At 46.3% G+C, this 57170-nt stretch overlaps 2 protein-coding genes across 2 annotated transcripts; one reads left to right on the forward strand and one right to left on the reverse strand.

The window, feature by feature from the left end:
- Window positions 1-29448: 29448 nt before the first annotated feature.
- On the reverse strand, window positions 29449-37379 carry Mrpl46 (mitochondrial ribosomal protein L46). The gene is made up of 4 exons (XM_021166894.1): window positions 37103-37379; window positions 35631-35817; window positions 34672-34845; window positions 29449-29835 (listed from the first exon to the last, which is right to left on the reverse strand). Exons 1-4 carry the CDS (start codon window positions 37322-37324, stop codon window positions 29585-29587), a joined length of 834 nt encoding a protein of 277 aa, XP_021022553.1. The 5' UTR covers window positions 37325-37379; the 3' UTR covers window positions 29449-29584.
- Window positions 37305-47296, forward strand: Mrps11 (mitochondrial ribosomal protein S11). Its single transcript, XM_021166895.2, has 7 exons — window positions 37305-37343; window positions 37549-37732; window positions 37883-37990; window positions 42976-43074; window positions 44933-45062; window positions 46141-46206; window positions 46949-47296. The coding sequence occupies exons 2-7, from the start codon at window positions 37668-37670 to the stop codon at window positions 47054-47056; spliced, it is 576 nt and encodes a 191-aa protein (XP_021022554.1). The 5' UTR covers window positions 37305-37343; window positions 37549-37667; the 3' UTR covers window positions 47057-47296.
- The last annotated feature ends 9874 nt before the right edge of the window (window positions 47297-57170 follow it).

Here is a 57170-nt window from a genome sequence, read left to right on the forward strand (position 1 = left end):
GAGGAGAGGAGAAGAGAAGAGAAGAGAAGAGAAGAGAAGAGAAGAGAAGAGAAGAGAAGAGAAGAGAAGAGAAGAGAAGAGAAGAGAAGAGAAGAGAGAGGAAAGAGAGGAAAGGGAGAAAAAGGAAAGAGGAAGAGAGGGAGAGAGAGGAAAAGGGAGGTAGGAAGGGAGGGACAAAGGGAAGAAGGAAGGAAGGCTTTCCCTTTTAAGTAAAAATGATTGAAATTTATCTTTTATTTTGTAAACTAATTAATATAATTTTTAAATGGCCTAAATTTGGTCTCTGGGGTTGGGGGGGGATGACTGTGTTGGTAAATTTCTTGCTGCATCAGCCTAATGTTCTGAACTTGATCTCCCAGAACCCAGAGAATCCTGATGCTGGGAAAGCAGAGACAGGAGAATGCCCACATCTTGCTGAATCCGTGAGCTCCAGGTTCAGTGAGACCCTGTCACAAAACATTCGATGGAGAACAATTGAGGGAGACACATGGTGTTGACCTCTGACCTCCCCTCCTCTTCCTACATATACAAGCACACACATGCTCACACAATACTCTCTCTCTCACACACACACACACATAAATGTAAATGACTTGAATTCCAAGAAAACCCTATTCCTCTGTGCCATAGAGGACAAAGAGAATTAAAATAGGAATCCAAGGTCTGAAATCTGGCTCTAGCTCTGTCAAAATTAGTTGCATACCATTGTCAGGGCTGGACAATGCTCAGTGTAATACATGGAGATAAAGCAGCAGAGCTGAGTCCAGGCACTCTTGGGTGAGCATGACGCAAGACTGCTACTGCTTAAACAAGAGATAATATTCTTAACAATGTTTTAGATATGGCTGCATAACATGTTTAGAGACATTTGTACTTGAAAACTATTTTCTGTTTTATTGGTGATTGTACTGGCTGGTTTTGTGTGTCAACTTGACACAGGCTGGAGTTATCACAGATAAAGGAGCTTCAGTTGGGGAAATGCCTCCATGAGATCCACCTGTAAGGCATTAGTGATCAAGGGGGAAAGGCCCCTTGTGGGTGGTGCCATCTCTGGGCTGGCAGTCTTGGGTTCTATAAGAGAGCAGGATGAGCAAGCCAGGGGAAGCAAGCAAGCCAGTAAAGAACATCCCTCCATGGCTTCTGCATCAGCTCCTGCTTCCTGACCTGCTTGAGTTCCAGTCCTGACTTCCTTTGGTGATGAACAGCAGTATGGAATTGTAAGCCGAAAAATCTCTTTCTTCCCCAACTTGCTTCTTGGTCATGATGTTTGTGCAGGAATAGAAACCCTGACTAAGACAGTGATTTTAAACATATTACACTTATTCGTGTGTGTGTGTGTGTGTGTGTGTGTGTGTGTGTGTGTGAGTGTGCCCAGAACAGCACACTCAGAACCAAGGCTGTGGTGAAGTCTTGAGATAGAACATAGACAGGCACACAGGCAAGCACTGACAGGTATCTTGGCAGCCAGAGGTCAGGGACCAACTTTTGGAGTCTGCTCTCCCTTTTTACCACATGGCTCCTAGGGACTAACTTCAGGTTGTCAGTCTGAGCATCAAGTGCCCTTACACACTGATCTCTCTTACCAGTGCCTAATGATTTTTTAAATGCATTTTAAATACTTAATTTTCAACCCTAAGTCAGTCCTCTGGCTAATGATGGTTCATCTTCATTCCTGGGTCTAGTGCAATTGCAATAGGATGTACTCTGCCAGGCTGGCCAGTGGTAACCACAGCTCCCAGCTAGCTCCACAATTCTGAAGAAAGACAGCCACGTAGCTAGTCTGGGATATTCTTGTGACTAGGTGGATTCATTGCAGTTGGGGATTCAGATTCACAATTCACAATGAACGTATGGGAACTTAACCCCATCATCAGTGGAGGGGCACCTGAGTGTGAGCATCATGTGAAATACGCAATCAGGCTACGAACACTGTGTCCTGATAACGGGAATCAGAAATCTTCTGGTCATAATAGGAAACTCAACCTAGAACTGGCTTCTGCAAAAGGAATTTGATAACTGAAATGTCTATGTATTCTAAGAGTGGAAAAACTTTGAACCATGCTCACTACAATGGATAGAAATGATACCACTACAAATGGAGAGGCTCAACCTTCCAGCTGTTGTCCTCCATGGACTGTCTAGGGCCCCACCTACTCTCTGGGGATGGCCAGATGACAATGGTAGTTTTGAACCTCACTCTCTCACCTCACAGCCTAGTGGGAGGAGGCCTTAACCCAGACTTAACAGTGGAGTCTGGCGGCCTCTCCCACTGGCCATGGGTTAGGTTGTAGCCCATGCTGAAGCAGCTTATGCTCTGGGTTATGGCCCTCAGCCTCAGGTGGCATCTAGAATGTGCTCAGCTTTTTCTGCAGTTTGGATGTTGTGGGTCCCCACAAAGCATAAAAACCACCAAAGAAAACAGGGAATTGAACCAGGGACCTCTGGAACCACAGTCGGTTCTCTTAACCACTGAAGGCTCTATGCCCCAGTGTAGAGGAATGCCAGAGCCAGGAAGCAGGAGTGGGTGGGTTGGTGAGCAGGGGGAGGGGGAGGGGATAGGGGGTTTTCAGAGGGGAAACCAGGAAGGAGGATAACATTTGAAATATAAATAAAGAAAATATCTAATAAAAAAAAAACTGTAAAAAAGAAAGAAAAAGAAAAAGAAAGAGAGGGAGGGGAGGGAGAAGAAAAAGAAGAAGAAGAAGGAGGAGGAGGAGGAGGAGGAGAAAAAGAAAATAAAACAGCAAAGATGATGGCGCTGACGCTGGGTTACCAAACCTTAGACACACCTCCTGATTCCCACGGAGTTAGACACACCTCCTGATTCCCACGGAGTCCTGCACAATCATCTCAGATGATTCATTTGCGAAATTTAAAATTAAAAAAAAAAAAATTAGGTCACAGGCCCTGCCTGCAAGCATGCTGCACAAGACAGAAGATAGTCAGAGGCCACGAGTGCCACAGCATGATGAGCAAATACGAGGTGAAGAGATGGAAGAGAAAGAGAAGCAGGGCAGTGTGGGTGCTGTAAGGAGAGGCAGAACTGGAGACTTGATGGCAGTGAGGAACAGCCTGACAGAAGAGGCCTGCACTGGCACCTGAGGCCATTGTGCTATCTGGACCCGTGATGCTTCAGCGAGCCATACCTGGGGCCGTGGCTCTACCACAGTAGGGGTCTATATTAATGGGGTCTGTGGATCACATTGATGTCCAAGAGCCATGCTGCGCTGGCCCCGCCCCTCACCAGCCACCCTATGGTGGCACCAGCAGTGATTGTATACAGGAGAGATAGCTCTAGTGTCATTGGCGCAGGAGAGCTGGCTCACTGACCAACTCATATACAATCCAGGTCTAGATCCAAGGCTTTGGGTTGGCCCACCCCGACATCTATCCCATCTATGAACTGCCTGAGGGTGTGAAGGGGCCAGTCCTGCAGATCCAAAGCTTCAGGGTCTTCATGACACAGGACAACAGGATATCTGAGAAGAGTCTGGTGAGGACCCAACACTGTTGACATAGCAGAAGCCAGAGGCCTCGAGCCAGGCCAATGACTCACTGCAATGGACATTTGCAAGTAAAGCTGTGTGGACAAAAGGGTATCACTGTGTGACACAGCATGGCACACCACAGCTCCCACAGAGAGATTTATTTTTTTACACTTTATTTTGTATTATCTATTGTGGGGAGGTGACAAAGGTGGAGGACAGATATGGAAGGATTTGGAAATGAGTGGGATTGGGATGCATGATGTGAAATTCACAAAGAATCAATAGAGAACTGTGGAAAAAAAAATCTTAGACGAAACTGAGGATGACAGAGACTCCCATGCATTCCTATGCAACGCCTGGTGCCCTCTGACTGCTTCTGAACCACAGAACCAGGAATACATGCCTAGGGGTTCTGAGTGAGGATAGCTTGTCTAGGCACCCTCTACATGGCCGGCTGACAGAAGAGAATTTCCTGGAGAGCTTTTACAACAGAGTTCCTGGCTCTATTCTAGCCTGAGCCAAATTCTGAAATTCTGGTTCAGGATGCCTGAAGGTGCTGCAGGTACCCAGCTACACTTCGACAGCACCCATAGGAGAGCCTGGAGCATCCAAGGAACCCTGTAATACTCAGAACCAGGCCCTCATTCGTGGTAAAAAGAACAAACAAACAAACAACTGTGTGCCAAGCAGTGCTCCCGAAGCTGCTGGATTAACTGACCACTTCCACGAAGCTTTGCTCAATCGGGTTCATAATGAGAGAACTAGAACTTTCAGAAATATCTGGTAAGAGATTTATTCAATTACGGTAATTCGATTTTGAAAGGTATTTGTCCCTTCGTGGAAGCAAAGCCGCGCTTTTCTAATTAAAAGCTAATTACTGGCTAATACACATGTCTCTCTGCTCATGGCACAAGGAGGCCATAGGAGAGAGGGAGCTTGCTGGCTATGCTGGAGCCTCAGGTAGAGGGGTTGGCCCCTGGGAGGCTTGCAGAAGAGAGTCGACAATACTGCTGTCTTCATCCATTCATGCAGCATTTGATTGATTGATTGATTGATTGATTGGTTTGGTTTGGTTTTTCATCCAAGACAATATTTCTCTGTGTAGCCCTGGCTGTCCTGGAACTCACTCTGTAGACCAGGCTGGCCTTGAATATAGAGATTCAGCTGCCTCTACCCCAGAGTGCTGGGATTAAAGGCATGCACCATCATTGCCCATCCACTAAGAGCAACCAGCATTTTAAAAGAGAGACTTGAAATATTTAGTATGGTGAGTATCTAAATGCCTAAGTCCCGAGAGCCATCATGAGTTCTGATGCATGGGGGCTGAAACAGGATGAAGTACAAAATCTTTAACTCAGCCAAGTCCTGAGCAAACCACCTTTCCCCCATTCCTGCTTCATCTTGTGCTATTGGGCTCCTGACTTGGGAGCTAGTCACACGGAGCTTCTGTCTGTGGATTCCGCCAACATCCAGCTTCCTAAGATACACATGGCAATCGCACATGGCTTCATATACCTGAACATAGAAAGATGAGAATCAGGTGACAACACATACTGACCAGAAACTGCTTCAAAATCAAATGTCTCTTGGGTCCCATGTGTGCTGGTGGCACGTCCACGTGACAGCACATGACTTCACGGGAGCCTCAGCCCTGAACAAAAAGCATGTGCTTTTCTGGGCTGCATATGCCATCACACTGCCCAGTCAATGCCACTGAACGCTGGCTGCCCCCAAACACCTCAGCTCAGCTTCCAGACTGTTCCAATGACTTGCAGTGGGCCTTTTAAAAGATTTTGTTACGTTTACTTGTGTGTTTGTGTGTGTATACACACATGCTCACGTGCACCACAGTGTATGAATGAAGGTCAGAGGGCAATGTACAGAAAAGAGTTCTCCTTCTACAGTGTGGATCCCAGGGATTGAACTCAGGTCATCAGGCTTGGCAACAAGCACCATTTCCCAGTGAGCCATCTTACTGGTCCCTGCAGGGATTTTAACTGTGCAAAGATGTCTGTTCGTATAGAAACATTCATTTCATTATCCAAAACTAAGGTTTGCCATTATTTTAAATCAGAATATACTTGAACTTCCTTCTGTTCAAACGCTTGACTTTAAAATCGATGTTTGAATTGCCGACTTGAATCTCAGAATAAATCACTCTGTAACTGTTGGCTTGGGGTTAGAACAGCTTTAGACAATTTCCAAAATGGCGCTAGATACATTTCAGCCATCTTGGACTACTTCTTTGTGCAATGTGGTGTACTCAGTATCGGCAATTATCAACTGCAGATCAACTTTGAAATACAATGAAGATGTTCTCTTCCCTGCAGTGCCACATACATCGGATCATAATATGATACAAAACTAAATAAACATATTCATCTCATTAATATACAAATTTGCGGTTTTGTCTTTGATAAGTGGTAAAATTATATGTATACCAAAGAATTATTTTAAAACAAGTGTGTGATTAGTTGCCGGTAAATGTTCAACATGTGGCGATATTTTAAATAACTACATAGAATGCATAGAGTGCATAGAATGGTACAAAACTTATACTCTAGCAAAAGGGATTGAGAGTAGAACCATCTATTATGTACTGAACTGTGTAACCCACCCCCTGGAAATCACAGGTTAGTGTCCTAATCCTCGAGGTGGTAGTACATGGAAACATGATCTTTAAAGACAGGGCCTCGGGCTGGAGAGATGGCTCAGCAGCTAAGAGCACTGACTGCTCTTCCAGAGGTCCTGACTTCAAATCCCAGCAACCACATGGTGGCTCATGACCATCTGTAAATCTGATGCCTGCTTCTGGTGTGTCTGAAGATAGCTTCAGTGTACTCCTATACATAAAATAAATAAATCTTTTAAAAGAGAGAGAGAGAGAGAAAAGATCATATGAGGAGTCCATGTGAAAGATCTGGAAGCTGAAGAGAGAGGAAAGCCGCACCAGAACCGGGCCCTGCTGCTGCCTTCATCTGAGCCGTCTGGCTGAAGCTTGAGCCAGCCTTCCTGGATGCTGGTCACAGCTTCCCTTGCAGTCTAGTGAAGAGGCGATCCCTACCTCAAAGCCTTCTCACATGTGTGGCTGTCGCCCATCCCAAAAAGCGAGTCCAGTCTCCCGTACTGAGCCAGTGACCCCTGCTCATCTTGCAGGTCTCGGAGGAAACATCAACTCCTCCCACTTTTCCTCTAGAGAACCCACCAATGAGACAGATTTGAGATTCCAGAAACGAGTCCATGTACGAGAAAAGATGAAATAGACGGTCAACACAACATTTTGAATCAATAAAACTAGAGATGGGGGTTCAACAAATGACAGCAGGAGAACTTTGGCCCTAACTTGAAAGGAAGAGAATTGGGTCTCAGAAGCAAAACTAAACTAAATTCTAACCCAGATGTGATCATATGTACCTACAATCTCGGCACTTAGGAAGCTGAGTCGGGAGGAGTTTGAGTGACGCTAGCCTAGGCTCCCCTATGAGCTTCAGACCAACCTGAGAAATATAACAGAACGCTGGCCTTAAAAAAAAAAAAAAAAGTTTGCTCTTAGCTTTATTATTTACACCAATATAAATTCCTGAAAAAAGAAACCTTTAGAAATGTAAGATAAAGTCACAAAAGCACCAGAGGAAACTGTACATCCCTGGAGTACCAAAGCTCTTCAGTTCCTTTTTAAATAGGCATGCAAGTTATTAGACATCATTGTGGTATCTTTTAGCAAAGTGTGCTTTAGTAGGTTCTCCCAACTCCCCTGGGACCTCTGATTCCACCTTGTGACCTTCCCCTCTTCATGGATTCATTCAGAGTTGGACACCGAGGCGAGAGCATAGCTCCATGGGAGAGCACAGCATGGTAAGGCCTCGGGTTTGATCCCACGGAGAGCATACATGAAACTGATACAACCCCAAAGCCTGTGATGAGGAGACTGGCTACACGGACCTCAAAAACAGAAGGCTTGGGGGCTACAAAGATGGTGACGTCTGTAGAGTGTCTGCCACACAAATGGGAGGGATGCCTGAGTTCAATTCCCAGCACCAATGAAAACAGCCAGTTGGGATGGCCCTCTTGGTAATCTCAGCCCTAAGGAAGCACAGTCCAGAGAATCCCTGCAAGCTGAGTAGCCAACCCAGCCAAAAAAGAAGAGCTATGGGTAACAATGAGAAAACTTGTCTCAAAAACCAAGGTGGAGAGTTCCCAAGGAGTAACACCTGATGTTAACCTCTGGCTTCCATACACAGGTACACACCCACACACCCACACAAAATATCTTCGTGGAAAATGATGGGAGAGTCTTAAGAAGATTAACAAACTGAGGAAAGTGCTTGCAACATGTCACAGACAAGCTAATTTGCATAATATACAAAGAGCTTCTACAAATCAATAAGATCAATAGTCCAATGGGAGAATGTGGGAAAGATAAAACAGTTAACAGTAACTGAAATGAGATGGATTTTTAAGTACATGAAAAAGATTTACAAATTCAAATGGGATGCCATTTTTACCTATTATGTTAGCCAAGTTGACAAAGCTTAATAACAGATTGTTGGCAAGATTCTGAAGAAGCTGAGGCGCTCATTCATATTCACTCTCCGTGCATGTGACCTTTATGGAGGCAATAAACCATAATATTTAAAATGTGCAGACTCTTTAATCCAGTAATTGCAATTCCAGAAAATTATCCTATGGCATGGCTATGCCTGCACATGCAAGAAATGACATATGCCTGAGAATATTCATGGTGGCAACGTTAAAAATTGAGAAGGGTGGGAACAAGCTAAATATCCTTTGCTATCAGGCTCGTTAAATAAACTGCAATATAATCCATATGACTGAGTATTGTACAGCCCTTAAAATGTAGGAGACATTTCCACAAGCTGGCATGGCGTATTTTTCTAGGATATATTGTTATGTGGAAAAGCAAGTTATTGAAAGGGGTATATACCATGCTACAGTGTGTGTAAAAATAAAAGAATATGCATGCATATACTTATGTGTGCATTGATTAACTTTGGAATGAAACGCCAGGCCTGGTAACCAAGGCTCCCTTCCAGGAAGGGTGGAGGGGGGGGGAGACCGCTTCCTCCCTGCATAATCCTCTGTAAGGTTGGAATTTTGTACGTACTGTGCATCAGGATGAATTTCTGATTAGGAATAAATGAATTAAAAGCCATTTCAAGGGGGGAAATACCAAACTGGGAGATGGGGGCACAGAAAGAGAAAGGTTACCCTGACTGTGGTGCACTAAGGGTGCACACTTGTTTCCCTCCTGTATTTTTCTATATTTAACAACTTCTTTAATGAGCATGTACTGATTTAAAATAGGGCAAAAGAATGGTTTTTTAAAAGCATTGGCAGAGCTGGTAATCAGCGTCTCTCATTGGAGCCCCATGTGTTCCCAGCTGGATGCAGCGTGAAATCTCCAGGCCACAGCTGCCAATCCTGAACCATCCCCGCAAAGACCCTCCGAGCCTGCCTCCGTGTGTGGCTTTGGGGGAACCAAGCCGCCACTGCTGTCACTAGGGTACCTCTCCAGGCAGGCTGGAGGACAGGTCCCTTGTAGGTTGGCAGCTGAGTTTCCCTCCTAGAGGAGGCAATGAGGCTCACTGGGCCCACAGGCTTGGAAGAATTACAAAACGATTAACATTTGAACAGCACTAGAGTTTGCCAAATGCGTCTTATACAACATCTTATTTGATTCTCACAACCTGTGAAACAGGGCTCTGATAACCAGCCCCACTTAAAGGTAAAGAAACTGACGTCTGAGAGACAGTATCATGTTCACGTTGCCAGTGATCTGTCCCGAGGCCAGGTGTTCAGATCTCTTCCAACCTCAAACATCACAAACATCAAACTCCCCTCCCAGCCAAGGTGCATCCCTGAAAGAGCTCGTGGAGACAACAACGGGGTGTCTCCATTTCCTGAGCACATGGCAAGCTCACATCCCCCTGCCCTTCCTACAGTTAAGTGTGGTCACTGAATGAAGTGCCTCTTTTCTAATCTGTGGGTTTGACATCTAGGATGTTACTGCCCTGGAGAAAACTGGCCCCTCTAAAGTTAGCAGGCCCTGTAGCTGGGAAACAACCTTCCCAAGAGCAGTTTTCACGGCAAACTAACCAATTCGAAGCCACCTCCTCAAGCACTTGCTTTACTGGGCTCTGATGCCATACCATAGGACACCATTCTCCCGCCCCAGTTACCAAGGACCAGACTTGTCACAATGATGTCTCCTAAATTCGTAAAACCACACTGCTGAAATTGTTCACGTTATCCAATCAGAAGCCTGCTTCCCCACCTCATCCGTTCCTTCCTGGGTCATCAGTAATACTTTCCTGAAGTTTCCCAACTCCCACCTCCTTCAGACTGACTCCAGTTTCCCCCAGTGACCTCATGCGGCATAGCATGTCCCCCACCTCCTAACTGTCAGTAGTCACGGATGGCAGTCATCTGATGATGTACCGACCTCTTCATACCTGGTCTACATTGTTAGAAGTCGCAAGGCCAAAATTCTAGCCAATAGGGAGAATTGAAAGATGTCACTTCTAGGCCAGGCCCATGAAAGCATTCCATGTAGTCATGTTTTCTCTCCCTCCCTCTCCATCCTTCTGCCCCATACCCTCCCATCCTCCCTTTCCATTCTAACTCTCTTTCCCTCTCATTATCTCTCCTTAATGCAGAGTTTCTAACAGAATATTTTGAGGTCCTAGAGGATAATAGAGCTACATTGTGGAAGGAGCCTAAGTGTTTGAATTACCACATGGCAGGCCACCTGTCAAACGCCCATATCACACTTATATCTGAGCAAAAAATAAACTTCTATCATGTAAAGACACTCCAGCCTTGGTGTCTCTGCTCTGGCACTCGAACTATCCTAAGTAATTTAGTTGCCAAAACATATCTTTGGTTACCTCCCTCCAACTACATCCCTAACTGCTGCCAAGACTCGCCTCGTTCCTTTTCTCTATTCTTCCAGAGCCTTGGGGCTCTACAGATCCCTTTAGATTGCAAAGGGCCCTAGAAGAGAATACTATTACATCAAGCACAAGCGCCTAAATCCATTTCTGCAAATATCTTCTACCATCTACCCTAAGTTGGTACAGAACGGGATATGAGACAAAGTCCCAGGACAGAGAATTGGTTAGTTCCAACTGTTGGAGGCCAGGAGCTTGCCAAGGCCCAGAAAACCCAGGGACAGATCAGGCCTCCTCTGTCACCTATACTGCAAGCTCTTTAGTTACTAGGATAGAGATGCTAACATCAAAAGGAAGAGGAAGGTAAGAAAGAGGGTGGAGGGTGAGATTGAGAATCAATGAGCCAATGCAGGGCTGATGGAGGGCACCTCGGGGAAGGAGAGACCATCTTGAGAGCCTTGGGCCAGGCCAATGGAGCCCCAGAACTGTAAAAGGAATGGAGCCAGGGACAACTCTGGAGACAAGCAACACTCGTGTGTCACAGGGTTTTACAGAAGTCACTCAGGCTAGTTGTCTTCTGTCCAGAAGCTAACACCCCCATTAAAGGCATCCCAGATGTGTCCGGGAGCTAGCCAGCCTCTTCCCAGGGTTCTCAGACACACTTGTTTCTACAGCAGCTCTTTTCTCTGGCTATGATCTATTCACCAGTGAGTGGCTCACCCCTCCCTTGTACTTTCATAGCCTCTGACACTCATCCATGTGTCCAGCAACCCCACGGAGTGTCACAGCTTGTGAGACACTGCCTTGATCAGGAATCACTGAACTGCAAAGAAAAGAAATTCCTTCCCAAACTAGCTTACTTAGTAGGGTGTTAACTGAAGGACTATGGGACCCTCTGGGAAGCACTGAATGGGAAGGGAGAGTACCATCACCATTAGAAGGATGCTCCAGGTTCCCCCTCCCTCTCTCCCATCTCTCAGTGGTTCCCAAGACTTCATCTAGACTCTGTGGTTCTAGCTCATCCATCACTTAGGCCTTCCATGGTTGTCCTGGAGCCAGGATGGCTGGATCAGACTCTCAGGTGCTTCCCTCCTCAACCTTACAACTCACCAGCTCATCTTCTCAGAGTCCTTATTTCAAATTCATGGGTGAATTGATTTGATGGAGGAACTGAGTATATCAATTCAGAGAGCCACTCCTGGTCTGATCGACAGAAACAGGGACTCCAAGTCCTATCTGATTGATCAAGTTGTGTGTGGGGCCGGGGAGGCAGGACCCACATATGCAACTTCATTCACAAAGCCACTGCAGCCAGACCCTAGCTCTCTAAAATTCACTTAGCCTCCAAGAAACACCTTAACAGGAAATGACAGTAAGGCCTTGTTCCCAAAGGGAAATAATGAACCCACAGCCTGAGGCAGGTCGGGAACTCACTTGTGGGAAGTGATCTGCCACATTTCACTCTATCCTGGGTGGACAAATGTTACTGCCAGAAACTGGAGAGCGGCTGCTTGGAAAGCAAAGGTAACATGTTCATGGTGCCAGGTTACACGAGGTTGGGACATTGGTAAAAGTACATTTCCCACATAGACGTAAAGCATGGGAACGACTTCCATCAAAGCTATGGGTTAGCACTGCATCCTTCTATCAAGGGGTAAAGCTTAGCCACTGTTCTACCCACCCACCAACCCACCCACAAAGTGCCTAGGACAGGGCCTGCCAGGTACATGGTAAGAACTTAGTGCCAGCTTTTTGGGAACGTGTTCAAAGTTCTCGGTGGAGCACATCCAAATTAACACTGTAGGGAGCACTTCGAGTCATTTACCGAATTTTCCTTCCAGTATAGGTTTCAAAAGCCCTAGGGAAAAAACAAAAAACAAACAAACAAAAAAAAAAACAAAAAACCACCACAAGCCTCATCCTGTGTGAAGGAAGGCGGAAGATTGCTGCAGCTAATTGACACAACCTATTGGTGAGTGTTGACACAGCATCTGAAGCTGGGGACTTCTCAACCTAAATATGGGCTTTTTCCTCTGAATGGAAGAAAGCATCAGCACTGGGGTATGGGTGGGTCCCCAGCCCTGACTTGACTCAGCCACAGTAAGCCATTTTCCACTCCCTAAGCTAGCCATCAGTGACTCCATTCCTACAGAGAGAGGCATGGCCCTGGTTCTACATTGTATCACAGAACCCTGGAAGTAAGAATCAATGTTAAACCAGGTTCTGTGATGCCGAATGACAGGATGTATCTATCAGAACTCCCACCTTGGACCCCTCCATGCCTCTACTGAGTTTCAGCCAGGTCTGAGCTGAGTTCTGTACCTCATTATTTATATTCACAATATAAAACCCAAGGTTCTGCCCCCCACCCCCAAGATTCCCTTGAGCCTGTGTTTTTAAAGTAGCATTAGCCACTGAAAAACCTTCCTGTCCATTTGGTTACTGCCTCCCAGAGAATTGATATGCTTTGGAGCATTTGTTTATTTAATAATTCCAAATTAGATTTAGAATTTTATGGCATTGCTATTAAATATGTGTCACCTATTTTGAACCATATATAAAACTGTTTATAAGAATTGTGTGCACTTCCGAGTATTTATTTAATCTTCTGAATTAACCTTTGGATTTCTGCAAAGTGCCTCATTAAGCATGTCACTTCTTCTCTTAACACACTGCATAAAGACATCCATGAGAATTATATTGTTTTTAGCATTTATCCACTTAACCGAAATTGTGTGTGTTTGAGTGCATCTAATTAATTGAGGATTTTAAATTTTCGAGAAAGGTAAAAATGGTTAATCAAATGTAAGGACTCTGAGAAACCACTGAGGACCAGTGGTTATTCACCTTCAGAGGCGCAATCACATGAGCTGTAATGCTGAACAGAAACCGCCATGCTGAAGAGAAGCAGAGGCTAGAAGTGGAGAAGAAAAGATTGAGAAGTGGGGGAGGAGAAAGTGCTCCCAGATGAAGATGAAGGGCTACTCCAGACATCCATCATCAGCAACCTCTCATCCATGGCGGACGCAAGGGAGGGAGCACACAAGAAGTCTGGCAATCCCAAGAACTCACTCATACCCCCCACCACCACACTGCCCCCCCCATCCTCAAAAGAACAGATTTCTGGGTTGGGTTTTTTTTTTTTCCTTCCCACTGATCAGTGACAAACCCCAGGGAGAAGCTTTTGACAGAACTTCAACTAACTCCTAGAGAATGATATATTCTGTGAAGAGTTTTATCATTGGACTCATTAAAAGTGTCATTAGAGAAGTCTAAGATTAACTGTTCCCAATGAAACGGATGGGGAAATGATTGCAATCATAGAAGATAAGATCTGTTGGAATGAAGTGGGCTTCACTGGGAGTAGCTCGTTTCCCATCAGCCCCTACTCTTTGGGTTCTCTGTGAGACATCCTGATCTATACTATGGGCACAAACTGGGTTGGGAGAAAAGGCAGCTTGGTAACGGTGTCCAGGGTGTGAGAGTGAAACAATGCAGTGCACTTGATGTGTGAGAGTCTTAGCTATTTAGCTTCCCTAAATGTGTGCATATGCATGTATGCGTGCATATGCATGTTCACACACACACACACATACACACACACGCACACTACATGTCTCTGTCACCCTAATTCTTCCTCTAGAAAATACCATCATGTGTGGACTTAAGGTAGGCTTTGATGCAATCCAGAGACTTCAGTGACTGGAGGTGTGAGTACATAGGGCCTTATCAAGTACATTCTTAGCATTTTTGCCTACTGTGACACTTAGGAAGGCCATGAAGAACCCGAGGTTACCATTTCCCAAGTACCAGCAGATCTTAACCAAAACCTTTACTCTGTTTCTTAGGGAAAATAGACCAGGGGCTACAAAATAAAGGCTCATGGGTTATCTTAGCCCATAAAATCATTTCCTTTGTTCTATAATTTTTTAATAGTTGAAAATTTTTGCTAACTTAAAAATGGAATCATTTCACACTAAAGAAGCAAGATCTGGACTTATGGGTAAATTGGACAAATCCATGAAAGATGGAAGACAGCCACTTTTTCCCATCATAACAATGAGTAAAAAAAGGGGGGGGGGAATCAAACCTAAGAGAATTGAGGATTAAGATAAATCTAAATGAGATAAGTTCTAAAGATGGTGTCAGTCTTTCATAAGTCAGTAGGGACTAGAAACTGATTTCACTCTTCCTGGGGGAAGCAAAGAGGGAAGCCTGTAGTGTGTGGGGGAGGGGAGTACGAAATTAAGGAGACCCAAGATAACCTGGCAAGACATATTGGCTTTTAATGAAGAGGTGACAGTCATGACTGACCTTTCTACCCCACTGGATTTTCCCTGGGTATACAGTATTATACAGACTTGAGCTGGAAAGCAGAGAAAAAGTTCTTTCACATAATAAAAATGTGAAACCAGGAAAGAAAACCAGACAAAGATCATATAACCTTCTAGCTTCCAATAGAGAAGTTGGACCCCACTCAAAACATCTGAAACCAATGGCGCCCATATTTTTGTTTTCTGTTGAAAAATTAAAAAAAAGAAAACATTACCTTTGAAGGGGCAACATTGCCTGTTTTGATTTCTCCTACTTCCACTTTATATTTCATTTTATATAGCTGTGATTCAAAATTCAAAATAAATGCAAAGAAGAATGATGCCAACTGAGGTCAAGAGAGAAATAGTCAATAAAAGCAGACCTACAGGTGGCCTGGAAAATAGAATTCTCAGATAAGGACTTTGAAATAGCAATGGCAAGTAGTTTAAGAAATTAGAGAAAATCATAAAAGCAGAAGATGAACAGTGAGCTGCCTGTGAGCGTCAGAAACGTTACAGAATAGTCAACAGAAAGTTTAGGCATATGGGGAAATGTATCTCTACAATGAATAAGCAATTTCATAATAGACTGTACAGCCTAGAAGAGAGGATTGGTTAACTCAAAGCCATGGTAGTAAGACAAACAGCAGACATGAAGGCACAAAAATAAGAGGAAGGTGAAGGTGGAAAGGAAGAGAATGGGGAGGAGGAAGGAAAGGAGAATGTGTCATTAATTATTTAGGAAAAGAAACAAGCTCAAACATTGCTATTTTCAGGAAACAGACTTTAAATGTAAGGACACAGCTTAAAAGTAAACAGATAAGAAAAGATGGTCCATAAAATGAGTAGTCGTGTCTATGTCAGGCAAATAGTCCTTTTACTAGAAACAAATGGGGCTCAATGTAATGAAGAAAGAATCAATTCATCAGAAAGCCTTCACCAGCATGAGTACCTGTGTATCTAAGACAGAGCTTCAAAGGATACAAGCAATATAATATAAACTAAATGGAGAGACAAACAAATCTACAAACATGTCTATATTGGTATATTTTCTCAGTAGTGGACTGAACAACTAACCAAAAATTCATGAAGTATATGGGCAACCAAACAATGTCAACACCATCAACTGTAGATACATCTACTTTGATCTAATTGAGATTCATCCAGAGAAAGCGATATTCAACATCTCTGGATTAGATTCTTTGTGAAATATAAATAAAAGAGGTCTGGGAGTGTAGCTAAGGGGAGTTTTTAATCTAGTTGTATCAAAACCTGAGTTCAACCTCCAGTACCAAAAATAAACCCATGCAAAATTACAAGGAAGAGTCACCGAAGTAGCCCATAGAGTTGGGACATAAACCAAAAATTGATGTCTCAAAATCCTAATGTCATACAGCAAGTTCTCTGACCACAATGGATTAAAATAAAATAAAATTACTAACCAAATAAAGCCTAAAGAATACATATAAGTAATATACATGTGATACAAACCAATAAGGGCCAGCAAGATGGCTCATCAGGTAAAGACACTTACATCCAGCCTGAAGACCCGAGTCAGATCCCCCAGATCTACATAGTAGGAGCTGAGGATCAACTCCCAAGGGCTACCCTCCACATGTGCATACACACACAAAGTAAACAAACGTAAAATAACAACGGCCATAATGACAATGACAAACTACCTCAAGTTTGGTGGAAAAAAAGAGGAAGACAAGAAGTTGAAATAGAAGGAGTTTGGTTGGTTGGTTTGTTTTCCTTATTTTTTTTTCTTGCAATGCTATCAATCCATCTCTCACCTACTAGGCAAAATGTCTACTGTAAGGAACTCCTCAGCTCCAGAAAACAAAACTGGCGAATAAATATATGTCAAAATGACTAAATCATCATTCATTGAGGAAACACAAATTAAATTCGCACTGAGGTTCCACTGCATAGCCACTGGAATGGCCAAGAGTGCCAACGAAGAGGGGAGCCCCCAGAGCTCCCCCACACTGTAGCAGTGTAAATGGATGTGATCATTAAGGAATCGAATCAGTTACATGCACCAATCTCCCTGACCACTCATGTGTATGTATGCCTCTAAGATAAAATGAATCCTGTGTGTAAAAAATGAGACTCTTGGAAAGTTCACGGTAGCTTTGTTCACCAAAGTCCATAGTAGTTGGGAAGGAACATGCCAAACATGTGTTCATCAGGGAGAGCATGCACAGACAAATTTGAGAATTTCGCCAAACTCAGCCACAGAAAGGAACGACCCAGTGGTTCATGCAACACGAATAAATCCTGACAGTGGAGCTGGACACAGAAAGCTAATGTTTTAAGAGGCTGAAGCAGGAAAATTGAGAGTTCATAACCAGCCTGGGTTATATAGTAAGACCCTGTCTTAAAACAAAATAAAAACAAAAACCAAATGCACATAAATCTAGAAAGGGCTTAAGGAAAGGTGGCTATGAGAGGATATAGACTGTGACGTTACCACAGGAGCTCCAAGAGCAAAGGAGTTCATCTCTGTCTATTCAAGGTGACAGCCACCCCAGTGACCAGAACCAAGCAGGCAGGGCATTTCTGGGGGTGGGAACCGGCCAGATCTTTACATGGATGAGGCTTACATACACAGAATGGACACATATGTGAAAACTCACTAACTTTGTGTTTTATTGGATGCCAACTATGTCTCAAAAACAAATCCCCACACATATGTGGTTTCCTTTGAAAATACAAGACAGACCGTTAACCTTGGGCCCACGCTCCTACGTGACCACAGCTGGCTTGTGAGACACACACTTCACAACAGACCTCACCACACTCTGTTGACACCTCCAGCCCATCCTACCCGTTTCTATGCCTGCCTTGCTCCCAATTGCCTGCATCCAACTATTTTGGCACGTCACTCCGGCTCTGAGTCCTGAGCAAAGCCACCAACCCAGCCTGCCAGCCAGCCAACTGATCTGACTCGAATTGTTTTTCTGCCTGGCGTTTGAAACTAGGACTACTTCCTTCATAAGGAGCCAACAACTCAATGGGGCAAAAAGCCTCAAAAGAGCAATCCTAAATAAACTTTTGAATAATCAAGCCTGCTCAAGCAGCTAATTGGAGAAATAAAAGAAATATGATACTCCAAGCCAGTGAAGCTGGTCATATTGATTGCATTTTTAATCATTTAAGCAAACCATGTACGACTCTATTCTAATGGGGATAGACACCCCTGATTACACCAGTTCAGACTCCAGATACAACGTTTGCCCCTTGTCTTTTAGCCATTCTTTGAGACTGCAAGGGGAGGAGGTCTCACAAAGTAGCTGACAGTAATGAAGCACGCCCATAAGTCAGGGACACTAGATAAATGAACATAACATCTTGGGGGACACAGGCCTGTGGTACCCAAGTCATTTATCTACTGGTCCAGTTCAGCCATGATCAACCAGGGGTAACACTGACTAGCTCACTGACTCGGGCCCACTGTTGTGGTAGATGGATTGCTGAGAGGTTAAGATGCTCACTGGAGGAAGGCCAAGGCTAATGGGATAAGGGAGGGGCTCTTGAAATAGTGACCATTTACCAACCAGTATGAACACCTGTCCTTTTATTTCCAGTGCTGGCACCAAACCCAGGGCCTTGCGAGTGCAAGGCAAGCACTCTCCACCTCGGAGCTACATCTGCGCCATGGAATACTTGTTACGGAGCCTCCTCCCACCCATGGGCCACAGGCTTGAGCATCACTGGAACCAACTCTTTACAGCTAATAGCGTGCACCTCTTCTCAGCTCTGCAGTGAATGGGACCTCAAAGCCAACCCTGCCGGGAGTATTTACACCAGGGAAATCAGCATGAGGTACCATACCAAGGACACCTACCACCCATCCACCAGCTCCAAATGCTTACCTACCAGCACGCCATGGGTGTGAGCGATCCGCTACAACCTCACTCATAGACAGAATGAATAGGGCCCTGGCAATAGGTAAAAGATTCTTCTTTAAATGCAGACACTTAAGGGCTACAGGTGTGGCTCAGTGCTAAAGTGTTTGCATAGTATCGTGAGTCTATGAGTTCAAGCCCCCAGCACTACAAATGAATGAATGATTAAAAAAAAAAAAAGGCATATCTGGGCCGGCAAGATGGCTGAGCAGGTAAAGGTGCTTGCTTCCAAGCTTGACAGCCTCTGTTCAGTCTCAGGAACCCACGTAATATAAATTGCCCTCTTATTTCCACACGTGCACTGCTGCATCTGTACGCGTAGATAAATAAACATAATTTTTAATTTAAATAAGCACACTCATTCCACGTAACAACCCCAGAAGGTAAGGATGACTTGCTAAGGGTCATACGGTGACAGTGAATTCGTACTAGGTGGGCTAGAGCCAAAATCCATGTGCTTTGCCCCTGTACATCACCCCTGTTCTGCTTCCTCCCCGTGCTTTGCCCCCGTGCCTCACCCTGTTCCACTCCTTCCCCTTTAGACAGCTTCAGGAGATTGCACTCTGCCACAAGTGCATAATCCAAAGTCCTGGCTGCAGAGAACCTGCATCCCCTGGTTTGGAGGCAGAGAAGGGCTGGGATTCCATTGCTCGGGATTCTTTAGAAAGATGGAAGATGCAAGCATCTCATCTGGAGAAAAATTCCTCTCCCAGCACTCCAACCCTAGAAATGTGCCTAATGATGCTTTCTAAACTGCAAAGTCGGGTTTTCATTACAAACACAGGTTGACGGCCCATATGCAGCATTATTGGTAACGAATGGTTTTCCACATCTCTGCCCTGCTATAGCTGCCCTGCCCACCTCTCTGATACTGAAGGCACAAACTGTACTGGCCTTTCCAAGACCCTTGGAAAATGCTGCCCTGGCCTGAGGAATAAGGAACATGGCCATCCCTGTCCCCAGCCCTGTGTGGGGACCTGGGGGGAGGGGGCTTCTGGGAGGTCCTGGCTAAGTGGCATCAAGGACCAGATGGCTGAGGAGATTACTACGATTTCGTTTCCATATAATCCATAAACTTGGATGAGTTAATGTTTCTTCAAATGCATTATCTTGTAATCCCAGGGAAAGCTGTGCAGAGCCAAGAGCCTGGTTCTCTGGCCTCTACAAGCCTGGCATGCTGGGTAATCCCCTGCTTTGCCCAACAGGTCTTAACAAAGGCCAAGAAGCTTGGCCAGCAGGGGAGGAGATGCTGGCGACAGGGCAAGGCTGGCACCTAGGAGGCTGGCATTTGAGGGCAATTGGGCAGGCCCGTAGGCTCCCAAACAATGCTGGGAATCCCACACTAGAACCAAGCAGAGCCCACAGGACATCTGAGCAAAAGCCCATGGGGGGGTGGGGGTGAAGATTTCCTACTCTCTTGCTTTTGGCTCCATCCTTGGCAAAATGACTAACTCTGGGCCTTATTGTCCCAAAATATGATAAGGGATAGAAACAGGTGACTCAAAGAGTCCACTTCGCTTCACTCTCTGCTACATGTGAAGCCAAGGTCAGCACTGTTTCCCTGTCATATATGCCAGGAGCTGTGATGAATAGATTCCACCGAACCCACTCCATGCTCGGGTAAAAACTAGCTGCTTCCAGGATCCTGGGTGTGCTGCTTGAACCTGGCATCCTGGCACATGAGGACTGGGCTTAAAATGGAGCTCTGCCACTGACTAGCTAGCAAGCCATCTCCCTCCAGCTCTTCCCTTATCTGTCAGCTAGAGTTGCTTCTTCAACCCTGCTTTCCTCTGGTATCTCATGAGTGTCAGAGAAACTCAGGACACAGGGTGAACCTACCAACCTGTGAAAATGTGACATCGAGTCCAGTACATGGCAACCTGCTTGCAAGCTGGTGTCCTTGCCCTTTCCCCCAGTTCTTTCTACCTCTCCTGAGCTGCCTCACCCTTTTAGTGATCTCAGCTTAATCCTGTCAGCTCCTACTGATGCATTAAGCTAATGCATTAACGATTTGGTTGGTGACTTCTTCCTTGCAATATAGTTGCATGTTTGCAGTGGCCATCCGTGCCTTGACTCATTGTCGTGGACAGAAGGCCACCTGGCGGTAATAACGCGCTAGAAAGCCTAAGAGCCAGTGGGGCTTTCTGACCCACAGCCCAGCTTTTGGCCAAGAGTACCTAGGAGGGATATACGTTTGTGTGTGGCGCCTCCCTGTGGATACGATGTGTACTGCACAGACTCACCCAATCCCTGACGCACATGAACCAGCAGCTGCCCCAACCAGGACGTGAATCCAACATTCTTACGCTGCCAATGCAGAAAACGAGGCCCACATGCTGGCATAGAACTTGTTCAAGATTATACAGTTCCCTTGGCATTTTGAAAACAGTAATAAATGACTGGCAACAATCTCTCATAATTTTGAGAACAAGAAAGCCAGAATCAAAGTGTGGTTTGCCCAAGGGTGTGTCCAAGAAATGTGAATTTAGTTTCGGTGGCCAGTTCTCACACCATAAACCTTTAGGGAGATAGAGATGGCCCCCATTCTTTCCTGGGGAGCCAGGTAGTGATGATCCACGTGGCTTCTGAAATCATATCTAGCCAAATGATGCAAAAATCTGGTCCTATAAAATGCCCCTTTAAGTTTCTGCAAGGACACTGTCCATCAAATGGACTCTATCCAAGAAGATGGAGTCTGTCGTGAGGCTGGGCACTGTTCTCTGTATCCACCTAGAGAAGGCAGAGTCGCTTCCTGAAGCTTTAGCTCAGTTAAACCCTGGAGAAGCAGAGGAGAAGGTGCCACTGAACTCATTCACTCAGCAAAATACTGAATGGTATGAACTGGGATTCAGTACAACAGAGATTCAACCACAGCTCGAGAGCGATGGGCAAGGGATGAGACTGCTCTCCAGTGAGTGTTGTTCCTGAGGATTATCTGAAAAGGAATCAAAACTGACACGTGTCAGAGACTTCTGCGTGCTGGGGTTGATCACCAACAATTCACAAAAGCCAAAATGGTTCACCCACAGATGAACACAGACAGTGTAGTATGTATACACAATGGAGTGCTACCTAGCCACAAAGAACAAACTCGTGTCATTTATGGGAAAAAATGGACATTAAGTAAAATAAGCTGAATTCAGAAAAATACTATCACAGGTGCTCTCACATATGTAGACTGCAGAGAAAAAAATAATTGAAGATGCCCCCAAAATTGAAGAGAGATGACTATGGAAGAAGAGAAGGATGAAGAGGTGGTTACATGACCCAAGTACATTACATGCGTGTTTAAGTGTCACAGTGAAATCCATTATCGTCGTCGTGGCGTTGGCTCAACAGCAGTCAGGATGCAGTTAGGAAAATGTAGCCCACGCCATGTCGTTCAAAAGAGAATTTCCAACACGGAGAATGAGTTCCCATGGTGTTGAGAGAGCTGGAAACCAAACAGGGTATGGAGAGGCAATCTGGAGAGGAGCAAGAGTAAAGCCATCACCCTGAGGGCTGGGGACAGAGGAAGAAAACGATGCTACCAGGAGCAAGCCATGCTGCAGGAATGTGAATCAAAGAGGGCTGCCGGCTGTGGACCACAGAGATGCTGAGCAGGCGATGTAAGCACACAGTGGGAAGGAATATTTCGCCTTAGCTTCTCTTCCCTTTAACCTCCTGCCAGTACCTCTCTCTCACTGGCCAAATCCAGTTAGAATCCAGTTGGCAAGAAAGCATGAGATATGTATTTAAAGGGGTTATCACACACATTCCCCCCAAACACACACACACACACTGGATCTGAGAGCAAGAGGCAAAGGACCTGAGATGATGCGTGAGGTGAATATTCATGAGTGTATGTGTGATGTGAATGTTCAAGAAGGTGCACGTGTATTATCAAATCAGTTTCAAGGTATGCAGGAAGCGATGTATGCGTGCGAATGTGACAGGTACAGTTGTATCAGAGGTACCGACGTATCGGATCGATCTCAGAGGTTTGTATCGTGTGTGGTAGGAGAAGCATCGTGGGTTTTGGGTGTGATGTGAACATTCAAGGGTATGTGGATGCGTGGCTAGAATATTGATAGCTTTTGATGTGCATGCTTGTGTGTGCTGTGAATGTCCAAGGAGCTGAATGTGATGTGAATGATCAAAGGCATATGACGTCATGTTCCAGAGAGAGAGAGAGAGAGAGAGAGAGAGAGCATTCACAAGAGAGATTTTAGAGAAGAGTGATACAGGACAGCAGATGTGAACAGAAGTGTTCTCTGTGTAGCATGTGGTAGGGAAATGCAGTCATGGGTCATCTTTGACAGACATGCATGCTAAGCTGGTTTTGCCCACTTATGCACACAAGATGTCTAAAGAGGATAGTGGCCTAAGCTTTTCATGGGCACTATGCCTCAAGATCCATATCAAAAGCTTGTGTCATCCTACGTCAAGATGCAGATCAAAGCCTGTGCCTTCCAGTCTCAAGATCCGGATCACAGGCACGCCTTCCATTTCTGGATTGTAGATTATTTGAGATATAGCCAAGTTGACAACTGGGAATAGCCATCACAGGCTCCGTCAGATAAAGCATGATTAGTCCCGTCATCTGAGGACACACTGGCCATGCTGGACTTAGGTGACACCTAAGATCCATCTCCACAGTTGACTTTGACAAGATATGCATTGCCACTTAGATCCACTCAACATGGAAGATCCAGAAGTGTCTGCCTTTGCCTTCAGATAACTGGCCTTAGACTGTCTGGGACAGTTAAGAACCAAAGACACAAAGATGGATTTCCCATCTGCTGCTCTCACACCCCACAGAACTCTGTCCTGGCCTCTGCAGATGCCTTTGTGTCTCTTTCTTGTCTGTCCTGACCTGGCTCCCTCCTCCTCATTCTTGGGCTCTTTATGATCTCCACTCTGCCCTGACTAGGAGGCCTTCACTGAGCCAGATAGGAGTGAGAGGCAGGCCCATATTCCCTTTGGCTTGTTTTAGTCTGTTTCCTGCCCCCCTCAGAACTGAACCATCACGGGGACGTTAGCCAGTATTTTAATCACCATTTTATCCCCAGCGTTTGGCAGTGAAACCTTCTTCTCTGCAAATGTTTATTGAAGGATCAGTGGACTATTTCAAGAATTCACTCTCATGTGTGAAGGAATTCCTATGTGCTCCTTCCCAGAATTCCTACTACCATGCCTTACGCTTACTCATTCCGATGGAGAGCTGACCTCCTGTGTCAAGGAGGATCAAAATACCCACGGGAAGAGATACAGAGACAAAGTGTGGAGCAGAGGCTGAAGGAAAGGCCATCCACTGACCGTCCTACTTAGGGGTCCATCCCATACACAGTTCTCAAATCCAGGCACTATTGTGGATGCCAACAAGTGCTTGCTGACAGGAGCCTGACATAGCTGTCTCCTGAGAGGCTCTGTCGGTGCCTGACCATTGCAGAAATGGATACTCACAGCCATCCATTGGACGGAGCACAAGGTCCCCAGTGAAGGAGCTAGAGAAAGGACCTAAGGAGCTGAAGGGGTTTGCAGCCCCCTAGGAGGAGGACCAATATGAATCAATCAGTACCCCCCCCCCAGAGCTGCCAGGGACTAAACCACCAACCAAAGAGTCCACATAGAAGGAAGCAAGTCTCCAGACGCATATGTAGCAGTTGATGGCCTTGTGGGACATCAATGAGAGGAGAGGCCCTTGGTCTTGTGAAGGCTCTATGTCCCAGTGTATAGGAATGCCAGAACAGGGAAGCAGAAGTGGGTGGGTTAGTGAGCAGGGGGAGGTGGGATGAGATTGGTGGGCGGGGGGTGGGGGGGTTGGAGAGGAAATGAGGAAAGGGGATAAAATTTAAAATGTAAATAAAAAAATACATAATTTAAAAAAAAATCATGACTTTCACCATTCTCTTCTGCATGCTTGAGAATCTCAGCTCCTTAAGCCTCATGGTTCTCTACTCCAAATCCTCAGACTCTCAACCTATCCAGGGGTCCAATCCACCAACCCGAAGCTGATTGCTCCTGGGTCTGTGCTTCAAGAATTCTGATTTAGCAAGGCAAGTGTCCAGGTAGCAGGAGATATGGGTAGCTTCAGCATCATACAGCTCTGGGTTCAAATGCTGTCTCCAATATGTTATCTGGGAGTCTGTCACAAAGTCTCCGCCTCCCTAAGTGCATCTCCTGATACACAAATGGCGAGAATAAAACTTGCCAATCGGGGCTGACATGACTGAGCCAGGTGGCGTGGACAAGCAGAACTGGCCAGAACCACACGAAATTGCCCCAATACATAAGACCCTGGGTCCCTTCCCCTTCTGAAGGATACAACATCCATCTATGACACCCCCCAGAGATGGCCACAAGAACCCAGAATCTGCCCCGACTGATAATAAAGATGTCAGCTTCCAATTGCCACAGGCCCAGAAGTCAGGGCATCGAGGACTATGCTCAGCAAAAGGCTGCTCCAGAGGCCAGGTACGGTGATGCTAAGTGCACATCACACACTTGTGTCACCTGTGGTACTTACATGCATATCTCCACCCACCAGTGAAGAAGCTGCGAGCTAGCCCTCTACCTGGCTTCTCAGTCAAGGGGGTTTTCCACTCATCTCCTACAGGCTTCCTCACCTGGGTGTTTTCCCAACCCCATTCTACCAGTGTGCCCATTCTGTCTATCAGAGGTTACACCCAAAGGAGTCCTCATCTGTGTTAGTATGGTGTTCCCTACTGGGGAAGAAGAGAGCTTAAGGGGAAGGCTCTCTGTGGTGGTTTGAATGAAAATGGTCCCCATAGGTTCACAGGAAGTGACCCTATTAGGAGCTGTAGCCTTGTTGGAGTGGGTGTGGCCTTGTTGGAGGAAGTTTATCACTGGAGGCAGGCTTGGAGGTCTCAGATGCTCAAGTCAGGCCCAGCGTCTCACTGTCTCGTCTTGCCTTCAAATCTGGATGTAGAACTCTCAGCTAACTCTCCAGCACTGTCTGCCTGTATGCCACCATGCTTCCTGCCCTGACGATAAATCTGAACTGTAAGCCAGGTCCAATTAAGTGTTTCCTTGTAAGAGTTGCTGTGGTCATGGTGTCTCTTCACAGCAATAGAAACCCAAACTAAGACACTCTCCCTCCCCCCAAATCAGCCCCTTCTTCAGGGACTGAAGCAGGCAGGACATCCACTTTCAGTTTCCAGTGACTAGCGGTGTCTGTCTGTCTATGCTGCCAGGCCTTCAAAAGGACTTGTTCATAGCTTTTCAGAGTGGGAGAGCTAAGTGTGCACACAGGTATCCTGGCATCTGCTTCTCCTTCTGTATTTCTCATACACTCCTACCTTCCTGGGGAGCAACCACCTGACCCCATTAGCTGAGGTAGCATTGGATCACATCCAGAATGACCCCCAAACCCTGTGCAACCCCCACAATGGATGCGCCCACTGGCAACAGTGATGAAAGTTTTCTTCTCTCACCCCATTTTATGAAGTAAAGTCCCAAGGCGGGTAAAAGTAACTGGCCATCACCCAAGCCTCTTGGAAGGGAGGGGGCTGTGACTGCCCTGAGATTTCAAGCTAATGGGTTTTATCTCACCTTGTGTGTCTGGAGCTCTGCTATCTGGGAATGCTTAATAACTGGGTTCCTGGCCTTTCAGCTGGCATGTTTTCCCTTCATAAGATAATAGAATGGGTCGGCAGGTCTGCTTTGCTTTTAGTGCCCCCATAAGTCTGGGTCTAAAGGTAGCTCTGGATTCCCTGGTCCAGGGTTGAGCAAGGCTAACGCATCCAAACAGCCAGAGGTAGTTACAGGGCTGATCCACTTCACTCCTTTTTTTGAGTGTAACCCAGTAATGTTCAAATTACCCATGTCCCTTTCCAAACAGGTCAAAAATGTTTGGCTATCACAATACACACCCTAGGAAAGGTGAGAGGAGTTTTAAAGAGCTATGACCTACACGGGTGATTCCAGAAGCATTTGGGAGCCTACATAGGAAACAGGACGGACACACACACACACACATAAAACACAGTGTTGATGTCAAGTCATGCACGGTGCTAAAGAGCTTTCAAAAAATTATCACATCTCCTGGGTGAAGCAACATCATCTTGGTTTTCACTGGCAAGAGAGTTAAGGCCAATTAAGAACTAGCTGCTTGCAGAGATGGACTTCAGTACCAGCCCCTAACACCTAACAAGAAATCCCGAGCAACAGAACTACTTCATCAAGTCTGCTCTTCATTGATAAAATTGGGGTAAAGATACTTGCCAGCTGGTTTAAATAAAAATGTACCTTGTGGATCAGGAACCTCATTCTGTCCCTAGTTCCTGGGAGTGCCTTCACTATGTTTATGGTAGCAGTAGCCAACACGTGTCAAAACCTCAAACAGCCTGCTGCTGTTTGCAAGCCTGGTGTCCTAGGAAGAGCCGACTAACTGGCATGATAGAAGCATAGGCTGACTCGTCTTACTATAAAGAAAGAGTTAAGTATGGCAGCACACAAGAAGTCAGAAGTAGGCCCAAAGGGAGCTGACCTTGAAGGTACATTTACAAGCATGCCAGGATTTTCACTTAAAACTAAAAGAAGTCGTCTCAGGAGATTGTGAATCACTGGGACAATCTACATACCCCTCGAGACTCTTGGGGGGGGGGGGGGGGCTCAGTTTGCCCTGGCCTTCTCCCCCAGGACAATGTGCTGGATGGCTTTATGTCAATGTGACACGAGCTAAAGTCCTCTGAGAGGAGAGAACCTCAATTGAGAAAATGTTTTTGCAAGATAGGCCTGCGGACCCCACAAGCCTGTAAGGCATTTTAACAGCAATCAATGCGGGAGGACCCAGTCCAGTGTGGGTGCTGCCACCCTTGGGCTGGTGATCCTGTGTTTTATAAGCAAGCAGGCTGATCAACACGTGATGGGCAAGCCAGTAAGCGGCACCTCTCCATGGCCTCTGCACCAGCTGCTGCCTCCAGGCTCAGGCCCTGTTTGCATTCCTGCCCTGATTTCCTTTGATGATGAGCAACGATGTGAATGTGTAAGCTGGATCGACCTCTTCCTCACCAGCTTGCTTTTGCTCGTGGTGCTTCACCATCTCATCACAGGAATCGGAACCCTAAGACAGGCAGATATACAAGAGACAGTTTTTGGTCGCATTGGCAGCCAGTGGACGGTTCAAGGCGACACTTGGCAGTCATTTCTAACACCGTTGCCGATCACCTTTGCGTTCTGCAAAAGTCGCACTCTGAAAATAAAAACCGCTTTGGAGAAGATTCCTGAGACCTGTGAAATTCTGTAGCTAATGAAGACACGGGCACAGCTAACCTCCTCAGCTTGCTAGTCCCTGCCAGTCTGGAATCCTGGGCATGTTAGTTTTTGAGAGGCGAGCCTTGCAACACAAATCCTCAAGGACCAGTTCCAGTAAAATTAAGAACATGGTCTATGATGGGACCATCTTCATCAGTTGTTTTTAAACAAGAGGTTGGGGTACCCTCACAGCCCCTCTTTTACACTCAGCCCCCTCCCCGGCATGGCTGACCTCCTAGAAAGGCTACTAGTGATTCTGGCTACTAAGCCAGTCCCTGTTTGCAAAAAAAAGGGGCACTTCTAAAATCTTCAGCCTTTCCCTAAGTACTCAATCTTGTCCCTGCTATCTCAAAACATTGACCTTCTGGGGGCAATCTCACAGGAACTAGCAGAATGTCCGGTTATCCTGATGCCATTTCTCAACTGATTGTGTATATGCTATTTACCTCTCCAGGCACAGCTGAAAGCTGAGCATGTGGCTGTGTGGAATGCTTGCCCAACACATACAAAGACCTAGGCTGGATCCCCAGCTCCACAGAAAGTAAAAATAAATGCAGAAACACTAACAGGATCTTATGCATGGAAACAAAAATAAACCTGGTGCCCCTGCCTTCTAGGTTAGATACCCATTGCCCTAACAGCAGGCAGAACAGTTCACAGACACAACACACTCCAAAACCCAGAAAATACACCTTGACTCTATGGCTATGGCCATTCTAAAGCGCCACTACCTGCTCCTGATGAGTCAGCCTCCCCTAGGGGCTATCAGTTATCGGAGAAGCCATGCAGAAGGTAAAGGCCAAAGAGAGGGGCAACAGGATTAGAAACCCAATCCTGATTTAAAAAAACAAAAACAAAAACAAAAAAACAAAAAACCATCCAATTCCCTGACCCTACACAAGAACAGCGGGTCTGCGAGTGTCTGAGCACTCGGAGCAGACCCTGCACCTCAATCGCCTGCACCGTGGACTCTGCAGCAAGTGTTTACCTGTAGGCCAGCTTCTGGGGATGAGTCTGACCCAAACACTACACTCACACATCAGCCAGAGCCCCAACCCCACAGCAACAAGCCAGCATCCTCCCTGTTCCCATGAATCTTTGTGCTTTACAAGTGGGGCATACACGATTCTGCCACTGGCAGGCTGGAAAGAAGCCGAACTTATTTCAGATGACCACTGCTAAACAGTTAAGAAGTGATTAATCTCCTAAATATAAAACTTCCAAAACGGAAGCTCCTGAGGTAGGAGAGAGGAAGAAGATATTTCTTCTTATCAAACAGAAAAGGGACGCTAAGATGGGAAACAGATGTATGTATGAATGTGTGTTTATGTATGCATGCATGCATGTATATTCACACGCGTTCCCACACAGGCTTTTCATGGACCCAGAAACTATCAGAACTGGTGAATTTAGGTCAATTCATTTCTTTTTTCCCCTGGGTCCAGTAGGTCTGTTAATTCACTGTAACATAATGCTTTTACTTACAATAAAGAAATAATCTGTCCTATCTGTCCTGGCCCTCTTCACTGGGTAAAGCCAGTTGTCCTCCAAGGACAAATCAAAATTCAACAAAATGACAGACACATTTAATTCTCAGAATTGAGTCTGCTTCTTGACAGTCCTGTAAATAGTCTATCAACATTGTTCCTGAGGTCCTACATTTGACTCGTGTGAGCAGCATTCACAGGCAGCTGAGTCCATCAGAGGTCCAGGAGAAATCGCCTGACCTGAGCCAGGTACTTGGGCTGCAGATAGTCACCCAGCTCTTCCTTACTGGCCCACACATGGCGGCTCTTTTTCCCAGCCTGCACAAAGTCTCCAGTGAGCAGCAGAGCTTTGAAGAAGAAGACTTTGACCCCAAGGTCACTCTCTGTCCGAATTGCCTTGGGGAACTTGAACTTGTAGTGGCCACAGGGTGCATTCCCTAGGAACTTGGCTTCCATGTTGTTTTCTGAAGAGAAAAGAAAGAATTGGAAGATTAGGGTACAGCCATCCACTGCTGCTTCATCCAAAGCCACTTCTAACAGAGCTAAAGTGATCCAGTTGCATGTGGCAGTCCTGAAAGGGGCTCCTCCCTCTCGAGTCAAACGCTCTCTCCCCTAGGTGCCAGGCTGCCACTGTGTGCCTACAAGTTCACAGTGCAGTTAAGATTATCTGGGAGCCATGGCAGGTGGCTTCTGCACTCAGCCCTGTCATCAACTGTTGAAACGGGACCGATAAACTTGGTATCCGTGCATCAAAACTCATCACCTCTTAAGGGTTTCCAACCCAGCTGGGCATGGTGGCACACGCCTTTAATCCCAGTACTCGGGAGGCAGAGGCAGGCGGATTTCTGAGTTCCACACCAGCCTGGTCTACAAAGTGAGTTCCAGGACAGTCAGGGCTATACAGAGAAACCCTGTCTTGAAAAACCAAAAAAAAAAAAAAAAGGGTCAAAGGGTCTCCAACCTGACCTGTAGGGGAGTGGCCATGAGGGAGCTTCTGCAAGTTTTGCCTTGTGACTTGGGTAGCTTAGAACCCTAAGGCCCAGGCTGGCCTCAAAGTGGTGATCTCCCTGCTTCACGATCTCTAATACTAGGATCCAAGGCATGTCTCACCACACTCAAGCCAGATCTGAGCTCTGCAGTAAGCAATCAAGGAAGAGTTAATAACCCTAACCTAGCATTTCAAAGGCAAAATGCAGAATTGCTAAATGGCACCTGAAGAATGGTCAGCTAAACAAAAAAGCAGAGTTGGAGCCCAACCTCTCAGTCCTCACCCCGTGACTGAGACCATGGGCTCAACACTTGAAAGAAACTTCATCTTCATAAAAGTTTGTCCACTTCAGATGGTGCTTTCATGAACAATTTGTATTTTCTGAATTATGATGTATTTTCAAATTTTTCAGTTAAAAAAAAGAGTATTAGAAGTATATATATTTTACATATCAAAAGGGGCCAGCCTACCAAACAAGACATTAAGTTAGAAAAAGCAATTATGTTTGCTCACAGAAAATTCAAATCTTCCAGAGAAAAAAATAACACACACACACACACACACTCACACGCACATACGCATACTACAAAAATAAAATTATACACTGGAGCAGAATGTGTTAGTGACACCAACACTCCCAATGTTCTCAAAGCAACCAGCTCCTCGGGAGGTAGAGGCAGGAGAATCAGCAGTTTAAGGTCATCGTTAGCTATGCAGTCACTTCGAGGCCAGCATAAACTACATGAGATCCTGTCTCAAAGAACAAAACAACGCAGAAAAGCATTTTCAGCACACTTAACAAAGGAACAGCATCTTACAGTATCAGGAAGCACTTGGGAGCCAGGCTTAGGACAATGCCTCTCTTCTTCGGACTCTGGAGACTGAGCCAAGAGAGCTGCAAACTCAAGGGCAAACTGGACTACGTGGTGAGTTAGTTCTAGGCCAGCCTGGGCTACACAGTGAGATCCTATCTCAAAATAAGTGGAAGTCAGGACTTGGGAGATGACGCAGAGGGTATAGGTATTCACCACCAGCCTGATGACCTGAGTAAGGTCACCAGGACCACGTGGTTCAGACAACCAATCAATCAGACCTGTTCTCCAACCTTACACTCCATGCATAGCATGTGCGTGACCACACAACACACATACACATACGCACATGCACACGCACACGCGCACGCGCACACACACACATACACAAATAAATAAAAGTAATTTAATTTTTTAACAAAAAATCTTTCTGTGCTTGAACATGTGCAGATCATTTCCAAACGACTGCATGGGAAAGCACTGTCAGTGAGCACGCCTCAGAGGGAGAGAGTACTTCTCGTGCTGCGCTTACTAGAGGCTGATACCATTAAACATATGCATGAACTGATGTTCTCAACACAACATGACCAGCACCAGATGAATTTACATACAAAACATGCTCCCATGCTACAGCAAGTATCTGCGCGGGCATCTGGAAGTGGTGGGATTGAATTGGCATATTTCTTTATATTTTCCTACACTCTCCAAACTTAAGTGAATAAGGTATATAATTTTACTAAATCTGGAAAACACAGATTAAAATATTATCAAGTTAAAAAACCATTTCACTACAAACAGGAATGAGGAGTCTGAGCTGACAGTTCAGAGATTCACAAATACGATGAGCATATTAAAAGATGGTTGGTCTCAACAACAAAGAGGCAAACACTACACACTAACTCAAGAGAGACTGTCTCTACTGCTGCCACAGCTACAAACTCAAATAAGGACAATCTCCTACACTGGTGAGGTCCAGGTAAGCTGGCTCCACCGTAACAGCTCCTGTCACCACACACTGGAAGTCAACAGGCTTGGCTCCCAAATCCTCACCTCCTCCACCTGCGCACCTCTGGCCTGGCGCATGCGTACCTCTGACACGGTGACTCCACCTCTTGAAATTCCACGTTGCAGAAGGGTAGAGCCAGTGGGGACGGAATGTACTTTTGCCTTTCTTAAATATTTATTACGAAATTCTTCTTTGTTGTTCCATTTTAAATCTGCTACTTTAGTAACTTTGTAATAAACTTCTTTACCATCAGTTTATATTTTATGTATTTATTAAATAGAAATACACCTATTTGGAACCCTTTATTTCCTAAGCATTTATTCAGTGGGAATATTAAAAGATGCCGTGTGCCAAGACAGAACCCCTTCCCTCAGGGAGAGAAAAGGAAGAGTTGAGCAAGCACCGTGCATGCTTGTATGAAGGAGCCTGAGAATGTGCGCCCAAAACCACAACTGCCGATTCCTACGTGACCGCTAAGAGACCGACAGAAGCAATGTGGCTTGTGACCTCTCCTATAGACTAAGGAAGACCCTAGTGAGAAAGGCTCACCTAGGGGCATTTCCTAGGAGTTCTCATCCTGGCGCAGCCAGTCAAGTGGCCATGTGCTTACACTACTACCAAAGCCACATTCTCAACACCAGAAAGTGGACCACGTGACAGGTACTGCTGAGAACTCACGAAGAAGAACAGACTCCTGACCTTCAGGGAATTCAGAATTCTAGCAAGAACAAAATGTGCAAATAAACCATGATGGCGCAACGGTGTAGGTGAAAGAATGTGTTCACACGACGGCAGAAGCAACCACAGGGCAGGCACAGTGCCCAGCTCATCACTGTCACCCACTGCTAGATAGGCCTGGAAAATGGTAGCCAGAGAAATGTCTCCTGCATAAACTGCCTGCACATGCAGGAGCCTGGGGTAAAGAGCTCTCCACTTGGAGACGGCATTCTTCCTAAATGGACCTGCATGCCACAAAGCAGAGATGCTTGCAAATCCACTGACTCAAGGAATATAAGCTCTCCGCGGTTAGAAATCACGTTACATATTAACTCGCTATGAGCTGCCAGGATTGGGACCAGAATAAAAACTGTAGGCTACTTGTGTGTCTATGGAAAACAGTTAAAAATTCTATGCAAAGTGACATGGGATTTTTATGCAGAAACCACATGTCAGCAGCACTGGAGATATAAAACAAAACCGAGGCGGAACTTCCTTTTGCATTTTCAGTATAGTGTTTCTCCACCATGCTAATTTTGCTCTCTAGCAATATGGAGAGACTTTTTTTGGTTGTCACACTGGGGCTAGGGGTGGGAAACAAAATACTGCTACTAGCAACTTGTGAGTAGAGGCCGAAGATGCTCAACACCTTACAATACAAAGAAGAGTGTCTCACAAAGGATTACCTGGTCCCTAACATTAACAATACCATAGTCTAGTGAGAAGTGAAGGACATCGCAGCTAAAGCTAAAGCAAAGCATAAGCTGTGTTTATGTCTATAGCAGGCACAAGACCAGATGACTTGCAACACTCCAGTACAACCCAAAGATGCATGCGTCAGAAAGACGTCAGGGATAATGTTGACAATTCGAGGTGAATCAATGGATAAGCTATGGTACCAAGCAGCAGTGCTGGGAATATAGGTCAGTGGTAGTATGCTTGCCCACTAATCACAAGGCCATTAGCTCCATCTCTAGTACTGACTGAAAAACAAAACTTACATTTCCTGAGTGCGAGAATTCTGATTGATGCCATTGTAGCTAAGTGATTAAGGCAATAGACTGGAAATTCTTCTCCCAGCTCAGGTACAAGCTTGCCAAATAAGGTTTCTCCCCTTGGTGCTGGGGCTATACCTCAGCTGGTACAGTGTTTGTCTAACATACACAAGGCTCCTCATAAGACTGTGGCTCAGGCATATAATCCCAACACACATGCAAGAAGCTCAGAAGTTCAAGGTCATCCTCAGGTACAAGGCCACCCTGGTTACCAAAAGAAAAAGAAAGAAAAGAAAGAAGAAAGAAAGAGGAAGAGAAAAACAGAGAAAAGGAGGGAAGGAAGGAAGGAAGGAAGGAAGGAAGGAAGGAAGGAAGGAAGGAAGGAAGGAAGGAAGGAAAACGGAGAGAAGAGAGGACGGAAGGGCTAAGAATTGTGTTTATTGTACCAAAATCTCAATATAGAAAGATTAAAAACACTCACTTATTCTAAGGAAAATCATTGCCAAAATTTTTGTTTGATTGGGTTTTGGTTTTTTTGAGACAGGGTCTCACTATGTAGGTCTGGCTGTCCTTGAACTCACTATATAGACCAGGCTAGCAGTGAACTCACAGAGACACACCCCTGCCACCTCTGCCTCCCAGGTGCTGGAATTAAATAAGTGTGCCTTCATACCCAGCCTCTTACCTGAATTTTTTTCATCAGTATCCATTAAACTTCCCACTCTCTATCCTTATGCCAACCTGAAATGAATCTGGGGGGATTCAGAAGGTAAAGAGGATACCTGAGAGTGTGGCCAGGATTCGCTCAGCTGTCCCCCGAAGGGTCTCCCCAGGCTGCCACTCAACTTGAGGAAGCATCCAAACATCTTGGTCTCCAAGTTTCTCTCTGACTAAGAGGACAAGGTTTCTGTCTAGCTTTCGATGCAATGAGGTCCGGTCATTTTTTTTGTCAGCTTCTACAAAAGGGATGATCAGAGGAAAGAGAAAAATAAGAAATAAAGGACTGTGATCTACTACAGCCAAGGGTTTTGAGTTTTAGAGCTTTCCATCAGGAACTACCACAAACCCTGTCCTCTGTATAAGCCAAAGTATAATCCTAACTCAAAACGAAAGCTAAGAATCGAAACCAGAAATAAACTCCTCTCAAAAAGCAACGTATAGCTGAAACATTCGGAAAAGAAGCAATGCCTGTGAAAGTTCGAGCGTATGCACTAGAATCTAGCTCAGAGGCAGTGCACTTGCCTTGCAAGCAGGAGGCTCTTGAGTTCAGACCTCAGCAATGTATACACACAGTTACAAAAAAACAAACAAACAAAGCCTTGCACCATTGGATTTAACACTATTACCAATCTAACTAACTAACCCCACCTTCTCTGTTCTCCAGTCATCATCCTTGAAACAGGGACAATAGCACTCAGCCCCTGTTCTCAGAATGGATTCTAATAAAACAGGAATTGAGGAGAAAGGCTCAAGTCCTCCCACTCTCTGATCCAGTGACAACCTCAAGTTTTAACAGGAAGAAAAGACTCTTCACTCCTACTGAAAATAGCATAAGCTTTTTAAAAACTCATGTTAGGGAGATATAAGGAATAAGGAGGGAGTGTTACTTTCCTGAAAACTGTTTTGTTACTTGAAGCGTGTTATTAAAATGCACAGCAGAAGACAGGCAACTGTCCTTCATTTGGAAGTGAGAATTCCCGTCTCTCTCTCTCCCTTGTGGTTGGCCCAGGAGGTCACAAACCTGTTTCCCGAGCTCCAGGTCTGAACTGCAGGAATGCCTGCTCCCACATATCTTCTAAGTCTTGTGCGAGCGTAATGCCCTGCTCTTGCTCCTCATCATAAAGGTCAGCTTTCTTCTTTGCCAGTCGCTGAGCTTCATCCAGAGCACGGAGCTCATGGTCTGAATACAGGCTTCTCTCTATCTCTACCTGGGAAAGGGAAAAGGAAAAGAAAGAAGGAAAGAAAAAAAAAACAAAAACAAACAAACAAAGCTTCCGTGACCTTGACAGGCTCAGAGGTACAACTCTTAACACACTCAGAAATAGAATGAAACATTATACAGATTCAAAAAAAAAAAAAAAAAAAGCCCACTGGATTGTACGTAGGCAGTAGGAGAACTTCATTAAGACTGTCAAGGAGAACAGAGGGCACTGAAGACCCACTTCCCACACACTAGGTCTACTCGTCTCTGATCAGCATCTATTCAAGGACTTTCCTGCCAGTAAGACTTTCCAACATCCTTCTTCCTAGTCTCTCTTTCTCCGCATGCCATTTCTTCCAGATTTCTATCCATCCTTCTTATTTCAACTTAAATACCACTTTATCAGAGAGATATTCCTGGACACTTCTCAGGAAAATAAAACCTATGTGGTTCTGTGTAAAACTCTTCTAGTACTCTATGTTTTCCTTAATAGCACTTACCAAAGTCTATGATTACTCATAAGACTGGTTACTGATTGTACCCCTAATTCCAGGACCTGGGAACTCTCTGCGAAGCAGAGCGATGTGCCTGTCACATCCACAACTGCCTATCACTTTGCACACAGATGCACAGTATTGGCTACGAATACCTATATGGTGAAAGAAAAGGGACTACAAAAAAAAAAAAAAAGTCAAGAGAGTGAATACATTGAGCAAAAAGCACTGACGGGAGTTTCCATTAGTATCTCCAGACAAAAGCCTTCTGGAGTCTGGGGATACGGACGACCTTCCATCACTATCTCCTGAGACGCAACAGCAACAACACTTGTTTTTTGTTTTTTGTTTTGTTTGTTTTGTTTTGTTTTTGTCTTTCACAGAAATTGCTCCCTGAGGTAAAGCAAAGTAAACTTTACCGCCTCATCTTAAGGATGTGCCCACTGTCTCCATGACTTTCGTCCTAACATCACAAACACTTCCCTATAGTCTGAGAGCTCCTAAGTTACAGGGAATGATTCCTGTTCGCCCCCCCGGATCCCTACTGTATTGAATGAACAAGAAGGAAACTATCCACACCGAATGATCAAGCGAAAACTAGCCAACTAAACTCTTTCAGCACCTGCTATGTCCTAACCCAACTCAGTACGGTAACTTCATCTTGCAGATGTCACAAAAGGCCGAGAAATGGAACGTTTGCTCAAGGTCACACGAAGTACCAGAGTCTCCATGGAAATCAAGACCTCCTTGATACTGCTGCTTCCCTCCGCCGCACCACGAAGCCCGTGCCTGCCTTACCTGCTGTAATAGACCCGCCATCTCTTCCTGCAACGGGGTGAGCGGCTTGGTGATCAGCGGTGGCCGCTGCAGACACAAGGCGCCAGACAAGCGCCATGGAGACCGGCTGTTTGAGGATGCAGCCTCAAGGGACAGGCCACGAGAACTACCTGCCCAGAACCTGTCAAGGTGCCGCCAGCCTCTAGCCAGCCCTAAAAGAGTACGCCCTACGGGCGCCGCCATCTTTCTGTCTTCCCACAAGGTACCGCGGCGCCCGGCAGAATCCTCAGCCAACCCCAGGTTCCCATGAGGCAACGCGGGCCGGCGAGGGGCGGGTTTACCGAGTGGAATGAACCATTCCTTTTGGGGGAGGTAGGTGAAAGTCTAGTGTTAGACCACTAGAAAGGGGAAAGTTCCTATATAAATGGTTTTATAGAGCATTTAAATTTGAAGAAAAATACTTACAGGACTATTTAAGAGCAATCAGGTGGTTTCCTGTCTGTGAGCACCCCCACAGAGGCTTATGGTGCTGGCTCGAGCTAAACCTAGCGCCGCGGACCGGAGCTGATGAGGGTCAGTTTCAGTCATGCAGGTTTTAAGAAACTCCGGGTCGTGGCTCCTGCGGTCCTGGGCTGGACATGGAATGACCAGGTAAGGATTACTCTTTTGAACCCACTGTCACCCTCGAACCTGCCCGCCTACCTTCCAGACCTATGTGCCACATGAACCCCCCCCCCCCAAAATACCGTTAATCCAGTCCCTCATCGTACTCTCTCTTTTGTTTTTGCCCCCCCCCCCCAGGCTTGTGGGCATTGCCCCAGCTAAGAATATCCACACCGGAGCCCCGAGGTTAGAAGACTCAGCTGCCAGGCAGAACACTGAAAGGGAAGCAGCTCCGAGTCGCTTCAGGTGAGGGTTAAGTGGATGCAGCGCTCTGGAAAGTTGCATCCTGTGACTTCTGCCCGACACCGTCCAGAATCATAGAAAAAGTTAATTCCTGGCTGTCATTTGCCATCTGTGGGAGCTTGTGCAAATCAGCACACTATACGTGGAGATAATGCTTAGAGGGGTTGTTGGGAAAATAGAGGGATGAGCTGGGGCATAACGTAGCTATTCAATTAGCAACTGTTAGCTAAGTGTCCAATGTATATAAATATCAGCTTTCTTTTCCTTGTGAGATAAGCTTTAGGTCCGACTAGCAGCTTTCTCTGCCTCCAACACAAAATGTCTTGAAGAACCACACTAACTGCACATCTAGATTGTGCCTTTCTTAATTTCGTGCCTAGCCCTGGGCCCTGGCATCCTGCAGCATCCCACTAGTAGAAATACTTCATATGCAGGCAGTATATATGTTCACTTACCTTCACATCTGTTTAACAGTTACAAAAGCTACTACTACCTGTTGAGTACCAGGATAAATACAGGAAATTTAGGTTATGTCTCCCCAGAAGTAGTACACAACTTGCAAGAACAACACACAGGCAAATGTTTTAACTATAATCTGATCAAAAGGATAATAGAGGTAAGAACTAGCTGGACAATTAAGAGAGTAAGGCACGCTTGAGGAATTCAGGAAAGACTAAGTACCGTGGACTGTGGAAGTGACTAGGAACTCAGCTGGACAAGATCAATGTGATTGTGGCAGGCAAGGGTAACGTCTGTGGAAAGGCAGGCTGTCAGAACTGGCTTGTGATGCCTCTAGAAAGGCATTTCGGAACCTGTAGATTGCAACCCCTTTGGGGTTCCTAAGACCATCAGAAAGGTTCCTAAGACCACCAGAAAACACACATGCATACGTTACGATTCATAACAGTAGCAAAATCACAGTTATGAAGTAGCAACGAAAATAATTTTATGGCTGGGGGTCACCACAGTATGAGGAGCTGTATTAAAGGGTCACAGCATTAAGAACACTGAGGACCACTGCTCTAGAAGGATCCAAATGTCAGAGGACGGCCCTATCTCCCTGGAGCTTTTACACTTTATCTCCTACAGGCAGCGAGGAGCTACTGATGGAATTTGATCCAGGACCGTTGTAGCCGTTCATTCGGCATCCCAGACACTACGAGGATTGTTGGGGTTCTGTCCCTGCTCCAACAGTAAAGCAGGCAATCGGGCATAGCCGTATCCTGTCCAGTTCTGGGATGAGTTGATGCCATGTCATTCACTCATTCATTCATTCATTCATTCATTTTTAGGATGGCCTTGCTGTGCAGCCCAGGCCACCCTCAGACTCAATCCTCTTGCCTTGGCCTCCTGGGTGCCTGAATTACTAGAGCATACCCCAGCCTCAGCCTTACTCTTTAGAGAGTCTATAACCACTGTGTTGATGTGAAGCCATGGGGAGCAAGAATGGAAGCTGAGAAGACTTGAAAGCAGTTAGAAAGCAGTGGAAATAGGTAAAAATAATGGCGTCTGGAATACGGTGATAGTTTTCCTCGCCAGCGGACTTTGGTTTTTGGGTTTTATTTTGTTTTGAGACAAAGTCTTGCTGTGCAACCTAGGCTGGCCTGGAATGTGCGGCAGTCCTTAGTCTCCTGGGTGCTTAGGGATTACAGGCATCTGTCCACACCCAGCTACAGATCTGTTAATATAAAATGTGAGAAAAGGAAAGGTGCGAAGGCTCAAAACTGGGCGCCAAACAACTGAAAATATGGAATTGTTATATATTAAAATGTCAGGGACTAAGAGTTGAGATCTGTGTGGTTAAGTTTAAGATGCCTTATGCTTGCTTTCAAAAGGCCTTGTGTAATCATGTATAATAAAAGAAAACATTTGAGACACTTAGCATCAGAGTAGGAGTAGAGATGCCATATAGACGCTATCTGGAGGGAGGAAGGACCAGCAAAAGAAAACTCCTCCCCAAGACAGGAAGAAAGCCAGACAAGATTTTCCTTTTAGTGTGGTGCAGCCAAGTAGGGACCCGAGCTGTGTTTGGCACTGCAGACAGGATGGGGTGGCAAGCAGCTAGCATGACTGCTCATTGGATTTAACAGTATGGAGGTGGTTGGTGGTCTTCAGAACAGCCTTTCTGATGGAGAGCTCAGAAATAACTTCTCATTGTTGCAAAGAAAATAAGCAAGTATTGTCATTCCTTTAAGGAAGCTCTGCTGTAAGGGAAAATGGGAAGTTCGTAGGAACTTGGGCTTTAAAATGTGGGGAGGTTTTTGGGTTTTTTTGTTTGTTTGTTTGTTTGTTTGTTCGTTCTTGTTGTCTTGACTTTATGACATGACCGTATGTTTTGCTTCTGGGACCCAGAGAAAGACTGATACTGAAGTGGGAACCTTGCCAGAGCAGTGTCCTTGTGGGGCTAGTGATGCAGCTGGAGCATGGCGACAGGAGAGTCCTCCAAGGCCTTGGGCACAGATGTTCTGTGGTGGAAGCTGGAAGGAAGTCTGATTGATTCTATTTCTCTGCAGAGGCCATCAGCTGGCCCCGAGGAAACAGGAAGGGCTCAGATGTTTACAGAGACAGAAGGAAATGTAGAAGCGGCATCCAGGAGAGTGGGAGGATAACTGAATTGAGGATGATTGTCAGGCATCTTGAGAGCCTGCTCGATGCTTGGCAATTCATTAAGATGAAGCACTGGGTCTTGGTAGGGTCAGATTTTGCCCCTCCCCGCCCCCAGGGACTTAGCAGTGTCTAAAAAGTTCTTGTGGTCATAAATTAGGAGATAGAATCCAGTGAAGTAAAGCCAGAGATGCTACCAAGCACCCCACTGTTCCCAGGGCAGCCCCCCACAGAAGTGTTTCATCCAAAATGTCAGTTAAAATGCCCTGGTGTAGAGACCAGTCAACCATGCCGTGTTTGCACAGACTCAAATTATCTAGAGAGATGGATTTAACAAGAGCTGGGAGTTTGCCAGGAGACTATGAAGAGAGACAGGGGAGTTGAGACTAGGATTTAGTCCCTGTGAGGAGAGAAGTAGTACCTGAGGTATGTGGAGTGACAGCAATCTGACGGGCTCCTCAGAGTGCTGCCCTGAAGATAGCAAGGGGGTGGGGGCGGGGATGGCCAGGAATGCTTGAAGCCAATGATATGATGCATGCGTTGGTAATGATAATGGCTGCCTGAGACCCCAAAAAGTGCATTAGCCAAGGTAGGACAGATGACGATTAAAGGAGACAAGGTTTAGAAATAAAAGTGCAAATCTTTTGGAGATCTAGCAGAATTAATCAGTAGTTATTTAGAAGTAGTGCCAGGTGACACTGAGCCAGCTATGGTTTTTGCAGTTTATTTGCATTTTAAATATTTTTTTTGAAATTAAATATAAGTGTATCATCCCCCTTCCATTTTCTCTTTGTAATACTTCCTTTATATCCCCTTTTCTCCTTCTCAAATGTATAACCTCTTTTTTTTTTAATTGTCGGAGGAGGTGGTGTATTCCTAACGACATAAATATTACCTGATCCATCTGTATGATATTACTTGTATGAATATTACTTCAGGGTTGACCACTTGGGATTGGATCTCCCATTTTCAGTATTCCTTAATTGCTTGTATTTGCATTTCTAAAGATTTTACAATTAAGCCAGGCATGGTGGAGCACACCTTTGATTCCAGTACAGTACAAGCGGGGGCAAGTAGATCCCTGTATTGGGGGATAGCTTGGTCTACATAGTGAGCTCCAGGCCAGCTAGAGCTATGTACTGAGACCCTCAAAATAAAACAGTCCATTGGCAAATGAACCTCCCCGCCATGAGAGAAGGCAGAAAGACCAATCCCAGAAAGCTCTGTCTCTCTTAGAGCCTTCCTTAGAAGAGCTCAGTATACCTTCAACCTGAGAGAATCTTGTCTTGTTTTGTTTTATGATTGGCTCTTGCTATGTAGCCCAGGATGACCAGGAACTCTGTTATCATAGCTGGTCTTAAACTCATGGTTGCTCTCCTGGCTGGGGTGTCTTGATCTTGGCCATGCCCTAGATTATGTGGCTTAGGCTCCTAGTTTAGATCTTGCTATATAAAAGGCATTGTACTGGTTTTACTCAGACTGACACTTGTATTTGCACAACACGGGTGGGGGATCCATGGAGAAATGATGGTCACTGAAACAGTAGTATCATCCACAGGACTGGGACACTTTCCTTCTTAGTACAGAAGCTGATAGGCCAGCCGCCCACAGAGGCTGTGCGTCATGCTAAGACTGGGCCGCAGAAAACAATGCAGTGTGCTGAGCTTTTGAAAATATCCCTACAGAAGCAGATGGGGCGGGGTGGGGGGATGCTTGAATGGTAGCGTGTTTTCAGCATAGTAGAAATGCAGTGTGGGTGTGTGGGTACAAGGCTGAGTCTGATTTAGGTGTGTAGGCATAATGAAACAGCCGAGTGACTCCCATCTGAAATGCTGAATGACAGTGCTGTGTGTGTTTACACTTATAAAGAACAGAGCATAGACCCAAGGCCAGTCTCCTGGGTCCAAGGCTTGGCTTTCCGTGCATGCTAGCTCTCTTTCTGTTTGGGACTTGAGTTCTCCACCTGAACAGGAAGACTCCAGCCTCAGGGGAACCCAGTAACCCAGCACACCTTCAAGGCCACTGTTCCCAATGCTGAAACACTAGAGTGCCCATAAGGTTTGACCCGTAACAGGAGCAGAGCGCCTCCTCCAGAGCCAGGGGTTTGTCAGCGCTATTTTGATCTGGTGTGTGTGTTGGGGGAAGGATGGTCTGGGAGGTTTGAGGCCTTTTGTGGTGGTAGATAACAGGCTGGGCAGCCTTACGGTATATCCTAAGCTGTACGCATCCCAGTTAACCTTGAATTCAGCCTTCCACCCTGCCCTCCACCTTGCTTGGTTCACAGTATTCAACCACTTTATTTTATTCTATAGCATGTATGTATTTCTTTTGATTTAAAGAACTAACAATCAGGAAATTAAAGAAAATGTTTCTTCTGATTGCAGCCTTTACCCTCCGGTTCCAGGACAGGAGAGCTCTCTGCAGTGGGCAGGGATGAAGTTTGAGGAAGTCCCAATTGCACACATTAAAGCAACCTACAACAAGTAAGAAAAGGGTGCCCACGTGAGTCCCCTAGGAACTGCTTCTGCCTCAGGCCTTCTTGGAGTAGAAGTCGGGGTGTCAGATGCTAGCTTCATCTCTTCTTTCTTTATAAGCTTACTCAAGTTTCATGAAACTATAAAATAGCTTGAGTACAGTGTAATTGTAAGGGTTTCTGCCTTCCTTGGGACTCCTGTGCAAGCATCAGAAGGGCTGCATTAGAAGCAAGTGGAGAGAGAGGCAGTGTTCAGATACGTGATCTACTTGTAAAGTAGCCGGAATGTATAAGCCCCCTAGTCAGCCTTCTTACCTTAGGCCCTGTGCACTGCCCCTTCCCTAGCAGGGCTAAGTGTGGCAGTGAAGGAAAAACTACTGTGTGCTGTGGGGTGCTAGCACAAGACACAGGTGCAGTTGGGCTCCCAGCTGCAGAAGCATAGGGCACTTGGCGACAGCTTTGCAGGCTAGGTCCTACTTGAAAGTGGAACCTGAGTTTGGTGGCATCCTGCCTGCCACACAGTTGCAGCACAGCACTGGAGACGATAATCCTGGCCTAGAATTCGAGCACCCAAGAGCCACAGAGCCTACAGCAGCATCTTTCTCCCTTCTCGTGAGCTAATGCAGACGTGGCTTCTGAGCTCTCTACACCCTGTTGTGTCTGTGCCTTTTCAGTACGCCCTGAATGAGAAAGTTTCTGTGTAGCGCCTGAAGTGTAAGAGACCCCAGGGGAAGAGTGAATGCCATAACAAGACCAACAAGCAGGCGGTCCCTGCTCAGGGCTGACCCAGCAGGTCTCCTGGACAGCTCCCCTTCACTTTCCCCTTCCCAGGAACACCCAGAAAGCTCTGCAGAAAGTGGGGTGATGATAACCAAAGGGGAGACGGAAAACATGCCTTAGAATTTTCTTAAAGTCAGTCTTGGGGGGTGGGGGGGTTTCTAGACAGGGTTTCTCTGTGTAGCCAGGGCTGTCCTAAAACTCACTCTGTAGACCAGGCTGGCCTCAAACTTAGAAATCCACCTGCCTCTGCCTCCCGAGTGCTGGGATTAAAGGCGTGCACTATCACTGCCCAGCTTAAAGTCAGCCTTAATTACAATTTACCATTTTAAAGCAAATTAGAAAAAAGTTTCACTTACTTAAAATAATTTTTGGTCAGAGAACAGAATGTCATAAGCATTTGAATTATCCACTGTAATAATATTATAGGGATAACTGGTTTTGTGGGATTCCTTTGAGTCTTTATGGTTACCTCTGAAATGACAGATACAAGATTCGCTTCAAAACAGCCCGTGGACAAGGGCACGTAACGGGTCAGAGGAGACACTGTGTTTGGATGTGACGTGGTCATTGTTGGAGCAGAGTGAGGTGACAGGTCTCTGGCATTTATTCATAAACTTTTGAAAATTACCTTATTACATGTTTACTTAGTTGTCAGGAGTGATCATAAGCATGTGGAGGTCAGAGAACAATTTGCACAAATTCTCTCTTCCCACCGTGTGGGTGCACCTGTAAGCCGTCCCTCACACACTCTTCTTTACATTGTTGTAGTGGAAGATACTAGAATTTTCTCAGCGTTGTCTTTTTTAACAGTTGCCTAATGCAAAGCATGTAGGTTTTTATAAAACACCAAGCGATGTCACATCAGGGAAAACGCTGCCCCAGCGAAGGCTTCGTTCAGGAGGAAGTGGTTCCTTCGGCTGACGCTCTCCTGCCCTTGGATTATGGCACTCCCCCTAAGTGTGTGATCTGCCCATCTTCCTTTAGCAGAGGAAGCTAATGACCTTTTCTTTCTCACTGTGGCTCCTAAGGACTTTAGCAAGCTCCCTTCCTTCTGAGCAGTAATAGAGCTGTGTGCCTCCTTTTCCCAGCACACAGATCCAGGTAGTCTCTGCCACCAATGCGTCCCTGGCCCGTGCCTCCTGTGGCACAGAAGGCTTTCGCAATGCCAAGAAGGGCACCGGCATCGCCGCACAGACAGCAGGCATAGCTGCAGCAGCAGTAAGTACCTGACCACGTGGCTCCACTTTCCCTGTGGCTTACAGTGGGGAAGTCTCATTAAACCAGATTCGGAAGCAATGAGATCTTTGCCCACCCCTGTTAGATGCCCTGACACTGTCGCTGCTTTAAGAGGCCTTTGTAGAAAGGTTACCAACTTTCTCTCTCAGCTTCAGTGGAGAAAAAAGATGTCATTTATGTTCAGAGGAATAACCAGAGAGCTGAAGGCTTAGGATCCAACACTCCCTCCATGAAAAACCACTGGGCTGTATTCTATTCAGGAAGCATGTCTTATAGCACAGGTCCCAAAGTGACGTGTCATAGATCTTTCTAGAAGCAAATCAGGCAGCTCCATTTCAGACACTTCATTATTACCCTGTCTTCAGAAGAGCCTGCTATTATCCACTCTTTTAAGAGAGTCAGATACTGGGGGATTGGTCAGAGTCAAGGAGCCAGTTCAGCTCTTTGATGTGAACCCAGATGGGCCTTGAGCCAGAGCTGTGTGTTTTCTGGTATAGCAGAGGCCACAGACGTGTGCACTCTGACAAGCAGGATACTTCCTGAAGGAACACCTTGGCCTTTAAGCTAGACGTAAGGCAATCTTTGACTGCTATGAGTAGTGATCACCAAAGCACAGAACGACCGTCAGACGGAGGGAGCACAGTCGGCTAAGCAGCACATGCCAGTGTTCGGAGGCCTCTGAATGGTAGCTCTTGAGTATCTTCCAGGACCTGTAGTGAATGTGTTCCTAATCTGGATACATACTTAACTGTAAAGAAACTAAATCCCACTAAGTGGGCCTGACATTGATATCCATGGTGACACCTCAGCATTTGGAGGAAAACCGGGCAATATCTACAAGTGTCCATTAGATGGCAGTGCAGTCCTGTCACCTTCGTTCCTTGGCTCTGTTCACTAGCCTCTACGTTGTCCACTAGGCCCTCTGTCCTTAGCTCCCTTCTGTGTCTTCTGCCTCACTGTTTGCTTCTGTCATTGCCCTTATCCCATGACTCCTGGGGACGGTAGCCAGAGACTGGGCTGCAGCACTGTCTCAGGGGCACTGACACTTGCCTCTCTCCAGAAAGCCACAGGAAAGGGAGTGACCCACATCAGAGTCGTAGTAAAAGGCATGGGGCCAGGACGCTGGGTAAGTTACTAGCGGTTCTCCTCCGGGGGCGGGGGGCGGGGGGGTGTCTGTGTGTGTGTGTGTATCTGTGTGTGTGTATCTGTGTGTGTATGTATGTCTGTGTGTATCTGTGTGTGTGTGTATGTGTGTGTGTCTGTGTATATGTGTGTGTGTCTGTGTATGTATGTATGTGTGTGTGTGTGTCTGTATATGTGTGTCTGTGTGTGTGTGTGTATGTATGTGTGTGTGTGTGTGTGTGCGCGCGCGGGCGGAAATGTCCCTTAGTGAGTTTCCATGGTATTGTTTAAAGTTCCTTTCTGTTCCTGTGATCTGCTAATCCCCGCAGAGCAAGCCTGGGTCATGGATTAATTTATTACCTTCTTGAGTCCCAGCCCCTTGGAATGGAAAAGTAGTCTCTGGGGGACCAGTTTAAGCAAGTCCTCAGCACAGACAGTGAATGCAATGGAGAAGGGATCAAGACCAGTGGGGCTAGAGCTTCCTCCAACAAAGTGACATCTCTCTGACTTTAAAAGAACGAGGTGTTGGGGTGTGAGTGTGTGTGTCCCAGGAGAAGAAAACACTCCTGTAAAGCTACCAGAGTGCTTTACAGGATAGATAGAACCTCTTTCCAGACCGTAAAACACAAGGTGGAGGCAGGGGGCTGGAACATCAACAATGAGCTTCCATCCTTCTCCAGCCCTGCCTGACAATGCCGGTCATCATTTTGAAGCCCGTGCCTTTTGCCTATTTCTGATCTTTCCAGTCTGCCATCAAAGGACTGACCATGGGGGGTCTGGAAGTGATCTCAATCACAGACAACACCCCTGTCCCACACAATGGCTGCCGACCCCGGAAGGCTCGAAGGCTGTGACAGGAAGGAAGCCTGCACTTGGACCTGACCTCAGGTCTTGACTCCTGTGGATCCTACAGAAGGCCCACTGTGGAAGCCGCTGGAGCCGGCTGTTCTCGAGCCCTCCTTGGGGGAACACTCCTCTCCTCACACAGAGATTGGAAGTGCCGAGCTGGCCTCTTGGACATGAGGGAGTGGGAACCCCAGGCCTACTGTTGCCAGCTCAGCCTCTGCTCCGAAAATAAAGAACTATTCTCTGTAGTAGCTGTGAGTTTTTGTTCCCAGTATTACAGACTTCTGAAAGATTGTGAATAGAGGTGTGCCTGGATAGAAGGGCTTCGGTGTAAAGTGGGCTGCACCCCTTCTTCTCACACTGCCTTTAGAGCCTCTTAACTAAGGTGGCCAGATCTTGTCACAGCCAACAACTGAGCAGTTAGCCGGGGTGCGGGGAGAACTTTTTGCCATTCTCTGGAGTCTGTTAGATCTCACAGGTGCTGGGCATGTTTAAAGTTAGCCTAGCAGAGTGTGGGTGCTCTCAAGCTCACACTTTCTGGGACTGTTCATCCCTCATACTCCACGAACTTTGCCAGTCCCCAAATCCAAAAGAAAAGTATCTCAAAAGTAGGCTGTAGGCTGGTGGAGTTTTATAAAATAGGATTTGCCAGGAAGAAGCGTGGATAGCACTATGAATTGTGCTGGTATAGTACCCAGATGGGCCAGACAGATGGGCACAGCTCTGAAACCCCGGGCTGCCCCTCAGCCAATCATGCACGACCATGGGAGGCCAAGATAGGGGAGACAGCTCTTCCCAAGCCTCTCAGCTGAGAGAGCAGCAGATACTTAGCAGGAAATGATCACAGCATAGTACCACTCCTTCCAGGCAGGGCTGCAACTGGGCAGGTGAAGCCCTGAGCCTTCCCAAGCATGGTATAGTGAGGCCCAGAGCTGCCCTTGGGTAGACAGGAGGGGCTGTGTTGGAGCTGGAGAAAGGACAAGACTACCAACATAGAAGAAATGAAAGGACAATGTCTCCCTGCTCCTTTTCATCCTTAACAGGACCTGAGAAGTATCCTGAGAGACTAAAGCTCCTCCTGGAGTCTTATGTGACAGTCACTGCTAGAAGGAGCGTTTTAATATAAAACCTTCCAGGGCAATGTGTTAGAAAGGACTTTGGTGTTTTAGAGAATCTCACTGTTTGGCTCAAGCTGGCCTTGAACCTTCTGAGAACTACAATTACAGTGTCACCATGCCCCATACACACATACACAAACACACAGACACATGCTGGGTACGAGAAAGTGAAAATGGTGGCAGTTTATGACAGTAAAGTGACTTCGAAGAAAATAGACTTTAAAATGAGCTTTCAAAACCATGCTTTGTGGTTTGCTGTGGTTTGGCTTTTATCCAAGTGGAGAAAGGGCCTGAAGCACCTCATGGCTCAAGCCGAAATAATTAAAAGGTTTAGAGAAAAAGCTTTGTGAAGATTCTCTGCAGAGGATTGGGCAGGGTTCAGAAAAGAAATGGGTGGTGGGTGGTGGGGGTGTGCTAGGGGATCGAATCAAGGCTCCTGAGAACTAGAAGCAGCTGCCACCCTAAGCCTGAGGTCAGGTGAAGGATCTACAGCTTTGACAGGATTTGAGCCATGGAGGCAGGTACCACCCAGGAGTGATCACAGACTGGCATCTCCCAAAGTCATGGCCTGGAGGGGGAAGAGGAGGAAGTTCCCCAGTAGCTCCACTGGGGCGGGGGGTAGGGCAGATTGCTCCCTGTGGAACCCCACAGACAGCTGAAAGACAGTAGTGTAGTCCTTGGTAACTCAGGATGGATGAGGAGGGGCCCACGGTGAAAGAGCAAGCACAGCGACAAGTGACAACCACCATGTCCCACTACTGCACAAAGTGCCTTGCTTATCTGGGTGAAGTGGCACACACATGTCTGTCATCTAAGCACAAGAGATGGGGGAGGAAGATCAACAGTTTAAGGTCACTGTCAGATACATGGTGAGTTTGAAGCCAGCCTGGGCAGAGGACGGGTTTTCATTTCTCTCAGCCAAGGCCGTTATCTGACACCAAGATAGAGTGCCTGCCAAAAGAAACCTGTTTAACAGTGTGCCCCTGGATGCTAGCAGAATATCACTCTGGATATAGTCTCAAAACAACAAAAGGGTTCTGTCACCTAGACCAGGCCCACTGTGGAGAAATGCATGCCCCCGGCACATCCCTAGCCTCAGGAGCCAGTATGGGCCTTGTTTCCAAAGCTTCTCGAGGAAATGAACAGGCTTTATTTTGGCAAACTCTCAGAACACTCTCGTTTCCAGCCTGTGAGTACCCAACAACATCCTCTTCTGTTTCCCCTATTATCTTTCAGACTTGGCTTCTCAGGGGATAATGTCGACCTCCTCGCAGAAACTACAGCTTCCTTACTGCTCAATCTTGACAACTTTTGATTCCTCAGACACTGGGCTGTTGCCAGAGGCCCTGCTCTACATCTGTCTCTGCTTGGAGGAACGGTAGCCTGTAAACTTAATTGTCCCACAAAGAGAAGAGGCAAAGAGGTGTTGTCATCCTCCTGCCAGCAGGCTGTAGATACCCTCTATGACAGCATGTCCAGCACAGACAGTTTTACTCCTACTGCCAGTACCTCAGGACTGGTGATGTAAGGGACGCCTTTCTGCTCCTGTGCACACAAAAAGAATGTCATCTCTCCACAGAGGACGTGCTTTCATTTCTCTCAGCCAAGGCCATCACCTGACAACGAGCTATAGTCCCTGCCAGAGGAAACCTGCTTAACAGTGTGTCCCTGGGCGCTAGCAGAGCATCACTGTGGCTTTCCAGAAACCAGATCCTAATTGCACCTGCCCACCACCTGACTCTGACATGCCCACTTCAGACAGACAGGCAGACAGACAGACAGACAGACAGACAGACAGACAGAGGATAAAACTATAAGAAAATGTAGACCTTTCCCCATCTAGGCTCCCCCTCACCCCATGTTCTTTGTTCTGCCTTTTTTGAGGCAGGGTCTCACGAAGTCCAGCCTGGCTTTGAACTTGCTTCTGGCTGAGCATGACACTGAACTCCTGGTCTTCCTGTCTTAGAAGCATCCACAGTGCTGCTTACTGATGTGTGTCACCACACCATGCTTGCTTTGCTTACTGGCTTTCACCCACACTCAGGTTCAGTTACCTCTGCTACACAGCCCGGGTCCTCCTGCCTAAGGACATCACTTTGTACAGTGCTCCAGGCCCTCCTACATCAATTACTAGTCAAGAAAATGCCCCTACAGACAGACATGCCCACAGGTCAATTTGATGGAAATTTCTCAGTTGAGGCTCCCTCTTCCCAAGAGTGTCAAGTTGGCAACTGGATTAACTATCACAAGTGGACACCTCAGTTTTCTTGTACCAAAAGCAAAAACTGTCCACTCTCCAAAACTGAGCTCTGATAGGTTCCTCCCCAGTCACTGGGGCTAGGTGTAGGGAGCACGGAGTTCTGCTGCGGATGATGTTCCCCTGGGGATAAGTCTGAGGGGGCAGACGGGCATGTAGCTAAATTCCAGAGATGTTCCTTGAAGGGGACATAAATGTTACCAATGTTCATGGAAGTAGTGATGCTTTTAAGAGGGTAGAAGGGAGGGTTTAAGGAAGAGGTGGCACTGGACAGATCAGATGGCTTAGTGCGTGCACTTGGAAACAGATTCACAGCCAAGGCAGGGTGAGAGATCATCAGTTCAATGGGGGGGTCATGGGATTCAGACTGGAGGGGGAGGCATGGAAGTCAAGGCTTACCAAAGAATCAGAGGAAAAGCCTGAGGTGAAAAAAGAAATCTTATAGTTACACCAAGAATAAAAACAAGTTCAACTGATATGATAGAGAAAGGTACATAGCTAGAAAGCTGTGGCCAGGAAAGACCATGAGTGTCAGGTCTTAGAGATGGCTCAGCTGCAGGAGATAAAATTCATTACAGGGCGTCTTAGTTACTTTCTATTGCTGTGACAAAGCCCTGTGAGCAAGGCAAGTTTAGGTGAAAGTGTTTCATTGGGTTACAGTTTCAGAGAGTTGGAGCCCATGATGGTGCTGTGTGAGCGCTCGCTCTTCACTCTTCACTCTTGGTCTGAGAGCAGCAGGCAGAGAGAACAGAGAGAAGCCTCAAAGGCCACGCCCATCACACACCTCCTCCAACAAGACTCTGTCTCCCAACCCCAAACAGTTCCACCAACTGAGGACAAGGTATTCAAACAGATGAGCAAACAGATGGGAACCATTCTCATTCAAATTAGCATACATACTGTCTGAAACTGAGTGCGTTTAAATAAAGCAGTTACGAGGTGTGAGCCAAGAAAACTACAGCTTTGGATTTATAGTAGAGAAAGAACTGGAGCAAGGAGCAAGAGACATGCACAACTGTCTCAGCAAGAAGTGGCTCTGCCCATCATTTTCTCAATTCTGAAGACATCCTTGTACAACACACCCCTATCTGCTGCCATTTGTTTGAGAAGATATCTGGTTCCCGTAAGATGGTTCTTTTATCCCAGGTTGTAGCCTTGCCTTCCTGGATAACTCCCCTCCTCTGGGGTGTGGGAGCTGTCCTGTGATGTTCTATTCTCCGTGGGATCTAAGGTGGCTTATGAGCTCAAGTGAGGACTCAATGCTTTCTCGCAGAAGCACCATCTGTATGCTTGTTTCCATGGTGGGGATGAGACTGCCCAGGGAAAGGTACAGAACTTGGCAAGAAGATGGCCTGGTCTATAAACACTTCAGGAGAGCCAGCAAGGGGGCAGGAGAGAGTGATGAGACACAGGGGAGCAGCTGGCCTCTCGGGAGCCACGGGGGCCCAGTACATCCTTCATAGAATGCTGCCTAGGGGTCAGCTAGCTGCTGTGTCGGGGAACCCTAGCAGCCTGGAAGGTCATGTTGATGTACCAAAGGGCAGAGAGAGTAGAGATCTGGGTCAGATCCTGAGTCTGGTAAAAGATGTATACTGTTGTGGGATCCGTGAAGGGCCAACAGTTTCCCTCTCACATGTATGGGTGTGGGTACATGGAAAGGACTCGGTGCTTAAAGGTAAGACGAGGCTTCCAGGGCAGGCTGTCACGTGAGATCCCAGAGGCAGGTGTGCCCATCGTAAGCCGGGAATAGCCAGTGATGGAAGCAATGTAGACGAATCAGAAGCAAAATGTCCTTGGAATCAGTACACAGGGACCGTTCCTTGTTCTTCCTAAGATGTCCTATAATTGTCCTGAAACAAAAGAGTGTTCCTTCTCTCCCAGCTCTTACTGAGGCTCCACAGATAACTAGAGTTGCTTCAGAGGGGGAACTGGCTGTGTCTGTCACTATATCTTACACGGGGGGCGGGGGATATGCTCTGGCTTTGTAATTGCTTGTAGGAATACTCCATCCCGTAGGCAACTCATTCCCCCAAAACGCTGCCAGATGGCAACACTCTGCATATGCTCTGCCAGCACAAAAGCAGATCGCCCCACGTGGTTTTCAACATGGCAAGTGTGGTTAAAGAACTAAATTTTAAGTTTCCATTGGCCTGAATAAATTTAAATATAGATAGCTATAGGCAGCTGGTGCTACTGTACTGGGACAGTATGGTCTTGGGTATCCTCCCTTCATGCCCACTATGCAAAGATATCTTTAAGGCCTGTGAGTCAGGCAAAGATGAGGACTGATGTGTCCATCAGGAGAGTGCTAGTGAAAGAAACGGCAGAATAACAGGGGGTATGTTGCCCAGGAAACAAGTCAAACTGTGTGGCTAAGTGACAAATGGAGAGAGAGGTGGGCGGTGGAATGATGTGTGTGGTATAGTTGCAGATGTTGGTAGGGAGAGAAGAGAATGTGGAGCACACATGTTTGTACGTGCATCAGCTCTCAGACAGTAGAAAGGAAGCAATGAGTGGAAGACATAGCCTTTTCCCTTCCTCACCTTTAGATTCAGGTATGCTGCAATTAACAAACCAATAAAAAATAGAAGTAAAGACCTGGTTTTACCATATGTATTCAGTGTACAGATACACACACACACACACACACACACACACACACACACACACACACACACGAGCTACAGTTGGGCAGTATGTAAATTAATTGTCTGCTGAAGTGTGTACAGAACATTTCATGAATATAATTTGACACAGTGAACCTGTAACACTGCCTATGCCCCCCAGCCCCACCCGTCCTGTAAAAGATGCTGGCTTTAACCTAGAAGTTTGTTCTGCTAATTAATCTGATTTCTCCCCTCCGCCAAGCCAGGTTCAAATCGAATTGTGCACTTGCTCTCAAATTAGCATAACAAGTCTTGCCAGAAAGTCACCTCAGTGTCTTTATTGCCTGGCTGGAAGGGGGGTGGCCCAGCAGGTGCTGTTTCCATAGTGCCCTGTGGCAGCTTAACCACCTAGGATTTGTGTAATCCCCTTGAACTAAAAAGAAATGTCAACTGAGGGGCAGCGTTGTGTCACAGGGGACCCAGGCTGGAAGGACACCTGCTGTCTAGACTCAGGTTGAGCCCACACTCCCTCCTCCCTCCCTGTCAGACATTGGTGGTCCCACACAGGACTATAGAGGATTGGTGCTGATCCAAAGAGCCTAAAGTCATTTATGGAGAATTACTTAAGGGAGATCCTAAGACTGCTGCAAAGACAAGCTGGAAGCCCTAGAAACCCATTGAGGTTTCTGCTGGGCTCTGGATACTGTTCCCTGTGGCCTCCAATTCCTCCCCATTTGGAGGGAAAGAGCTTGGGAGTTAGAGTCCCACCTGTATTGTGTGACTTTAGAGAAATAACTGCACACTTGGAACCTCAGCTACTTCCTTCCTATTAGTCACTAATGTGGGGATCTGGGCAGACTGCTGTACTGTGCTTCTCCTCAACTGGTACCATCCAACCTGGCTCTGCCTCCACTCTGAACACATGAGATGGAGAGACCTTCAGCTCCACTCTGAAGCCCTGGCTAGGAACCTTGTAGTGAATGCAGATGTTAACCCATCCGGCCCTGGCTATACTGTCATCATCATCATCATCATCATCATTATACACTAGTTTTTATTTTTATTAAATATTTACCCTGAAATTGTAATTAGAAAGTTTGTATAAGAGCCATCACCCATCTTCCTGTTTCCCTTACTCAACTATGGAATAAGCCAGATTGTTAAAAATATGTAGCCAAAATCTAAGATGAAATTAAAAAGCCAAATGATTCGAGAATATCCCTCAAAAGACTTTCTTCCCTCCCTCCTTCTTCAACATCTCTCTGTAACCAAATGCAAAGTTCCGATGCCCTGGTAACTACTGTCCTGAGCAGATAAGAGGCCAGTGGGGAGAGAAATTCCGGAGCCTTCAGTAATTTCACGGGACTGGAAGTAAGTATAAGTGTGCGTGTCTGATATGAGTGTATGTGGTGACAATAGTATTGATAAGAAGGGGATCCAAAAACAGAGCACACTGGCACTCAAAATCCTAATAGAGGCTGGGAAGGTAGGGTGGTGGGTAACAGTGACTTTCAGCAAGGCAAGCGCAGTGCACAGTCTGTATGGCAGTCGCTTTTCTCATTGATGCAACCAAAATACAAGAAACAACTTATTTGGGCTTACCATTGAGGGAGACACAGTCAGGGAGGCACTGTGGCAGGAGCATGTATCTCATTGCATCTACAGTCAGAAGTCAGAGGAGAGGGGGGAGAGGAAGGGAGAGAGGGAAGGGGAGAGAGACAGAGACAGAGGAGGAGAGGAGAGAGAGGGAGAAGGAGAGGGAGAGAGGGAGGGGGGAGAGAGAAAGTGTGTGTGTGTGTGTGTGTGTGTGTGAGAGAGAGAGAGAGAGAGAGAGAGAGAGAGAGAGAGAGAGAGAGAGAGAGAGAGAGAAATGCTGTGTTCAGAGCACTTCCCCCTTTTTCTTCAGTCCGGGACTCCAGCCATCAGTGGTTCCACCCACCCTTAGAATGGTCTTCTCTCTGCACTTAAACCTTTCTGGAAACACCCTCATAGACATACCTGAGATTCTAACACCAATCTTGTCAGTAATTATGGTTAACCATCACAGTGTGGCAAACAGCGCAATGTGAGGTAGAGTTGGGCACCAGATCCCAGGCAGGACCCTTTTAGATGCTGTTTCATAGAACAGAGAACTTCATAGTCTCTGCAGATGCATTTTAATTAAGGATTCTGAGGCTGGGGGCAGAAGTTCCTTATAAAAATGTAGGAAGCTTTGACCATAGGTAAGAATGGGAGTCATGTGACTCAGAAGAAGACTAGAGAGACATGTCACAGGAAGCCAGAGAATCAAGATTCTTTCTCAGAGCCTCTAAGGATGAACAGACCCAGGAACAAATCAGTTTTTGTCCACTGCTGCCTGACCTCAGGCTCCTGATCTCCAGAGCTGCAAACAACAAAGCCATTTGCCTGTTTGCTTGCTTGTTTTCCTTCCTTTCACTATCCTGGAAATCAAACTTAGGGGCCCCAAGCCCCTAAGTACCCTACTACCTCTGGGTCCCAGCCCCAGTCCCAGCATGCCCTTGCTTTCCCCACTTTTTATTCTAATACAGATCTCAATAACAGCTAGCCTTGAACTGGTTCTATAGCCTAGACAGGCCTTGAACTCCAGAGCCTCCTGCTTCAGCCTCCAGTATAGCTGGGATTACAGACCTGTGCTACAAGCTCTTGCTAGCTCCGTTGTTTTGAGGCCTCTGGCAGCACACATTTGTTCCAGAAGCCTTGAGGGTGCATACAGAGGGGCAGGAGAGAGAGGTGGGGATGTCGGTGAGGATGGAGAGGTGTGTAGAGGACAACCGGACCAGGCTTGGGTGAACTGTGTGTGGGGAAGGGAATAGAGGGCAGCTCTGGCCGGGAGTTGCCAGGGTCACAGCATGGGAGGAAGGTATTTGAGAAAGATCTTTCTGGAGCCTGGTGGAGGCAGGGAGATCTAGGAGCCCTGCTTTATTTAACCCAGGTGGAAAGTGAAGGAAAAGCTGAGTAACGGAGGAGCAGGAACATGATGCAGTGCTTTTCCAGACAGGCTGGGGAGGGCAGAGATGGGGGAGACGCTCTGAGGCTGCTGCAAGGAATAGCACAAAGGAGCCTGCCAGTCCTCCCCAGGGCCTCCTCCTCTGAGAGACGGGCTGCTTTTTCCTTACCTGCATCCTGGACCCTTGGAGGGGGCACGTGCCCCTAAGCACAAAGCACAGGCAGAGATCCTGGGGACACGCAGGGATCCTGAGCCCAGCGTCCCTGAGAGCAGGCAAAAGCACATTTTTTTTGTCCTGTTGGGACTGGGATAATTGGGGCATTAAGGAAAATGCATTTCTCACCTATTTTCTGTCTGATTGAAACGTACTTTGCAGTCATTTAGAGCTCTCACACCTCCTCGAATCAGAGCTCGGCTCACTCAGATGGAGGCAGAAAACTGGGACATCACATGGCTCCTGAGGCTCCCAGGATTTGACAAGCAAAAAAAAATACAACCTTACCCATATCCCTAGCATCTGAAGACATGGCCAGTGTAGGCAGACTATGCCCCTTGCCTGGCTGCACCCTTCAGAAGCGAGGTGGAGATCCAGGAGGACTGCACTTGCCTCCCATCACTGCCTCAAGACAATTCTGTGTCTTGTCTTCTTCTCTAGATCCTGATGGCACCGTTTCAGGAAGGGTCCCTGGCTCCGAGGTTATTCTTCATTGTAAGACTAGGTCCTTAAACAGGGAGTGTGGCTCAGTGATAGGGTGCTTGCCTAGCATGTGCAAGGTTCTAGGTTCAATCCTCAATCTCATACACACACACAGAGACACTCATACAGTCACACACACATACACAGACACATACACAGAAATACATATATGCACATATATGTACAAAGACACACACATACATACACAGATGCACACATGCAAATATACACAAACACATTCACACATGTACATAAGACACACACATACATACACACATATATGCACAAACACATATGCACAACGCATACACACACATACACACACATGAGGCCTAGAAGTATCTCTTTTCTTTTATTTATATTTTTATTTATTTATTTATTTATTTGGTTTTTTGATACAGGGTTTCTCTGTGTAGCCCTGGCTATCCTGAAACTCACTTTGTAGACCAGGCTGGCCTCGAACTCAGAAATCCGCC

The sequence above is a fragment of the Mus caroli genome, chromosome 7 (genome assembly GCF_900094665.2).
Source record: "Mus caroli chromosome 7, CAROLI_EIJ_v1.1, whole genome shotgun sequence".
NCBI lineage: Eukaryota > Metazoa > Chordata > Mammalia > Rodentia > Muridae > Mus > Mus caroli.

Excerpts from the sequence above, each read along its gene's own strand:
- Mrpl46 (XM_021166894.1), bottom strand. The coding sequence starts at position 37,324 with ATGGCGGCGCCCGTAGGGCGTACTCTTTTAGGGCTGGCTAGAGGCTGG. Across the intron at positions 34,846-35,630 it reads ACCTGGAGCTCGGGAAACAG|AAGCTGACAAAAAAAATGAC; the intron begins GTTTGTGACCTC and ends TCCCTTTTGTAG. Across the intron at positions 29,836-34,671 it reads AATCCTGGCCACACTCTCAG|AAAACAACATGGAAGCCAAG; the intron begins GTATCCTCTTTA and ends TTTTCTCTTCAG.
- Mrps11 (XM_021166895.2), top strand. The coding sequence starts at position 37,668 with ATGCAGGTTTTAAGAAACTCCGGGTCGTGGCTCCTGCGGTCCTGGGCT. Across the intron at positions 37,733-37,882 it reads GCTGGACATGGAATGACCAG|GCTTGTGGGCATTGCCCCAG; the intron begins GTAAGGATTACT and ends CCCCCCCCCCAG. Across the intron at positions 43,075-44,932 it reads ATTAAAGCAACCTACAACAA|CACACAGATCCAGGTAGTCT; the intron begins GTAAGAAAAGGG and ends TCCTTTTCCCAG.